This window comes from Vulpes vulpes, chromosome 5 (genome assembly GCF_048418805.1).
Source record: "Vulpes vulpes isolate BD-2025 chromosome 5, VulVul3, whole genome shotgun sequence".
Lineage (NCBI taxonomy): Eukaryota > Metazoa > Chordata > Mammalia > Carnivora > Canidae > Vulpes > Vulpes vulpes.
The window spans coordinates 130,425,652-130,490,152 of NC_132784.1; the positions used below are offsets into that span (position 1 = coordinate 130,425,652).

At 42.2% G+C, this 64,501-nt stretch overlaps 1 protein-coding gene and 1 long non-coding RNA gene across 2 annotated transcripts; one reads left to right on the forward strand and one right to left on the reverse strand.

Annotated features, from left to right (window-relative positions):
• Positions 1-5,126: 5,126 nt before the first annotated feature.
• LOC140599111 (uncharacterized) lies at positions 5,127-36,858 on the reverse strand. The gene is made up of 3 exons (XR_012001849.1): positions 36,605-36,858; positions 6,478-6,705; positions 5,127-5,765 (listed from the first exon to the last, which is right to left on the reverse strand). It is a non-coding gene; the product is annotated as an uncharacterized lncRNA (long non-coding RNA).
• Positions 36,859-36,930: 72 nt separating this feature from the next.
• On the forward strand, positions 36,931-41,802 carry YAE1 (YAE1 maturation factor of ABCE1). Its single transcript, XM_026006646.2, has 3 exons — positions 36,931-37,112; positions 38,943-39,064; positions 40,840-41,802. The coding sequence occupies exons 1-3, from the start codon at positions 36,984-36,986 to the stop codon at positions 41,267-41,269; spliced, it is 681 nt and encodes a 226-aa protein (XP_025862431.1). The 5' UTR covers positions 36,931-36,983; the 3' UTR covers positions 41,270-41,802.
• The last annotated feature ends 22,699 nt before the right edge of the window (positions 41,803-64,501 follow it).

Genomic DNA, 64,501 nt, shown 5'->3' on the forward strand with positions numbered 1-64,501 from the left:
GACTGCCATGTGCCCTCCTGCCCCCTCCCCCAGAAGTCCTCCAGCCCCAGTGAGGCTCTGAAAGCCCAGGGCCACAAAACCAGGATGCAGTCTGGAAACTGAGTCACAGGCCTTGCTCCCTGGAAGTCAGAGGAGTTCCCAGACAAGGAGCCAACATCACTCTCGCAGAACTGGGAATCTGAGCCCTCCCCAGAGCAAAGCAACCGCTGCTCTGACATGGATCCTTCACCAGAGCTATTCTTCAAGCACAGGATGGGATGCTGACCCAGAGGGAGGGATGTCTCCAGAACACGCCATCAGACTGTGGAGGAGAGGGGGGAAATCCAGGCACAGCTCCAGCCTCTCTGATCTTGACGGCTCAGCCCTTACCTTGACCAATTTTGACAAAGAAAATATGTCAAGGGATGAGAACAGTAGGCCTGTTTCTTAAACACCTTTTAATGTTCTGGGTCCTGCACATTGTGGGGTTTGGGATGTTTTGGGGGGGTTTTAATAAAGAGGCATATAAAACCAAAAGAGAGAAAGAGAATACTGATAAATGCTATAGCAGGGATGACCCTTGAAAACATTACGCTAAGTGAAAGAGGCCAAACACGAAAGGCCACACATATTATATGATCCCATTTATACAAAGTGTCCAGGGTAGGCAAGGTTACAGAGACGGAACGTGGTAGCCAGGGAGTTGGGAAGAGGAGGGAATGGGGAGTCATTGCATTCTATTTGGAGTACTGAAAACTTCTAGAACTAGATAATAGTGGTGGTTGCACAACCCTCTGAATATACTGAAATGCTGAACTGCAGGCTGTGAAGGGGTGGATTGTATGGTAGATGAATAATATCTCAAAAAAGTCTCTTTTAAAAAAAAAAGTGTGGTTTCTGCCTTGCTCCTGCTCTCTCCTGGGTCACTCACTGTGGGGAAAGCCCCCTGCTGTGTTGGAAAAAGTCCATGTGGCAAGGAACCAAGGCTTCCAGGCAACAGCCAGGTGAGTCATACTAAAAGCGGATCTTTCCACCCTGGCCAGGCCTTCGGGTGATGGAAGCCCTGGGTGAGATCCTGACTGTAACCTTATGCAATTGCCTGAGCCTGCACCACGGCTGAGCCCTGTCACTCTAAGCGGCTAAGTTTGGGAGTTACTTGTTACACAGCAGTAGACACACAGGCACGCTCCCTTTTTTGGTGCTTTGCTTTATTGTGCTTCACAGACACTGTGTCTTTTACAAATGGAAGGGTTGTGGCCACCTGTCATCACGCAAATCTGTCAGCATCATTTTCCCAAACAGCATTCGCTCACTTTGTTTTACCGACACATGACCATAGTCGGTAATTCCTGCAATATTTCAGAATTTTCATTATTATTATTATACTTGTGATAGTGATCTGTGATCACATTACAACTCACTGAAAGCTCAGATGGTGGTTCATATTTTTTAGTGATAAATTTTTTTTAAGATTTAATTTATTCATTCATGGAAGACATACAGAGAGAGGGGCAGAGACACAGGCAGAGGGAGAAGCAGGCTCCATGCAGGGAGCTCGATGTGGGACTTGATCCCAAGACCTCAGGATCATGACCTGAGCCAAAGGCAGTTGCTCAACCACTAAGTGATACAGCTGTGCCTGCGACAAAGTATTTTTTAATTAAGGTATATACATTGTCCTTTTAGACATAATGCTATTGCACACTTAAGTGACTAAAGATAGTATAAACATAACTTTCATATGCACTGGGAAACCAAAAAATTCATTTGACTTGCTTTATTGCAACAATCACTCTGCAGTGGTCCGGAACTGAACCCACGATATCCCCAAAGTATGCCTGTGCTCTTAAGTGGAGAGCAAGTAGCACAATATTACACACACTATGATTCTTTTTTTGTTGTTTAAAATACATCCATGCATGAGTAGGGAAAAAAAAATCACAGATATTGCTTGCTATCTCTAGGTGGAGAGATTATTTGCATTTTTCCTTTTAACTTCTCTTTAGTCTCCCACCTTTCTATGATGAATCTTTAATAATAAAAAGCAATTGAAGTTACTTTTAATTTTTTATAGATTAAATGTAGGACAGGGTGGGGAAAGACTTTTTCATTGAAGCCCAGCTGACACGCAATGTTACGTGTGTGCAACAGTGATTCAACTATTCTATACATTATGCTGGGCTCACCCCAAGTGCAAGCTTAGCCACCATCTGTCACCACCCAACGCTATCACAGTACCATTGACTATACGTGATGTACCTTACGTCCCCGGGACTTTATCTGTAACTGGACTCCCGTACCTCCAACTCCCCTTCACCCATTTTGCCCATCCCCTCACCCCCGGCAACCACCAGTTTGTTCTCTGTATTTGTGGGTCCATTTCTCCTTTTATTGTTTGCTTGTTCTTTTTTTTTTTTTTTTCATTTTTTCCATTCCACATAACAGTGAAATCACATGGTATTTGTCTCTCTCTCTCTGATTTATGTCACTTAGCATAGTGCCTTCGAGTTCCTGCCCATGTTGTCACAAATGGCAAGACCTCATCGTTCTTCTTATGGCCCAGCCACATTCCATTGTGGGGAAACACTTTGACGATAACTCAGACAGGAGATGAGGGCTTGGGCCAAAGCAAGACCAGCGTGAGAAAACAAAAACATGAGCGATGTTTTGAAAGAGGAGGGAAAAAAAAAAAAAATGAAAGAGGAGGGAAGAGGCAAGACTTAATGAATGACCTTAATTCATTAAGGAGATGACAGGACAGGGGAAAATCGGGTCTACACAGATCTGGTCCCCCTGCTTTGTGACTTCCAAGCTTGGCTGCGTGTCACACCTACTGCTCTGGCAGCAGTGCCCGCCCTCCCCCACCCAGATGCTTACCCCACTCCCTCCAGGGCCACTCACAACCTCTTCGGCCACAAGCACAGACCTCAGAGAAAGTTCTCTCATTTCTCGAGAAGGAGGAAAAAGTAGGATCTTAGGAACAGCTGCCTTCACTCACTTCACCCTTGCCCTGGGCTGTCGCTTCAAATACGCTCCCTCTGCTGCGGGGCTACTGTCTACTAAAGAGCTTCTAGAGCAGTGAGCTCCACACTCAAGTACCATTCTCGCTTATTCCTCACAACCTTTCCTGTCAACATTCTGCCTTTCAGACTGCAGAAGAAAACTGGTGTCGAGAGAGGTAAAGTTACCTGTTCAAAGGGTCACAGCTAGTCACTAGCAGAGGGCGGCCTGAACCTACCTGTGGCAAAAGCCACAGAGGATCCTGCTCCCTGTCCCAGGAAAGAGCTGTGTGGAAGGCAGCGGCAAGTTTGGGGAGCTGGAGGGAGCCAGCCGTGGGTTCAGCTGCTCACAGTGCCACTGCTTTCTGGAAAGGGCTGTGTCCCGCCCATCCTAGCAGCTATCACAGCATCAAGAATTCAGGACCCCAGACACGGACAGCCTACAAATAATTATAAAAATTAATCTGCGTCCATCCTTACTGCTGGGAACCAGTTAGACTCTAATTCCTTTTCTGGTTATTAAAATAGAGATACATGGGGCACCTGGGTGGCTCAGTGGTTGAGTGTCTCCCTCCAGCTCAGGTCATGACCCCGGGGTCCTGAGATTGAGTCCCGCATTGGGGTCCCTGCAGGGAGCCTGCTTCTCCCTCGGCCTGTCTCTGCCTCTCTCTCTGTGTCTCTCATGAATAATAAATCTCATGATAAATAAAATCTTTTTTAAAATAAATTAATTTAATTAAATAAGAGACACATGTTTAAAGAAAGATTATGACTAACAAAAGAGGAGGAACAGCTCAGGTTAAAAAAAAAAATGTACGTTTTAAAGCCTCTCTGGCCCCGTGGCCATGGAGGTTCGCACCCAGAGGTAGGCCCACGGGTCGGGGTGGGTGAGCCAGGCTGGCCTCCTTTCCCCACTTTCGCTCACGGGTAAGGAGGCCGGCGACTGTTTGGTGACAGACCAGAAGGAAACGACAGGGCTTCTAAGCAGCAGGCCCTGGAGTCCTGTCTGCAGGAATGTTCCACAGAAGAATAGGAGACTCATTAAACCAGGGAAAAATGTTAAATAAATAATGGTTTCCAGAAACAGGAGACCAAGAAACAGATGCCTCTCGGGCCCTTGGGGTTGTTAACAGGGATAGGAGTAGAAGAGAAATAGAGACGCTTTCCACCAGGCTTCCCTCATCCTGGATGAAAAGCAAAGAAGGGGGCAAGAAGTGAAATGAGAAGGATAGAGAAGGGAGGTGAGGGGAGGGACTCCACGGGGGTGGGCGCTGCAGGAAGCAAGAAGTGAGATGAAGGAACAAAGAAAGGAGAAGGGGGTGGGGGGACGCCTCACAGGACCCCAGAGAGCCCTTCACACCTGAGGATAGAGGGCCTTTGTCCAGGAAGACCCTACACTTTTCCCCTTACATCCACATTTCCCCCAAGGGATTTCCAAGAGAGGAAACACTCCCCCCCCCGCCCCACCCAGTCTCCAGCAAACACAGAATGTTTGAGAAGGATGTTCTTAGTTTCTTCACCTTTGGGGTAGACGGCAAGTCTTGTGCTACATGCAGACTCTTCCCTCAGATCCTATACATGCACGCATGCACACTCTCACACAAACGCACAGCCACACCTGCACGTTCACACAATATGCCCACACCAGTGCCCACGTACACACCCACACACACTCACACAAATGCACAGCCACATTCACACATTCTCACAATATACCCACACCAGTGCCCACTTATACACACACACACACACACACACACACACACCTCCCCTTTGGGAGCCCCCAAGTCCCTAGCTTTAAGCAGCTATAGCCCTGTGCTTTGCCCCACAGTGGACCGACCACCTGGAGGCTAATCTTCCTCAGGAACTGTGCCCAGTGCCTTGGGATCCCACTCTCCCCCTAGGAAATCTGTTTGCCCTGTGTACTCTCCAAGAAAAAGCATTTTAAGATTTGACCAATTCCAAATGAAAAATTGAATTGATTTTATCACTTTTCAAAAGAAAACTTGAGGAAAGAAAGAAAAACAGAAAAAGAAAAGAGGGAGAAAAATATATAACCCTTGCTAAGAGTCCACAAGGTGCGAATGCTACCCTAAGTGTCTTAATCCATTTGGGCGGCTGTCACAGAAATACCATAGACTACGTAGCTTGTAAACAACAGAAATTTATTTCTTAACATTTGGGAGGCAGGGAAGGGGCGAGACAGCTCTTCCATAAGGGCCCGAATCCCATCCATGAGGGCTCCACCCTCATGACCTAGTCACCTCCCCAGGCCCTGCCTCCTAATGCTCTCACCCTGGGAGCTAGGGCTCAACATAGGAATTGTCGGAGGACACAAACATTCAAACCTTAGCACTAGGTATTCTGCATCTGTCTTCTCATTTTATTCCTCAAAACCATACGAGGAGGCGGGTTTTATTATCCTTTCTTGAAGATAAGGAGACTGAGGCTCAGAAGCCTTAGATCATTTGTCCAAAAGCACACAGTAAACTTGGAACCAGATTGGAATCAGATCTTCCGGGCTCCGGGCTCCAAGCATGAAACGGAGAAACGCATGGGACAGGAGGGAGGGTCCTACAGGTACAGGTCGCTGAGCACAGCACTCCCTGAGGGCAGTCGGAGGGGCCCAGGGGCCTCACTGAAGAATGACAAGCTCCGATTTCACCCGGGCCTGGCTTCACCTTGTTCACAGATGCCACTCTGTTGACCATTCTTGTCTGACTTCTTTCTTATGCTTCTATGCCATCCAGTCATATTTCAGGGATTCTTGGAGGCCTTAATAAAGTTCTGCCAAATAAACAAACAAACAAATAATTGAAATTTGTTAGAAACATATAAACTAATTAACAAGAGATGTACCAACAACGTTGATTCCAAATTACGTGGGACCAGGTTGGCCCAGTTGCAAGGACAGTTGATGGAAGAATAGTCTGGGTCTGGGCTGGGAGAGGGGCCTAAGCCTGGCTCCATTTCCCCAGATCACACTTGATCTGCCACTGGTTTCCTTAACGAGTACGGTCGGATGGTCAGTTGTTACTTTGCAAGTGTGATAATAGCATTTCCCACAAGGTGTTCTAGAAAGGTTTTGAAATACTGGGGTGAAAAGAGCTGTGATATAATCTTTTTTTTTTTTTTTTGGATGGGGGGTAGGATGTCAATACCTCACTACTTTTCAGTCACCTTTTAAGAGCAGCTGACATGCACCCTGCTTCAAGCCCACTGACTCGGAATGAAGAGCTGGGCACTGGAAGTACTTGAGGGCTTTTTAAAAACAGCGAACAGAGCCCATCCAAGAGCTCACTCTCGAGCCCCAGTGGGGTCCTCCAGGCCCCAGAGTTTCTCTTGCAGGGTAGCAGTGCCTCACCCCACCACAGCAGAAAGGGCCTCAGAGCCCAAGCAGGCCTGGAGCAGTCCAACAGCCCCAGGTTCCAACCCGACTCCACCATCCAGTAGCTACATGACCGTGGGCACTTGATTTCCGAACTCTGGCCTCTGTTACCTGATCTGTGGAGTGGAGATAATAGCAGGACCCACGTCGAACTTCACCGCTAGATGCAAAGCAGGTCATAGAGGGAAGGTGCCAGGTCAGAATGAGTCACTACTCTCAATGGGATCAGCAGCACCTATGGCTTTGTCTCTCAGCTCCTGTTCATCTCCTCTCCTCCACGCGCCCTTTCTCAGAGCAGACACCACAGGGGTTCTGGTAGTAGAGGGATTCACTTTAAACCTGGAAGAACATGTTGGGAACTTCACACTGTTGGCAGAAAACCCCTCCAGGTCACTTCCTCCTCCAGCCGCTAGCCGCACCAGAGCTGACATTATTTTCTTTAAAGCCCCTGCCAAGTAACCCCCCCCCGAGAACTTTTGAGGCGCCCTGCATCTTCCCGTCTGTAGGATTCAATCAAGCCACTGTCTCACATGAAAACTGAAGGCAAGACTTCATGCAGATGCAAGTCAGGAAACTATGTCATCTATGTCAGAGAAGACAGGAATTAAACACTCAGGACTTCCTCCTCTGCCTCTGTGTTTCAGCTCTTTCAAGAACCGTGGATCCCATCTTGTGATGGGATTTAGGAGATGCAGAATTAGGAGAGAAACTGGAGAAAAGATTGATATTTGCACAAGCGCTTGACCAGGGCTGCCCCTAGGGTGGATGAGGCCCAGGCAAATATATAAATAGTTATATACAAACTATTTGAGTCACCAAAATCGGCATATGTGCACATCTGGTGGCCCAACTTCAGATGAGCTGGTGAAAGAAATACCAACCAGTCAGCAGGAGCTATCCAACCTCCAGATCACCCTCCTGGAACCGAGTCTGGGTCCTGGTCCCAGTCCCAGTCCAGGAATAACATCACAGGAATGAGTCTCAGATCTTGTGGAGCATCTGGTCAACCCCACACAAGTGATAGAAGATGGAAGAAAGCCCTACAGGGGAGAAATTGGCACCAGAGCCCACATGTGTCCTGGTACAAGCGCAAGGAGTCCCACCTGGATGGCACTGCCAACTGCTGCCTGTCTCCAGCATTGGGCAGGGAATGAAAAAAGTTCAAGGAGGGCGCACTTCAAAGAGCAGAGTCCCCTGAGGTGCGGGGTTGGGCCAGGTTGTAGGACAGATGCATTTGATACCAAAGTCTCTCTGGAAGTTTACCTCTCTAAATCAGGCTCAGAAGGAATGCTGCCTCCTTCCTCTCACTGTGTGGACAACGTGGGGCTAGACAATCTTTCTCTTTAAGTTACTCTTGTATCTCAAGGACCGTAGCTCGGGACTGGGAGATCCTAGTGCTATTTCCATGAACTATTTTCCCTATTAGCAACAAGGCAGATAAAGATAAAAACAATTAGGATTGAATCTAGTACAAGGGCAAGCCAGCTCAATTTTATCAGGAACTATTTGCAAATTCATGGTTTCTGCTTCAAGTGTTATAAGCCCAGACTCCTGCACAGGCCCACCCCTAACAGTTGCAAGCCAAGGGCAACGGTACAAATGGAAACCCTTGACCCACAAGTCACTTGTTTGTCTCTTATCTCTCCTAGTTCTTCTCAGATCATAAAAGACCTTTTCCATATGCACATGGGCCTTCCAGCTCACCCAGGCTATCTCTAGTTCCCCAACCCCCGCCACACCACCACCCCTTGGCCACCCTTTGGGTATGCACAGGTAGTACTATTAGTCCTTACTCAAAAGGACAGAGATGGGTGAGACACTTACACAGGTCTTGGCAATTGGGCTAGGAATTCTGGTGTCCCTGGTACCTAGGATATGGTTTTGAAGTAGGGGCACATGGACTCCACGTGGACACATCCTTTAGCCTCCTGGACCTCTCTTCCCATAGAAAAGGTATAGATGGAAGAGGGCCAGAGCCAGGCCCATGAAATCATAGGACCAGAGCAGAGGCCCACCTGCCAGGGTAATACACCCCAGCATATGATTTCCAAACCCATACCCTGACCCCTACTTCATTTTTCAGTTTCTACTTCCTCTACCTCCTTCAGCCTACTCCCCAGCTGCTGCTTTTTGCTCATGCATAGAATTCCTAGTTCCTATTTTTTGAGTCATCCTGAATCTGACCTTGAAGCTAGTGTTATACAAAAAAGGAGATATTATATCTTTTTTAAAAGTCTACAGAACCTGAATATTTATGATATGCCACATCAAGATGTCCTGGCAAAGAAATGTAATTCTTGTCACCCATGGCTACTGAAAAATGACTTTCTGGATACACTAGTGGCACTTTTTATCTTTCATAGGCTGACAGATAATGGGATTGCAAGTTTCAAGCAGTAATCTCCTCATCTTATTGTGATTTCTTGGTGGTGGGGGGGAGCAGGGAAGCAACGTAGTTGAGCTCTACAGAGGACTGAACAGACAAGCAAAATAACAGTCTGCAACAAGATGGTCCCGTCCCGTAAGAGATCTGAGACACCTTACACTCGTTCCAGGGGAACTGAGATTGTTCTATTTTGTGACGGACCAATGAAGAAGCAATAGAGTGGCTATGGGATTTGCTCCAGAAATCAAACCCAGGCTGGCAGACTCCGGAATCCAAGTTCTTTCACATTGCATGATATCACAATATGAAGTCTTAAAAAGATGGATCTGATCTTTCTCCTCTTTAAAGTCACACAACACTTTCCATGTAATTTCCTTGTGGTGGTTGTGGCATAATAAAAAATATTTAGCTTTAGTCCCCGGTTTCTGGCACTCAGATCCTAAAGCCCTTGGAATCTCCAAAGTGGTGAGAGTCTTTTGAGCTAATGAGATGACTGGCCATTGAGGTCTCCTCGACAGCTTCAGGATAGGGCCCAGCCTCCAAGAATGACCACGCCTTGATTAGAAGCTAGGAACATTCAGCCCCACCCTGCAACCTCCAGGAATGGGAGAGGGGCTGGAGTGGAGTTCAATCACCAATGGCAGATGATTCCATCAATCATGCGTATGTACTGAAACCTCCATAAAACCCCTAAACAGCATAATTCACAGAGCATCTTGGTTGGTGAACATATCCCCATGCTGCTATGCTCGAGACCTCATCCCATATACATACCTCTTCATTCGGCTGATCATTGTATCCTTTATAACAAATCAGTAAATGTAAGTACAATATGTTCCTGAGTTCTGAGAGCCAGTCCAGCAAATTACTGAACCTAAGGAGGGAGTAATTTGTAGCCATTTATAGCTGGTGGGTGGACCCATTTATAACGGGTGGGTCAATTCTGGGAGGCCCAGGACCAGTGACAGCATCTGAAGTGGGAGGCAAACAGTCTTGTAGGACTGAGCCCTTAACCTGTGGGGTCTGCACTAATACGAAGTAGTGTCAGAATTGAATCATTGAACACCGAGTTGGTATCCAGAGAATCAGAGAATTGGTTGTTGGTGTGGAAAATGTTGTGCCCAAGATTGCGAATCCGAGAAACCACCAAGGAGCCAACACCGATGCAAGCGCTCCAGGGTTTATTTACAAGCTCGAGCTTGGGTCCAAGTATACCCAACTCAGCGGAGCAGGGACTTGGACCCCGAAGTGGGTTACAGCTGGGTTTTCTATAGGCTGGTCTAGGGGATTTTCAGAAGGAATTTCTCAAGTTCTGTTTACATTCTGATATGGGGCTTTCAAGGGCATTGAGCTCTGTTCTCATTCTAATATGGGACTTTCTACCACGGGCGTGGGCTCTGTTGTCTTTCTGATATGGGATTCCCTGCCAAGAACATTCTGCAGTTTTTCCTGTAAAGTTCAGCTCTTATTCACAGGGGCCTAAGATGGCTGTACTTGTGCTAATGCTAAACTTTAGGTGGAATGGCCTTAATTTTTCTCGGTCTCCACAGAAAACATCCCCAGAGTGATTATCTGGCACTCCCCTTTATTATGGTCATTGGTGTTGAGTTTTTGTGGGGGGAGAATGGGGTTCTCCTAGTAGTTCTATTTTCTTCAGAGCCCAAACCAGGTTTTATTCATCTTTGTATTTCTTACAACACCTAGCACAGGGCCTGGCCCACAATAAAAGATAGATAAACAATGTTGAACAGGTTCCATTTTTTTGTGTTGACTGCTCCTCGGATCTTTAGGATCATGCCTGTTTAGGAAGGCTGAGCTGGGCTGGGCTATGGTGCATAGTGACAAGGCACTGAATCATGGCATTCACCAAGGATATGTCCCCCCAAACTTCTCACACAGAATGATGACTGACAATGAGAAGGGCTGCAGTAGAGGTAGAGATTGGCCCACAAGGGGGTCCAGTCACTAGATAACAACTCAGCCACCATTACCTTAGTTCTGGTGATTCAAATTAATGCCTTGGCTACATTTTGCATTTTACCTTATAGAATGGATTTCCAGGGGCACCTGGGTGGCTCAGTCAGTTAAGCGTCTGCCTTCAGCTCAGGTCATGATCCCAGAGTCTTGGGATCAAGTCCTGCACTGGGCTCCTTGCTCAGTGGGGTGTCTGCTTCTCCCTCTGCCCCTCTTCCCACTCATGCTCTCTCTCATGCTCTCTCTCTCTCAAATTAACAAATAAAATCTTAAATTTAAAAAAATGGACTTCCAGATCACGCTCACATGACTTAAAAAGATTACAACCATAAATGGCCAGAGTCTATTCTGTGGGAAAATTGCTGCCTATCTAAGTCAAATGAGAATGTATGGAATAAATTGAATAGGTGGAAACTCCCCAAGAGCTGACTTACGAGTCCTCCTCAACCACTTGACTTGCCTGAACTCCTGCACTTGCTTCAGTTCTGTGACCATGTCAGCAACTTGTCCCAGGTCTAGCTTCAGACACTTTCCCCAAATACATGTGTTTATAGATCAATTGCAATTAATCAAGAATAGAAGGAAAAATGAACATCTGGCCTTCAACATTTTCATTCAGGAGTTTCTTATAGCTCAAGTTGAATGCCAAGTGCAGTCTGTCCTTGGGAAATGAAAACCTTCCTCCCTCCCCTCCCTTCCACCAAATCATGAGCAATAGCTGTAAAGCAGAGAAGACTCAGAACCCCCAGCAGATCCCTGAGCAGGCTGAGGCAGAAAGCAGGGGGCAGATTTTAATGCAATTCTGCAGGAATTGCAGGGCTTGTCCATCGTGGAATGGCCCGCAGACCTCAGCAGTTCCCATGTCTCACGTTGACCCTGGTGGACTTAAACTCATATTCTCCTCCAAACACCAAACCATAGGACAGTGAGCAGCAGAGAGCAAGCATCCTACAGACACAACAGAATGACTCAGAAGAATGGTTCCCAAGCTTTTGTCATCTCATATCTATTTATTTTATTGAGAAGAAGAGATAAAGAGGGGAGGGCAGCAGTGGGGAGGGGAAGAGGCTGTACCAGTCAATGGGTGAGACCGATGCTTACCCAGCCAGGCCATGCAAATGGGGGCCCCACGCAGACTCCCAAGCGGCAGTTCTTCAGTTTGGCCTGGGGAAATTCATAGTGGTGTAAGCAGAGGATTCAATAAAGCAAGACTTGCCCAGGCTGCCAGAATCATAACCACAAAAGACCATTTAGTGGGTTTTGTGGCTATTTTCATTCACTCTCTGGACTAGAGTACATTTGACTCCCTGCAGGATAATCTCCAGTACATCATCCAGTCTATTCTCAAATGCCTCAAGTAGCGGGATTTTACAGCTTCCCTTGGGAAGTTATTCTTAAAGTCAAATGACTAGGGTGTTTTTCCTTGATATTAAACATCCAATCTTTCTTCTTCTTAACTTCATCCCTGTTATCCTGTGGAATAAACTCCTGCCCTCGGCATTGTCTGTCTCTCTTAGCGTTCACCGATGCATTTCCCGGGGATCCTTGCTGTACCATTTCAGCCTCTCTGCACTCGAGCCTCGGAGATCAAGAAATGGCTAAGGAATGCAGTGACAAATAAAGGCTTCTGCCATCTGGCAGGCATAAACATAAATGAGATGTGAGCCCAAAATCTCAATAAAGAAGGGATCATCATCCATCCACCCTCTGCACAGAACCCCACGACAACGGGAGAATTACTCTGCAGTGAGTGATGCTTTGCCAGGGGGACCTTGTTCTCCCCATGATTCATTTTCACAACCCAGTAAGTTCTCCCTCCTCCAAAATGAGTTGATGAAATGCCAAATTTATCTTATCATGTCTATCTTTAATTGCACTCACCCCACTTGGTATACTTTTTATCTTACTGTGCTATGGTGCCTGGTATATAAATTCTCATTGTATAGACTTCGGAGCATCAAGAGTGTGCCACTCCCTGCTGTAGGTAGAGGAGTCAGAATGGGCTCTGACAGTGGTCTGGCCAAGAGGACATTGGACTCCTTACTGCTCTGATGAATGTGGGGAGATTCAGCAGTTTTCTCCCTACATTTAGAACCTTTTTTTCACAATCCAGAAAAACTCCAGTAATTAAAAATGGCTACTCAACCACCGACTCCAGTCAAGCGAGTCTCCCTTTATCTCCTATCCACACCCCACCTCCAGCATGTACCTGGCTCAGTCCGACCTACTTCAGACCTCTTAATAAGATGCCTCACCAAAATGTCCTTTTTTTCTCCAGCAAATGGTTACTGAATTTTATAACGGAATAGGTCCTTGGTTGAGACTTTTTCCTTCCTTAAAAAAAGACATTTGTTGAGCACTTACCATTTCTGCACGGAGATAAGAGACATAATCCCTACCCTGAAGGAGTGCTCAGGCTGGTGGAGGCAATGGACAAGTGAACAGAACATTGTGATTGTGAGCAATAGAAATGCTACCCTCAAAGAAGCGCCGAGTACTCCAGGAATATCTGGAGGGACCCCTAATTCAAAGAGGGAGACTTCAGCCTCTTTCCTCTTGACCTCCCTTAGAGCCATTCCCCAGATGTAGTCAGAGTGAGCTTTTTAAAACATGAATGAAAACAGGTCATTCCTCTGATTAGCAAACGTCAGGGACTTGGTATGCATTCAAACAAAACCCAAACTCACTGCCTGGGCACACAGTCACACAAGATCTGGCCCTGCCCACCTCTGCACCTCCACCTCCTTCACCCTCCATCGCCCACCAAATTCCAACTCCATTACTAACCTGCTTTCAGTTCCTAGAACGCACCAGGTTCTCCTTTCCCGCACAGAACCTTCCTACATACTCATTCCCTTTTGCTCCTCCTGCCTGAAATCCTGCCCGAATCCTCTCAGTGACTCCCTACAGCATCACTTGGCTTACCTGGCTAGCTCATTGTAATTTTTCAGGTATTGGCCTGTCACCTCCTCAGCCTTCTACTCATCCCACCCACCCATCCTTCCCCTATAGTCAGTTTCGTTGTTCTCTGGTTTTTCCCTTAAAGCAACTCCCATGATTTTTGCTATATATCTATCTGTGTATTTCCAGGTTTAGTGTTTGTCTTTGCAAACAAATGCTGTTAGCAAGTAGTATGTTAAAAGATAAACTGAAAAAAAAAAAAAAGATAAACTGAGGGACATTAAATTTTTGAACAGTTTATTTGAACAGCTATTGATTTGACTCAGGCAATGCTAAACCAAAGGTGAGCTGAGGTGCTCCACTGACAGAAGCTAGGGGACTTTTAGAGAGAAGACACAGAAACATAGCAAAGAAATTACCTGATTGACTATAATTTGAGTGCCTTATGTAGGAAAGCCTAGTTGGTTGGTTGTGATTTATTGTCCTGAAGTTTCAATTTCCTAACTTTTTTATTTAAATTCAATTTGTGAACATATAGTATAACAACCAGTGTTCATCCTTAATGCCCATCACCCAGTTATCTCATCCCCCACCCACCTCCCTTTCAGCAACCCTCACTGTTTCCCAGAGTTAAGAGTCTCTTATGGATTGTCTTCCTCTCTGATTTTTCCCCATTCAATTTCCCCTCTTTCCTTTATGGTCCCTCGCACTATTTATTATATTCCACATATGAATGAAGCCATATGTCTTCCTCCAATTGACTTATTTCACTCAGTATAATACCAATTTCCTAACCTTGAGGCTTTCATGAATTGACTCTGGCTTGGGTTTCAGTTTGCTTGTGTAGGCTGTCAAGACATTAGAGCCATTTTGGTCCAATGGCTGCCTTGTTCAATTACTTAAGAACAAAATAATATTTATTAGACAAAATCTTTATGAAAACAAGGATCTTGTGTGTTTTATACACAAAACGCCTAGGTCAGTCCTTTCACAGGGCTGACACTGGCTTAACAAATACCTGTTGAAAGAATGACTTCCTGAGGAGGTGACACCTGTGCGGAGTCCTGAAGGACAGGCCAGAGTTGTTTACCAAGGGAATGGCACTGCTGACATCTGGTGAAGCAAATGCGAAGATCTGGAAGCATGACCACACAAGAACCCTATGTTGCTGAGTACAGCTTGAGCATAACGTGCAAAAGGAAGAGTGGTGGGTGATGAGGCTGGAAATGCTTGCCAAGGAATATGGATACTCTCCTGTAGACCAGGAAGAGCTAGTGAATGGCTTTAAAGGGGGCAATAATATAGTCAAATTGCATTTTACAAAGATCACTTTGGAGAAAGGGTAAGACTAAAAAAAGGGAGGCTACTGTAGGTACCCGGGGGTGGATAACAAGGACCTGCAAAGCATGATTCAAGAGAGATTTGGAAAATCAGATGGGAATTAGGGATCAATTAGCTGTTGGGATGAGGAAAAAAGAAGAATCCAAGTGAGATAACACCCAGAGAGATTTCTGGCTGAGGCCAGGGGTTGAAGGGATACTATTAATTTTGGAGCACGGTCATAGAAATAATTTGGTTCTACTGTATTTCCTTCAGGGATGAAACAAAGATTCACACGCTTAATCCTACAATGATTTTCTCCTGCTCTGAACTCCTCCAGCATTTCTTTTTATAAACCGTACAACCTTCCTGAGCAGGATGGATTCATTCATAGCTATCAGGTCCCTGAAGGAAACAGATGGCACCCTCACGAGGAGTAATTGAGTACACTGAATATTTACAAAGGTGAGGGAGGGGAAAGAGAAGTCAACAGCAGTGAAACGCCACCAAGCTAGTAATGGCTCATGTGTTCACCAATAGGCCCAGCCCATTCCTGTCTCAGGGTCACTGCATTTGTTGCTTTCTCTGCTGGAAATGTTCTTTCCCCAAATACCTACATGGCTCACTTCATCACCTTCTTAACTCTTTACTAAGGTGTCACATTGGCCTGGACTATTGAAAATTGTTATAGGGCAAAACAAAATAAAACTTCTCCCCCTTTACCTCCTTTCTTTGTCTCCTAATCATTTATTACTACCTATCATATTACATGTTTTACATGTTTACCTTACATAGGATAAATGTAACACGATAAAAAATAAAAGTTTCTCAGGTGAAGTGACTTTGAGCAGAAACCTGAATGAAGTGAGACAGTAGGCCATAAAAATAACTGAGGAATGAATCAAAGGGGTGCAGGGGGTAGGGGGAGAACTGCACAGGCAAAGGCCCTAAGGTAGTATCTGTGTTCTAAAAACCAAAAGGGCCAATGTGGGTGGCCCTGAGTGAGTGAGGGTGACGGTCATTGAAGTTGGAGTGGATGAGGGCTGGGGTAGATCTTCATACCAAGAAACTGAACTTTATTCATTTTAATTAAAGTTAAATGGCTACATACCACTAGTGCTTACTACACTGGACAACATGGGTATATATATATATATATATCAACAATCAAAGACTTAGAATATTTGAATTAATTTTTTCCAAAGGTATGTTGTCGCTACATAAAACTTCACATTTACTCCTTTTTGCTTTCCCAAGAGATCTTGGTGCCCCAAAAGGATTTCTCTGGGAAACAGTTATTGCTAAGATATCTTCCATACTTAGACTATGATAGTAGGTGTTCTAAAGAGCTGAGACAAATACTCACATGATTGCGGGGGGTGGGGAGGGAGAAGAAAAAAAACTTTCAACTGAAATAGGCAAAAATTGTATTGTGACCTAAATTACAATCTTTTCTGTTTTTAAGTTTACAAAAAGCATCTTTACCTTTAGTATCTTGAAAAAAGTCTTTACTACAACCCTATCAGGTAGAGAAGATAGCCTTTAAGGTGAGAAATTTGAGGCAGAGCAAAGGTGAATGGACGCCCAAGAGCAAAAGACTATCAGTCTATGGCTCAAAGGTCTGGCTCTGGGTCTCATTGTCTCTCCCTGACAATGTGTGTTGGTCCTGACTTCTCTTAGCTTGTCCAAGACCTTTCCAAATGAGTCCCTGTGTTCTTTTAAACCAATTTACTAGTCCAATTTGAAAACCACACCCTCTTCAAACATTTCATTTGTCTAAATTATCTAAAGATTATTTTAATGAAACTTACATTTAAGAAGTTGTCAAAAGCATTTTATGGAGTTCTGTAACTAGCTAGCTATATAGTGTGCCTTAACTAATAAAAGGTCTGGTGATTTTTCTCTATTGATTTCCTGCTTCCAATTTTATTGATTTCTGCTCTAATTCTTGCTGTTTACATACATACACACACACACATATTTGAAGTAGGTTGAATTATTGTTCAAAATATTTGTGGCCCCAAGAAGGGTTACATTTCCTACCCCACAGACCACAGGCTTGGTCATGTGTCATTTTAGCCAAAGGTATGTTCTACTTCCAAACAGAAGGTTTAAGAGCCATCACTTCTTCCACTATCATCTGTTTCCTTTGCCATGAGAATAGCGGTGTCCCTGACAGGGACTACTTCAACCCGGATCCCAGAGTGAAGATGTAAAACAGAGATATGGTCAACCTGCAGCCAGCATGTAATATGGATAAGCCACTGACTTTACTATTGAAAGCCACTGAGATTTGTGGATTGTTTGTTACTGCAGCATATCCTAACCTAGGCTGCCTAATACAATATACAAAAGAGGCAACTGTTTGTTGTGTGTTGTTCAACAATTGTTCAGAATATAAATATTGCTCTTAAGACTCCCTCTTTTCATTATTAACATATCTTAAATCCTAAGTTCTCAACTACTAGGTTAAACTGCCTCTCCATGTCAGAGGCTTGCCCTGGAAGGAAACAGAATATAACCAATCTACAAACCATGAAGACATTGCCGTTACAACTTTGTCAGGCTAAGTTAGGGCTGGAGAAAGGAGTTTCGTGGTCTCAGGTTCACTCTGCATATTATAGCTTAATACTTATCCAGTGGTTACAGGCAAAGGGCTACCAATAAAGCTAATTATGAGGTTTAGCAGACACTGAACTAAAAAGTATTTTTGGCCCTTACTATTTTTCAAGCCAAGATAAAAAGCTTTTTTTCTACCATCTGCATGCATCCCCATCTCCCGATTCTCCTATCAAAGTGAGGATCTTTAATTCTTTTGGTTTTCTTCTCAGGAGACCTAAAGGAATCTCCAGAACATAGCCTAACAGAAACAACTCTGTAGTGGGCCCTAGTTAAAACCAATGCTTACCAAAAATGTGACAAACTTACTTGATCATAGAGATATATAAGAAAGCCTTATAACAATCCCAACTCCCCCTTCTTAGCAAGAACCACCACTCCAGTTCTTGCTCTCTGCTATGAATTAGGCATTGCCTCTAAGGCTCCCATGCAGCACACGTGAAGCAATATGTTAACATTAAAGCTCTTTGAAATAACTTGCTTTCTTTCATTTTGAAAATAATGTGCTCATAATACTAAACCAGGAAAATTAGTATAAGCATATTTAAAAAGATAAAATAATCATATCCACAATTCAGATATAAGCACTATTAAGGGTGCCTGGGTGGCTCAATCGGTTAAGCATCTGCCTTCTGCTCAGGTCATGAGCTCAGGGTCCTGGGATCAAGCCCTGTGCCAGCGAGTCTGCTTCTCCCTCTGCCTCTGTGCTCTCTCTCCCTTTCTCTCTCTCTCAAACTAAAAATAAAATATTTTAAAAAATAAAATAAAAATATAAAATGTCGATGCATTTCCTTCCTGCCTTTGCTTCTTTGCATATGGTTCTCTTAACTGGGATCATATTTTATATAATTCACATTGTCATCTAACATTATAGTCACAATATGTCCCATAGGCTTAAAAAGTTCTATTCCACTATATAGATATCACAATGTATCTAGCTATTCCCTTCTTCTTGAACATTTTAATTAATGTTATAAATAAATAAATAAATAAATAAATAAATAAATAAATAAATAAATAGCAACTTGGTATACAAATCTTTGTTCACATTTTCTTTTTTTTTTTTTTTCACTTTCTAGTATTCATTCATTATTTATTTAGGGTAGTTTTTTTCTTAATGGAATCACTGAGTTAAAGTCTATGTAATTCCTTTCTCAAACCCTAACTTAGCCTAACAAAGATGTAATGGCAATGTCTTCATGGTTCTAAGGCTTTTGATGTACATTGTACTAAGCGCTTCCAAACCCAGATAACAAGAAATCCTGCCCTGGCCCCATACATCAGAAGGCCACCAATGTCAAACATAGACACAAACACACACACAGTCTACATTTACTAAAGAATACATGGATACCAGAATCAATCAGCATTCGGGACCCAGCCTTATCCACAACCCTAAACATCCACTTTCAGGAATAAGACTATGCAAGCCCCAGGGACACACTGCATCACCTCTTTTGCCAGATGTCCTTAAACATAAAGGAACTGCATCTGAATACCTGTAAGATTTATGAGTGATGCCACTGCCACATCAGAGATAGACACTTCTCTTCAGGGATAGAAAACACATAGGTAAGAGAAAGATACATTAACCTGACAAGACTTTCCTGTCAACACCAATGCAATAACTTCTTAGTAAAGAAAGTATCATGTGCTAGTGATACTATGTGCCTATCTTCCAGCTTCCCTTATGCCAAATGCACAGCTCCTGACACACTCATGAGTTTGTGCTCTGTCTGCACTTTGAGGAGGAGCACTTTGCAATATTAATCAATTTATATTACTCTTAAATTTGAGTCTATGCAGGTAAAGATATAACATGTGCAATACTGGATAACAATTCTTTAGCAACTTCATGGACATTGACATTGAACAATTTAGAGTAGCTTTATTTTCATAAAAACATTTACTAATATTTCATTAAATATTTAAAATTAAACTAAAATTTATCTAAATAAGTCTTATCCAAAATTCTGATAGTCATGGGCACCTGGGTGGCTTAGTCGGCTAAGCCCAGCTCTTGGTTTCAGTTCAGATCATGATTTTGGGGTGGTGAGATCAAGTCCCACATCAACTACGTGCTGAGTGGGCATCCTGCTTGAGATTCTCTCTCTCCCTCTCCCTCTCACCCTCCCCCTCCTCACACTTGTTCGCACTCTCTCTCTCAAATAATCTTTGAAAAAAAAAAATAAAATTCTGATACTCATTATCTTTCATTTTCCCTTTTAATTTTATTTTTTTAAGATTTTATTTATTCATTTGACAGAGAAAGAAAGTGTGAGTAGGGCGAGGGGCAGAGGGATAAGCAGACACCCCGCTGAGCTTGATTCCAGAACCCTGAGATCATGACCTGAGCCAAAGTCAGATGCTTAACTGACTGAGCTACCCGAGTGCTCCACCTTTTAATTTTAAAATAATTCTGAATATTTTAGAAGGAAAATAACTTTTTAAAAATATATATAATACATAGCTTTAATTTAACATTTATTTAATTTAATTTACATGTGTAATGGGGATTGCTTCCAGATGTATATCCTTTGAATACAATTACATATTTTAATTTTCTAGATAAATGGCCTATGAGCTTCTATTTATACTTTTGGCCCAGGCTCCCAAATGTCAGAGATAGGCCTATAGCGATTGACAGATTGCTCTCTACCCACAACATGTGAACACACATTTTCCCACAAAAGCTTTAAATCTTACTTCTGATAATTCTTAGTGATTAAGTAAAATTTTTCATTTCCATTGCTTTGATTACTAGTGAAGGTGATCTTTCCAAATAAATGTTAACTAGTCACTTATAACTTCTCCTGAGGTAATTTATCTCTTCTTTCACTTGGCCTACTTTACACTTGATTTTAACCAAAAGGCCAAGAAGCGATACACTTGGCCCACTTTAAATTTAAGGCATTAACATTTTTCTGACTGATTTGTGTGAGCACATTACATATTAAAGATACTCACCCTTAGTCATACTTCTTGCAAATATTCCCCAAATTATTGATTATTTTAAGTGTTTGATTATATTTTTGTATACACAAAATTCTAATTTGTGTATAGTTATATCTATCCATATTTTCTTTTGTGATTTCTCTTACAGATTTTATGTTTCAAATACCCTTTCCCACTCAGATAAATATTAATCTTAATTTTCTTCTAGTATTTTCACTTTTTAAACACAATCTACTAATGCACCTGGAAGTTATTTGGGCTTGACATAAGGTCTGATTTGCATTAATTTTTTTCCATATAGCTATCTAAATTTCCACAAAAAAATGAGAGAATCTAATCTCTCTCAATGACTTGCAGCATTTCCTTTATTGCATGTTGACTTTTAGAGTTTGCTTCCACAAAAATATATATTTTCCTCCATTCATCTCTGAGTCTATTCTTGAGCCACATTAACTAATTATTGCAGAGATATAATATTCTAAAGTTCTCAGAAGATTATCCCTTTGCTTTCCATTAATCTTCTTTTCACACTTTCTCCCATTCTCATCTTTCTATTCTTGCAGGTGATGTTTGGAAGGAATCATTCCTCAACTTGCTGGGCTACCCCAACCGAAAGAAAAACTGAAACCAGAGACTACCTGGTATAGGTATGGGAGAGGGTAATCGCTAAAAATAATTCTAAGTCTATTTAGTACCAGCTGCCCATTTACTCCAAGTTTACTTCTAATTCTAAAATCAGTCTCTACTGATACTGTCAGTATCCACAACTCTTTTGTTATGCATTGGAAAGAGCATAGCTTGTGGTCAATGGACTGCCACATGGTATGGACCACTACATGCTATGGGCCACCACGTGGTACGGATTACCACATTGACCTTAGACAAACTATCTAACTTCTCTGAACCTCAGCTTCAGTATCTGGAAGTAGAAGTGGGTAAAGCCAACCTCACGGAACTGTTGGGAAAATGAAAAGATCATGTAGGTAAAGCAGCCAGCATGGGGCCTGGCATATGGTGAGTGCTCTTGAAATGTGAGCTTCCTTCCTTTTTAGCATTCTTGCTATGCTACTCCTAGAGCATGCTCCTAGTCTTTCTCTGTACCTTTCAGGGCATTTGGGTCTTTTCAAAAATAGATTCTGCTGTGGTTTAAATGGATACATCCCCCAAAATTCATATGCTGAATTCCTAATACCTAATGTTATGGTTGTAGGAGGTGGGGCCTTGGGAAGGTGATTAGGTCATGAGAGAAGAGCCCCCCTGAATGGAATTCGTACCTTTAATAAAGAAGCCCCAGAGAGCTGCTTGCCCACCTTCTGCCATGTGAGAACATAATGAGATGTCGCCATTCTGCAACCCAGAAGAGGACCTTCATCTACAACCAACCAGGCTTGATGGGTGAACTTGAACTTGAACTTCCCACCACCATAACCCGAAGAGGTAAATTTCTGTGATTCATAAGCCACCCAGTCCATGTTATCTGTTACAGCAGCTGAACAGACTGACAGATTCCAGGATTGATTCCTCAGAGCACTCAAGAATGTCATGTGGACTGACCTCTGAGCTATCTGTAGGATTAAAGAAAAAAGTCAACTTTCAGTTTTTGTGGAGTCCTGAGGCACCCTCTTTGTTTCACTGTCAGGGACATTCGGCCAAGTTCTTGCCTACAAAGATCCTTCTGCCAGATGCAGGGAAGTATGAATATTTTCAATGATTCAAGCCAGTGTGTCAACATGTTCTTCAAATCTCTCTACATGCACATATACTTTTTAATTATTAACAAGATGGATCATCCTCAGCCAGGGAGAGAAAGTAACTACCCTGAATGAATATCCCAGAACTGACCCTACCTCAGAACAGTTTCCTTTTTCCATGAGGGATATTATTCCAACCCAACCTTGGCACAAGCCCACATCCTGTTCCAGAACAGCCACAGCACACTCAGCCTTGACCCAAGCTGTGTTGTCCGCTTGTTACCTTGGAGCTGCCCTCCACGCTGGCCCCATCTCCCTCATCCAGGCCTGCTCTAGCACTTCCTTCTCAGCAAGACTGTGAGTAAATGGTTTCTGCCTCTGTGGTATAATAAAATTTTTTTAATTTAAAAAAATTTTTTTAATTTATTTTTGTCCCTGATTCTTAGCATAGAGCTCCTAAAATCCTTGGAATCTACTGTCTTTTGTGTGCTCATGAGATGACTCACAAAGGGGGGGCCTGGTCACCAGAAAAACCAACCACATGATTAGAGGGTTAGAACTTTCAATCCCCTCCCTCCCACCAACCTCCAGGGAGGAGAGAAGGCTGGTGATGAAATTCAATCACCCATGGCCAATGATTTAATCAATCATGCCCATGTAACAAAACTTTCATAAAAATCCCTAAATGAGAGAGTTCAAGTAGCTTCTGGGTTGGTGAGCACACCAATGTGGTGGGAGGCTGGTGCATTTGGAGAGGGCATGGAAGCTTGGCAACCCTTATCCCATACCTTGCCATATGCATCTCTTTCATTTGGCTCTTTTGAGTTGTACCCCTTATAATAAACTGTAATAATAAGTAGAGCACTTTCCTGAGTTCTGTGAGTTATATGGTGAATTATCAAAGTTGGGGGAGGGGTGGTCATGGGAATCCTCAAATATGTAGTTGGCTGGGCAGAAATGTGGGTCACCTGGGTACCCTACTTGCAGCTGGCACCTGAAGCAGGGTTAGTCTTTGGGACTAGGCCCTTTAATTTGTGGGATTTGACACTAATTCCAAGTATATGGTATCCAAATTGAACTGAATTGGACACCTACTTGGTGTCAGAGTATTGGAGAACTGGTGTAAAAAAATGACACATATTTGTTGTCAGAAGTGGTGTCAGAAAACATCACACACTCCCAAACTCTCTACCCCAACCCCTGCACCCCAAGTACCATCTAACCTTAACTGTGTTCCTTGGATCCCCAAAAGTACTCCAAGAATTCCATGAATCTTAAATCTAAAACAGGCCCTAAGCTATGAAACTGTCCCTTTCTCCTCTCATCTCCCCTGCCCACCACCACAAGAAATGTCTATATTCTAGGTCTTGGGCCTTTCCATGTCTGTGCCTTTGACCACCTGGAATGTTTGCCTTCTTTTCCTATAAATTTGAAATCCAGCTCAAATGCTTTCTTAAGTCTTACCACATCCCTCCATCAAATGTCATCTTTCTCTACTTTGGAATAATTAATCTCTACCTCTATCTATATGCTTTAAAGACATGTCACTTTCTATCTTATGGTACAGTTTTCTGATGTTCATCATTCATTTTCCCTACTAGACTATAAACCCTTTGCTAACAAGGAACTCACACCCAAGTCAGAGAGATATATTGTGATCCTGTCTTGAATTACCTTTGTATTCACAACCTGGTTTGGTGTTTGGCTCTTAGTACTCACAGAGTAATTTCATGAATGAGGCAAACTCCAAAGTGCTATATGAAACTATCAGCCTCAAGAGAATGATCACGGAACATGTGCAAAATCTGAAGTAAAAGGTCTGTTCTTTTCTACACATGAGACTTGTATCAGTCAGGGTTCTCCAGAGAAGCAGAACCAATAAGATATATATATAGAGAGAGAGACAGAGAGATGTAAGAAGAGATTTATTTTAGGAATTAGTTTACTTGATTATGCAGGCCAAGATGTCCCAAGATGTACCCCCCACTAGGAGTGGGGAATGTAATTCAGTCCAGGTCTAAAGGCTAAGAATCAGGGAAACAATGGCATAAGTCCCAGTCTGAGTCCAAAAACCCAAAAGCACCTATATCTGAATGAAGGAGAATTAAACATCTCAGCTCAAAGAGCAAATATGCCCTTCCTCTGTCTTTTTGTTTTATTGCCCTCAGTGCTTTGGGTGATGCCCACCTGCATTCATGACAGCAATTTTCATTCATCAGTCTACTGATTCAAATGCTAATCTCTTCATGAAATACCCTCACAGACACACCCAAAAATAATGTTTTACCAGCTTACACTGGTATTCCTTAGCCCAATCAAGTTGAAACATAAAATTAACCATCATAGGGCTCATGGAGAAGGAAATCAAACCTATTCTACTATGCTTACTACTCAATTTATTTTTTGCCCAGAATTTTGGTTCAAGACCAAAGAAACTGGAATCTGAATCAACATGCAAAGAATAAAAGAAATCACTAAGGTCTTTCCTCCTAGTAAGATGATTATTGCTTTTCTGTCATTTGCTCCTAAACCTCAAAAGCTTCAGGCCAGGTGGAATTCTAAGAGCAAATATAAAGTGTTTTTTTGAACCTGCAAACCACAAACCAACTTGTGTGGTTAGACAACCTCCAATATCAATTATCTGATGATTTGGGAAGCAGTGAAAACTGTTTCACCAATATTTGGTGACTTATACTTTCCAAAAGTTACAAATAGAAAATGTGCATGCTTTCAAGCAATGAAATGTAGCAAATACCACCATACCCATCATCCCTGAAGACTGAACATGATCCCCTTCTCTCTCCTTATGGAGAACTATCACAGCTCCAGGGAAATGTTTTTCCCCTAAACTCAACAGCTGATGAGAAGCTCTGAAGAAGAGAAACAAGAAAGGAACCAAAAGGAAGACCTGAACACTGATCTACATTAAACTGACTCAACTAAATAAATGGTGAGACTCACCTGTTATACTTACTTCACTATGCAGGGGATGCTTCCATTTTATTGCTGTAGTAAATTCAAACCAGAAAGCAACATAATACTGGCATTTCAATCAAGAAGTCTCAGATAAATACACATGCACACACATGCAAGCACACAGTCTTACATGCATATTCCCTGCCCAACCCACTCAGCTCTGTGTGTTGAAAGCTTTATGAAAGAAAGCCTGGAGGACATCCAGAGATTGCTGACAAGATTCAAAGGGATGGCATTTTACAAATCCTTATAAAAGAACTGGGAGCCCTTGCCAATGGGAATTTGAAATATGTTCCTTTGCTCCTTTGGTGGTACAGAAGAAAAAAGCCATAAACAACTAGCCAAGAATATACATTCCCACAGAACACATCACCCTCAAGCTAAGTGCCCACTGTCCTCTCTTCTATAAGCACTAGGAATCAGTGATGTTACTGAGATAATACAGACCTGCGTGGCACTTTCAATCCCTTGGCAAATTATGGAACAGGGCTATGTCACTTTAGCTACTGAAATAAGGAAGTAGACTGACACTACCAAATAAGCATGTGCAGTGCAGGGGTAAAAGAAATGGGGCGATATTTCAAGTCCTTGGGAAGTGACAAATTTTATGTTAAGCCACATCTGCAGGGCACCATATGATATTTCTTCAAGGTACAGGCATTGCATGAAGGTAAACTATGCTGTGCACATTGGTAAGCTGTTTATATTCCATCAGCTTTCTTGCCAGAGGAAAGTAATAGGGGTTCTTTGTATATATGCCAGATGAATTTTATTACAGAAGCCACAACTCATTTCTAAAAAAAATATTAAATCATCAGCTTTTTAATGAAATGGAATTGTCTGCACTGATCTTCCACATAAAAGATGCTCTTTCATAGAAAATGACTGTCCCAGAATAGGAGAATTAATTCAACCACGGGCTTCAGAAGTTGTAGAAAGGCAAGAAAACCAGTATTTATTGATCAAAATGCCAGGTACTGAGCAGGTACTTGCTGTGTGACTTCGCTAATATCAATCTATAAGACAAGAACGATTACTCCCATATCAGGGATGAGAAAATTCCAAGAGGTCAGATCACTTGCCCAGAGACACAATGCTAAGAATTGATAGAAACAAGATTTGAAAATCTAGGTCTTACTAAAACCTAAGCTCATTCAAATGCCATATGTTAATTCCTGACCTGGACAAAGTTAGCCTAGATAATCTTGCCCTGGCTTTTCAAGCCAAAATTAAATATAAGTAAGTCACCTGTAGTAAGTAGGTCACCTGTCAACCTATAGGTGCTAATGCCCATATATGTTGGGTAATTGGTGGCATGCACTGTACATCTCATGCATATATATGATATGCCCTAATATAATCGCTGTTAGCAAAACATAAGGCTCGCTGGTCAAAAATACAGTCAAAACTTTTTTTAAAAGACTTTATTTGAGAGAAAAAGAGCATAAACTGGGGGAGGGTAAAGGGGAAGGGAGAGAAAGAGGGAAAGAATCTCAAGCAGAGTCTGCACTGAGCATAGAGCTCAACTTGGGGCTCAATTTCATGACCTTGAGATCCTGACCTGAGCTGAAACCAAGAGTCAGACACTTAACTGACTGAGCCACCAACGCACCCCAAAATAATTTGTTTAAAAGAGCAAATTGGGAAGCTAAGGATCATTGAATTCATGCTTATATTTATTCATTCAACAAATATTTATTGAGTACCTAAGACTATGCACTGCTCTAGTCCCTGGGGATATGGCAGTAAACAAATCATATAGCATTTCTAGTCTTATAGATCTTACATTCTAATGGTGAGGATAGGTAATAAATAATATCTTTACTATGGAGAAACTTGGCAAACACTACCTTAATCAAATACGGAAGGTTAACATCACCAATAATGTGTGGATGTCATTTATGCCCTGATATGATGTGATAAAAAGGGCATTTAACCTCTGTGGTACTCTTTCAAAACTCCAGTTATGAGAAAACATCAAGGAAACTCATTTGGGGGCATTCTATATGATATGTAGCCAGTACTCCACAGGGCTGTCAAGGTCATAAGAAACAAGTAAATTTATACACATATGGAAACTAAACACACTCCTGAACAACCGATGGGTCAAAGAAGAAATCAAGAGGGAAATCAAAAACATCTCTAAACTAATGAAAATGAGAACAAATATGCCAAAATAGCACACGAAAAGGATTATACACCATGATTAAGTGAGATTTCTCTCTGGGATTCAAGGATGGTTGAACATACACAAATCAATAAATGTGATACACCACATTAATAGAATGAAAAATAAAGATCATATGATCATCTCAACAGATGCAGAAAAAGTATTTGGCAAAATACAAAACCTTTCATGTTTAAAAAAAAGAACCTCAGCAAATTGGATATATAAGAAACATAACTCAACACAGTAAAGGTCATATACAACAAATTCACAGCTAACATCATACTCAACAATGAAAGGTTGAAAGCTTTCTCTCTAAGATCAGGAACAAGGCAAGGGTGCCCACCATCACCACTCTTACTCAACATAGTACTAGAAGTCCTAGCTACAGCAATCAGACAAAATTAAAAAATTAAAGGCATTTAAATTGGAAAAGAAGAATTAAAACTGTTTTTATTTGCAGATGATATATTCTTATATAGAGAAAATCCTAAAGCTGCAACAAAAAAAAAACTACTGCAACTAATCAGTGCATTAAGTAAAGTTGCAGGATATAAAAATCAACATACAAAAATCAGCTGCATTTCTCTGTACAATGAAATACCTTAAAAAGAAATAAAGAAAACAATCCCATTCACAATAGCATCAAAGACAATACTTAGGAATAAATTTAACCAAGGAAGGGGATACCTGGGTGGCCCAGTTTGTTAAGCGTCTGACTCTGGTTTTGGCTCAGGTCATGATCTCAGAATTGTGAGATCAAGCTCCATCTTGGGCTCCATGCTCAGCACAAAGTCTGCTTTAGATTATTTCCCCTCCCTCTCTCCCACCTCTGCATCTCTCCCCACTCTCTCTCTAATAAATAAATAAAATCTTTTTTAAAAATTAACCAAAGAAGTGAAAGATCTGTGTAATCAAAACTGTAAGATTTTGATAAATGAAATTGAAAGCTCAAACAAATAGAAAGATGACCGACGTTCATGGACTGGAAATTAATATTATTAAAATGTTGATACCTCCCCAAAGCCATCCATAGTTTCAAGGCAAGAGAAGTGTTGGCTAGGATGTAGAGAGAAGGGAACCCTTGTGCACTGTTGGTGAGAATGTAAATTGGTTCATCCACTATAGAGGAACAGCATAGAGGTTCCTCAAAAAACTAAAAGTAGAACTATGATAAGATTCTGCAATCCCACCTCTGGGTATACATACAAAGGAAAGGAAAGCAGAATATCAAATAAATACCTGCATTCCCATGTTTATTGGAATATTATACACAATAGCCAAGATACAGAAACAACCTAAGTATCCATAATCCATAAATAATTATATATGAATATATATTATTCAGCCATGAGAAAGAAGGAACTCCTGTTATATGTGACAACATGAATGGACCTTGAAAGCATTATCATAAGTGAAATAAGTCAGACAGAGAAAGACAAATACCCTGTGACACCATTAATATGTGGAATCTAAAAAAGCTGAACTTTTAGAAATACAGAATAGAATGGTGGTTTACCAGGGGTTGGAGATGGGCAAGACCAGGAAGCCTAAGGTTCACGGTGCATGCCAAAATCAAGTAAATATACAAAATTTGAAATAAATATTAAAAATATGGTTATAAAATCTAAAGGAAAAGTTTTTAAAAATCAGTGAAAAATGATATTTTTAATTGTAACTTTCTGTATCTTCTCTAGCCTACCCTACTTTTCTCCTATACCAACCTAATCTTTTTTTTTTAAAGATTTTTATTTATTTGTTCATAGAGACACAGAGAGAGAGAGGGGCAGAGGAATAGGCAGAGGGAGAAGCAGGCTCCATGCAGGGAGCCCGACATGGGACTCGATCCAGGGTCCCCAGGATCACACCCCGGGGTGCAGGCGGTGCAAAACTGCTGTGCCACTGGGGCTGCCCTGTACCAACCTAATCTTAATTATTATTTAGTCTGGACTTCTAGACACAGTTTATTACTACAATAACTGCAACGTGGAACTGCTTAGAATATAGTGTTTGAAGAATTTTTAATGAAATTCCTTCATTTATTTAATTTTTATGGAGGATTATACCAGGCAAAAAGGATAAAATAGTTAACTAGGACACAGTCTCTGCCTCAAAGACTGCTTATTAGTCTAGTGGGGCATGCAGACTATTAGGCCTTTATAATATAAGGTGGTAAAGACTGTAACACATGGAAGAAGGACATGTGTTAAATACACAAGGCTTGGACACAGGGCAGCCCTGGTGGCCCAGCAGTTTGGCGCCGCCTTCAGCCCGGGGTGTGATCCTGGAGGCCCCGGGATCAAGTCTCGCTTTGGGCTCTCTGCATGGAGCCTGCTTCTCTCCCTCTCCCTCTGCCTGTATCTCTGCCTCTGTCTCTGTCTGTCATGAATAAATAAATAAAATCTTAAAAAAAAAAGACTTGGACACAAATTTATGACATGATGAATGAGTGGATGCGGCAGCCATTCAATGAGCTGCAATGCCTCTCAAACGCTATTCAGCAGATAAATCACCTGAAGATGCAGATTCAGATCCAATGGGCCTGGGATGAGACCAGGAACTCTGCATTTCTAATAACTCCCAGGTGATGCTGATGCTACAAGTGCCTGCAGCGCAGTTTGAGCAAGGACATAGAAAACATAAAAGCAGGAAGAACATGGAAAGAAAAAAAGAGATAAAACCAGATGTAATGCATTGAAATCCATATGGTAAATTTAAGTGGTGATCTCTTCCTGTAGACAGACACATGAGTCTGACACACAGAGAAGAGCTGGACTGGAAGCAGAGGTCTGAGTCACCAGTAAAAATATTGTGGAAGTTGCCCCCACCCCCTCATTCCCATTTTATATTATTTTTTCTCCTTCCCATTTTAAATGGAATAATGGAGTTGGAAGCCAGATGGCAGCGGGTTCAAAACTGAAAGGTATAGAGGTGGAGACACTGACCCCAAAAATTTAGTTGTAAAGAGAAAGAGAAGCACAGAGCAATAGCTAAAGGACAGTGCAGAGTTAAGATTTTTTAAGGTAAGACTGCCGTGAACGTGCTTAAACGGTATTAGACACAACTGTCCATCAACAGGCCATTAGGAAGATCAATTAGGATCTTGACATTTCCCTGACATTTCCACTTCATCCTAATAGTTAACGAACAGTCTATATTGGAACTAATAACTTTCCTTTTAGCTTTGACAGCTATTTTATAACTGGGGTGTCCTATAGACACAATAGCATAAAATAAAGAAGGCAACTCTGCCCAGGATCCAAATTACTACCTACTAGCCTTATTCTAGAAGCCATATATTGAATGCTTTCCTATCATTTTCACCAACAATTTTATTTTTCATATTACTATCACATATGGTATTATATTTTATATGCCCTCAGAGCAAACCTGACATAAGCAATTAAAAGACAGCACCCAGAGGTGCTTTGGTGGCTCAGTTGGTTAAGGGTAGGACTCTTGGTGTCAGTTCAGGTCTTGATCTCAGGTCATAGGTTCAAGCCCATGTTGGAGCCTACTTAAAAAAAAAAAAAATGGCAGCCAAGGACTTAATCACTGAATACCACTGAGAATTGTAGAACATAATATGAAAGTTTAGAAAGGACAAGGAAAAGTAGAAAACTACTTCACTAGGCATATGGAAATTAGGAGTTCTGCTAGCTGGCTGCCAGAGACTTAATGATTAAAGCCAATACGCTAGAAACCCAGAACAGAAACTGAGAAAAGGTCTGTGCCTTCTTAGAGTTTATTATACCAACTACAAAACAGCAGTTTGCAAAGGCACAAATAAAGTGTGGAGGACTGAGATAAAGAATGAAACTTAGCAAGAGATGGGGAATAGAAGGACATAAAAAAGAATTGTTGAAGGCTTTGAAAGAAAAGACAAGGATGAACGATAAGCAGAAGAATGGGAAAAGGATAGAGTGAATCCTAAAGGTTGACCTCATCACAGAGTATTTATATAAGAGATATGGAGCTGCAAGATAAGTTTGCTTAAATACTTTGAGTAAGTTCACATCATGACACCAAAATTTATGCAGGGGATGTCATTGTTATTTACAGTTCATTAAAAAAAATAAAGGAAAAGGATAGCTATTTTGGAAAAAATTGAATCACACACTTGAAAGGACCTTGAAAGATCATCTGGCTCTTGACAAAGGAGTACAGCTGTCAGCCTCCAGATGTTAGCACCTACAGCCTCTGTCTCAGACTTCTAGCCAAGGTCATACTCCTCCAGGGCATCGCTTGGCCAGTAACTGAGCACTGCAGGGCTACCAAAGTCTGGCCCTGTGCACCTAACAAAAGACTCTGCTGTGCTCTCTGCTCCTGGGCTCCCTTTTACGTTGTCCAGGACTCTCTGAGACCTACCCTGTGAACTTCCTATCATAGGGATCAGATGAGCGTCCCTTTGCGTAGGTTTTCTCTGCCTAATCATGCCTCCTCAGCTTTTACCTTCCACAGGCTATGTTCCCTATGTCCCAGGAAATTTCATGAACTCCTAACTCTACCTCCACAGCTGTTTCCTGATGGATATAACTAAAGCAAAGGACATATTCACAATTCACGTATCTGACAAAGGACAGAATACACAAAGAATCTTTGAAATAAAATAAGACAACCCAATTTTTTTTAGATGAACAAAGACTTCATTTAAAAAAATATGCAAATGGCAAACAAGCACAGAAAAAGATGTTCAATATCAAAAGACATTTGAAAAATGAAAAGTAAAAGCACAGATACCACTACACACCTATCAGAATAGCTAACATTATAAAGACTGACAATTCCAAGTGAGGAATTGGATGTGCAGTGACTGACATTTGCATACATTCCTGGTGGGAGTGTAAAATGGTACAATCACTTTGGAAATCAGTTTGGCAGTTTCTTAGAAAGTTAAACTTGTATTTACCATATGATTCAACAATTACCCTTCTAGACATTTACTTGAGAGAAATGAAAACTTGTACACAAAACAACTTGTTCAAAAATGCTTGTAGCAGCTTTATTTACAATAGCCAAAAACTGGAAATGATACAAACAATAAGTAAATGAACAAATTCTAGTATATCTATACCATGGAAAGAGTACTTAGCCCTTAAAAAGAACAACGTAAAAAAAAAAAAAAAAAAAAAAAAAAAAAAAAAAAACAACGTACTAGTACATGCAATCACATGGATGAATCTCAGAAAGACTGAGTCAAAGAAGCCAAATACTTAAGAGGACATGATGTATGATTCCATTTCTATGAGATTCTAAAACTGGCAAAACTAATCTTGGGTGATAGAAATTAAATCAGAGTTTGCCTCAAGGAGTGAGGAACTGACTGCAAAGAAGTATGAGGAAATTTCCTAGGGTGATGGAAATTTCTATACCTTGATTCAGTGGTGGTTACACAGGGGTATATATTTATCAAAACTCATCAAACCCTACACACAAAATGTATGCATATTACTACCTGTAAATTATACCTCAATAAAAATGATTTTTCAAAATGTATTCCTGGCATGTATAAATACTAAATAAACACTAAATACTAAACAAGCATATAAATACTATACCTAATAGTATCTGTTGGTATTGCAAGTGGAATATTTATCTCATTTACATTTAGATGATTATTGCTAGAAAATAAAGAGGCTGTTGGTCAGTTTATTTTTTTATAGCCAGTGGCCTTATCAAGTTCCCATATCCTATTGTTTTTAACAGAATTCCTCTGAGTTTCATATGCATATAATCATATAAACAGCACAAAGAAATAACTTCATCTTTTATTATCCAACATTTTATAGATTACCTCTCTTTCTGGATTTACTAGTCTTCAAAAGAACGTTGAATGGACTTTCTTTTCTCTACCTTAAAGGAAATATCTGAGTGTTCAGACTACTATTTGTACTTGGATTTTTCATAAAGTGTTTATCAATTTGTAGTTTCCTTCCATTTCATTTTATTTTGTTAAATTTCTTCAAATGACTTTGCAGCAAAGACAGTATAAGGCTCTTCTCCTTTAGATTGTTGATTCCAATGAAACATGCTTATAGATTTTCTAGTTTGCTTGCCTTGTAAAAAACACCCTGAATTACTCTTTTGATAGGGTACTGGATTCTCTTTTAAAGACATATTGACATATTCATAAGCTAACTTGAAATTTTTTTTTTATTTACTTATGATAGTCACAGAGAGAGGGAGAGAGAGAGAGGCAGAGACACAGGCAGAGGGAGAAGCAAGCTCCATGCACCGGGAGCCCGACGTGGGATTCGATCCCGGGTCTCCAGGATCGCGCCCTGGGCCAAAGGCAGGCGCTAAACCACTGCGCCACCCAGGGATCCCGAACTTGAGATTTTTTTTTATACTACATCATATTACTCTAAGGCTGGCTTCACAAAATGATTTAGGGAGATTCTTTTTCTTTGCCTAAGAGTAAAAAAATATTTAGTTATGCATTGTTGGTTTTTTTTATATTTATTTCCTTCAGGAGAGGTAGGGAAGGGTAAAGGGAGAAGAGAAAATCTAAAGCAGACTCCCCACTGTGTGTGGAGCCCGTCTTGGGGCTCGATTTTAAGACCCTGAGAACATGACCTGAGTCAGAGGCTTAACCAACTGAGCCGTCCAGGTGCTCCATCCATTGTTCTTTAAAGATTAAAATAGGGGATTCCTGGGTGGCACAGCGGTTTGGCGCCTGCCTTTGGCCCAGGGCACGATCCTGGAGACCCGGGATCGAATCCCACATCAGGCTCCCAGTGCATGGAGCCTGCTTCTCCCTCTGCCTGTGTCTCTGCCTCTCTCTCTCTCTCTCTCTCTCTCTCTGTGACTATCATGAATTTAAAAAAATAATAAAGATTAAAATAGATTTAATGGATTTACCTGTATGTCAAGTCTTTGCTATTTTTTAAAGTGGATATTTAACCTCTAATTTATCTAAGATAATCAGTCTCTTCATGTTTTGTTTATTGGGTCAGTTTTATTAGAAAGCCATTCAAGTCTCCCAGGTTTTCAAACGTGTGGCTCCCAAATTTTAGTTAGTATAGTACTTGAATTTATTTCTGTAACATTACTCTTTCCCATTTCTACCCTATATAACTTTTTTTTGTTTTTGTTTTTGTTTTTTAATGAAGTTCAGTTGGTAGAGTATGTGACAGTTGGTAGAGTATGTGACTCCTAATCTCAGAGTCGGGAGTTTGAACCCCATTTTGGTGTAGAGCTTATTTAAAAAAACACGAAGTAAAAAATAATACACATACACATTTGGGGCACCTGGCTGGCTCAGTTGATGGAGCACACAACTCGATCTCATAGTAGTCCGTTCAAGCCCCACATTGGGCATAAAACTTACTTAAAACAAACAAAAAAGGATTATCTATCTTCTTGGTTTCTTCAAAGAACCAGCTTTAGGATTTATTTATGTAAGTTTGGAGATTTTCTATTGTACTAATTTCAATTGATATTTTTATTGCTTCTCTTAGTAGCATTTTTGTTGCTAATTAAGATATATAACAAGTCTTTTTTTTTTTTAATTATACATTTAACCCTATAGAATTGCCTCTGTACAACTTTCATCTGCTCCCATGTTTTCTGGTGGGAAGTGCTCAGATTTTAATTGCTTATTGTATGTCATTTTAATTTTTATTTCCTTTTTGATCCAATTGTTATTTCCAAAGGTGGTTTTAGGGTGCCTGGGTGGCTCAGTTGGTTGGGCCTCTGCCTTTGGCTCAGGTCATGATCCCGGAGTCCAGGCTCAGGCTCCCTGCCAACCTGGAGTCTGCTCCTCCTCTGCCCCTCACTCTGCTGGTGCTCTCTCCATGTCTCTCAAATAAATAAAATCTTAAAAAAAAAAAAAAAAAAAAAGGTGATTCTCACACCTGGCTATTATAAATTATTGGAATTTATTTATTGTTGGATCATGATCAGAGAATATGACTTATAAAACGTCCGGGTTTTCAAGTTAAGGTATTTTATGTGGCCAACTATGGAGTATTCTTATACATAATTCCATGGACCAACCAAGTAAAAAATATATATGCATTATATACATAATATATATTGTATTCTGTATAATGTATTCAATATTATACACAATATATATTCCATATATATGTAGTAACTACTATATATAGTATGCATATATATGCAACATACATAAAATTAAAATTTTGCATGTAAATGCAAAATTCTGAGCATTTAAAATGATCACCTAAACCCCCCACTCTCCCTGACACACAGGCTCATGGTTCCCCTTTGCTCACTTTTTTTTTTTTTTTAAGATTTTATTTATTTATTCATGAGAGACAGAGAGAGAGAGGCAGAGACAGGAGGAGGGAGAAGCAGGCTCCTTGCAGGCAGCCCGACGCGGGCTGGATCCCAGGACCCCGGGGTCACGCCCTGGGCGGAAGGCAGGTGCTCCACCGCTGAGCTCCCCGGGCTGCCCAGCTCACTTATTTGTCTCACAGCATGTATCCCTTATGGTCTGGTAACAAACTACGTAATTCACCTATACCTTGCTTCTGGTTCATCCTGCCCCTTCCACCGGAACGTAAAGCGGAGGAGAGCTTCTAAGTCGGGTCTGTCCTTCCCTGACGTACCCCGAAAGCTGCAATGGTGCCTGGCGCCACAAAGTGCATCAAATAAATAAATCATCACCATCCCATCACCACGCAAAAAGATAAACGGCGGGCGGACAGCCCGGGGGGGCTCAGCAGTGGAGCACCTGCCTTTGGCCCAGGGCGTGACCCGGGGGTCCTGGGTTCGAGTCCCACGTCGGGCTCCCTGCATGGAGCCTGCTTCTCCGTCTGCCTGTGTCTCTGCCCCCTCTATCTCTCAAGAATAAATAAATAAATAATTTTTAAATGCATTAATTTGGGATGCCCGGGGGTTGCTCAGCGGTTTAGCACCTGCCTTCGCCCCAGGTCGTGACCCCCGTCTCGAGATCGAGTCCCGCATCGGGATCCCTGCGTGGAGCCTGCTCCTCCCTCTGCCTGTGTCTCTACCACTTTCTGTGTCTCAGGAATAAATAAATAAAATATTTAAAAAAAAAAAAAAAAAAGCTGAACGGCCGGAGCCCGGGTGTGGGTTCCGTCAGCCGGACGCATCGCAGCGCCCCCGCCCCGGGTGGGGACCAGGCGGCGCCGAGCCCCTGCAGGTGCACCAGGGCCGGCCTCCGCAGCCAGGCGGGCCGGCGGCGGGCCCCGAGACCCCGGGAGAAGCGCAGTCCAGGCGCCCCGCATGGATGGAGCTCGGGCTGGGCGCAGGAGCTACCTTTCCGGCCCTACAGTCCGGCGCCGCTGACGGTTAAGGCCCGTGGACGTCAACCCCCTAAGATGCGCAGCGGGGAGCTTCCCAGACACCGAGACCTCGGCCGGTCGTCGCGCATCCACTGAACCACCGCCAACGGCTCCACCCCGGCCCGAAGGTGCCCTCCGCGGAGGTCGGGTCGCACCCGCGCCGCGAGAGGACCGGGGGGCGCCGCACACGCCCGCGACCGCGCAGCAGCGACTCCCGCGCCGCGGCCCGACGCGACGTCACGCACGCATGCGCGGCAGCCCCCCGCCCCGACGCGCAGCCTTCGCCCCGCCCCTCGGACCGGAAGACGTTGCGGGCGCTTCCGGCGCCCGGCCGCCCAGCGGTTGCCTCGGTGATGTCGTGGGTTCAGAGGGCCCCGCTGGTCCGGGGTCCCGGAGAGGAAGGGGACGTGTTTGACGAGGAGGCGGACGAGTCTCTCCTGGTGCAGCGGGAATGGCGGAGCCACATGCAGAGACGAGTCAAAGTAAGGCTGCGCGGCGGGTGCGGGGGACACACGGCGGCTTGTGGAGAGAGGGGAGTGCGGGCGCGAGGGTGCAGGCCGCGGGGCCCGCGAGGGCTTCCCAGGGGGTTACCGAGGGGTTACCCGAAAGCGCGCGAGACCTCGGGGCGCGCTGGACGCTGGGAACGGACGCGAGCTAGGTGTGGGCCTGGCGGGGGTCGCCGTGCCGGGAGGTTCGCGGAGGCCCGACGGGCTGCTCGAACGGGTCACGAGCCCAACGTCGGGAGTGGTTACTTTTTTTTTTTTTTTTAATTTTATTTATTTATTTATAGAGACACACAGAGAGAGAAGCAGAGATACAAGCAGAGGGAGAAGCAGGCTCCGCGCAGGGAGCCGGACGCGGGACTCGATCCCGGGTCTCCAGGGTCACGCCCTGGACTGAAGGTGGCGCTAAACCGCTGAGCCCCCCGGGCTGCCCGGGAGTGGTTATTACTGGAGACACACGGGAAAGGTGAACCTACGAATGTCCAGGAGCAGGGATGCCCGGGGGGCTCAGCGGTGGAGCATCCGCCCTCAGCCCAGGGCGTGACCCCCGGGGTCCCCGGATCGAGTCCCCCTGCATGGAGCCTGCTTCTCCCTCTGCCTGTGTCTCTGCCTCTCTCTCTCTCTCTCTCTGTCTCTCTGTGTCTCTATCATGAATAAAATCATAAAAAAAATTAAAAGAAATAAGATCTTAAATAGTAATAATGATAAAAAGAAACGTCAAAGAGGAATAAAGGAAAGCTGCTGTGGAGTACCGTGGGGCTAGGTGAAGGAATACCAAAGTTGGCTGCTTTTTTATTTGCCGGTGTGCATTACCCTACTCTGCTTTGTCTCACTGTTCATTGAAACTAAGCTGAATGCCACGCCCTCAGTCTCCAGGTGGAGCAGTCGGAGCTGAGTTCACACGGCCAGGTCCACTTGCACCCAAGGCCTTTCCCAAGCAAAATATTGCCCGATTGCCCCTTGTTTGTTTCAGTGAAATGTTTGCTTAGCCCAACCACCACGTTACCAGTTTCAGAGACGCTTGATGTAAGGTCGGGGCCAGACCAGTGAGTCGCGACCGCCCTTGGAGTGCAGGACAGTATCCCCGCCCACAGGGAATTTGCCATTTATTTAAATTTAGATACCAGGCAAGATTTCTAAAACCACACTTTGCATCTTTTTTTACTCACCCAGTTTCCTCTTTCCCTCCTTGAGCTGATTATTGAAGACCTCTGATAACCTCTTTTCTGCCCTACCTTCTCACCCAACACCCATCAGTCAGTGTTGCCAAGGGGCCAGACATTAACTCTCTGTTTTCCTTCCTGTGAAGCCATTGTTAACACAGGGTTTTTAAAATCTGTATAAGAATCTATATTTTGGGACAGCCCGGGTGGCCCAGTGGTTTAGCGTCTGCCTTTGACCCAGGGCCTGATACTGGAGTCCCGGGATCAAGTCCCACGTCGGGCTCCCTGCATGGAGCCTGCTTCTCCCTCTGCCTGTGTCTGTGCCTCTCTCTCTCTCTCTCTCTGTGTGTGTGTGTGTCTCTCATGAATAAATAAAATATTTTTTTAAAAAAAATCTGTATTTTTAAATGTGTCAAGTAAGTCGACTCCAAAAGCAGGATATGCGAATAATAAGCCTTGCTGGGAAGCATAGTCTGCTCGGGTTGTGTGGCTGTGCCGTAGGTTGTAGAACCATTATGTTAAATAGTAAACAGCAGTAAAGGCCTATTTCATCAACATTCTAAATCGGTTCTATGGCTTTCTAGAAAAACTTAACAGTGGCTTGGTGTTAATTACAGCTGCAGTTTTCTTCATTACTTATTTTTAGGAAGGCTATAGAGATGGAATAGATGCTGGCAAAGCTGTTACTCTTCAACAAGGCTTCAATCAAGGTTATAAGGAAGGTGCAGAAATCATTATAAACTACGGACAACTCAGAGGAACACTGAGGTAATTTTTTAAACTTAAACGCTGAGTCATTTTAACCTCAGTACTCCTGGAGGCCTTTTATAAAAGTAGTATGTAAAAATAAAGTATTTAAACTAAAGTGCTTTTCCTAGTGTTAAATCCACAAAAGAGTACTATGGACCATAAAATAATACTGCCTTCAGAAAGTCATCTACCTGAACCATCAGTTCATCTAGTTTAATATATGTCAGGTGTTGTCTCTTACTGCAAAGAAATGATAGGAACGTGTATATTTTGTGCTGCCTGAACTACCACCGATTTGTATCTCAAAAGTAATTCAAAAGATCTTCAGGTTTTAAATAGAGCTTTTAATCTTGGACATGTGGTAGAGCACAATAAAACAGACTTCTAGATTAGAAGTACATGAGGAGAATTATATCTGGTCATAGAAAAATTATTCCATTTACTTGAGTGCTGAACACTGAATACCTGTCAAGATTCCATACTAATAATGGCACATATCAGAGCCAAGAGGTCAAATGGCAGAAGGAGCTAGGATAATGACATGCTTGTCATCTTGGAGGCTTTGTACCTTTCAAATTAGGAAAAAAACAAAACCATAAAATGGTTCGAAGAATCACTAGTTTTTAAAATTAGTTTTTAAAAAATTTTTAAAGTTATCAAAACAAATTCATTGAGGTTTTAGAAAATTCAACTGTCAGAAATCAGAATTTATAGTCTACAGTAGGAAAATGATCCAAGTATTCATTTTACGTAAATCTTTTATAAGCACAGAAAGTTTATTGCTAAATCTTTTATGTCAACTGATTACATTTTTAAAACATTACTTTTCAGGGCACTGGGTGGCTCGCTCAGTTAAGCATCCAGCTCTTGATTTCTGCTCAGGTCATGATCTCAGGGTCAGCACTGAGCACAGCCTGCTTAAGGTTTTCTCTCTCCCTTGTTCTCTGCCCTTCCCTCCACCTCTCTCTTCCTCTCTTTAAAAAAACAACAAACGGGATTACTTTCCACAACAATCATTATTTTATGTCGTGATTATCTGAACAATCTGAAATGGCAGAAAATAGAAGCCTTTTCTGTTCTAGAAAAATAATATCTATTAGGACTAGAAGCATTCTTACCTTCTTCAAGAAATGTATTAGCTCAACAAACAGTGATTACTCTCTAACAAAGTCGGGGAAAGAAAAGTTGCCTCAAAACTTTTTTCTACCCTTTAGTTTTGATGGCAAGTAACCATATGGTCTGAACAATTGTTTTCAACCTTGGCTGCACCTTGCTATCAGCTGGGAAGCTTTAAAAACTAATATCTCCAGAGATTCTGATTTCATTGGTCTGGAATATAATATAGGCTTTGATATGATATAGCCGCCCAGGTAATTCTAATGTACATTCCATGTCTGAGAATCACTGGTCCAGAAACTGTGTGATATCCCTGAAGGAGATACTGATTTCTGTGACCTCTTTCCCTGAGTAGCATCCCTCTTGAGCAGAAGCTATACACTCATAGAGAAAATCTAAAATCAAGAAAAGTGGATATGGAGTTGTGAAGGAGGCGTTAGGAATTATAAGCAATTTTTGTGATTACTTCTAGCTGTTTAATGTCTATCAAAAGATAATGTCTTTATATACTTTAAGATCCATTATTGCATCATTATTTTCCTGATTTTGGCTTGCATTATTGTTAATTCATTTTTGCATGGTATTATCTGGAAACATGTAGGGTTTAGCATCAAAAACTGGAAAAGCCTATGATTAATTTTTTTTCCTATTTAACTCTTGTTTATATTTTCATTCAGTGCTTTGCTCTCCTGGTGTCACCTTCATGATAATGGTTCGACTCTGATCAGTAAAATAAATAATCTTCTGGATGCAGTTGGCCAGTGTGAAGAGTATGTGCTCAAACATCTAAAATCAATCACTTCTCAGCCCCATGTTGTAGATTTATTGGACTCTATTCAGGATATGGACCTTTGTCATGTAGCTCCAACTGAGAAAAAGATGGATGAAGCTAAAGATGAAAGACTCTGTGAAAATAATGCTGAGCTTCACAAAAACTGTAGCAAGAGTCTTAGTGAGGCAGATTGTTCATCTTTAGAATGTTGTAGACTACAGGAGCATGCACATTCTGAAAACCCAAGCCTCGCTTGGATTTTAGAACAGACAGCCAGTTTAGTAAAACAGCTGGGAATATCACTTGACGTATTACAGCACCTCAAACAACTATAAAAATTTTCTTCACTTTTCTAATGAAAGTAGTGTTCAGAACATTTCTTAGAACATTTTATTTCTTAACAAACTAGCCAAAATTTGTACCGGTTTCTACGTTAAATACATACATCACTCGTAGGTAGGTTATCCTTCATGCAAGTTTGCAATGTCTTCAAAATTAACACTATTAAATGTAATAAGGGCTTGTTTCTTTGTCATTGGTAATTTTTATGTCATTTAAGATATGCTCAGAAACTGTAGTTGCCATTGTCATTTTCAAGCTTCTGATCAAAATCAGGCATTTTCGGATTCTTTAGCAGCAGTGAACAAGAATCACATTTTGTAAGGACCTAACCCTGCTTTCTGCTCTTGTCACCATCAGGTATCTTACCACCAACTAATCAGACCATAGTTACCATAAATAATCTAGTGGATAACATTGTAAATAGACATATAGAGATATAGAAATATATATATTGAAATCAAGAGGCTATAAGTGTAAGAAACTGAAGAAATGTTTATACTCATTAAAAACAAAATATTAAAATTCATTTCTGTTTTTGTTTTTGTTTTATTCTCAAGTAATCTCTACACCCAACATTGGGGTGGAGCTCACAACCCCGAGATCAAGAGTCACATGCTTCTCCAATTGAGCCAGCCAGGCTTCCCATAAAATTCATTTTAGTTTTACGTTAAAGGCAAGGACACACAGTTCCATGGAAAATAAAAAATATGTTTCATCCTAGAGTACCTGGTTTTTCCAAGTTTTAAGGAGTTGGTAGTGGTGTCCAACAACAATGTGCTGCGTTATTTCTAAACTGCAGTTTTCTCACATAGTCACATAGGAATAAACACCAAAACCACTGACTTCTATATTACCTTGTAGCGATATTCTTAGTCTAGCCTAGACAAAATTAGATTCAAGCTTTTGCTCCAGTACCTAAGCATATGAGATCAAAAAAAAATTTTCAGCACTCTTGGCTAAAATACAAAGTTGTATGAGGTGCCTTCAAGACCAGACCTTTTCTCTGAAACATAGATACACTAAGACAGAAAATCTGATAAAATCAAGAGATTAATAAAATATTCCGTGATCTCACAACCTCCTTTTAAGTTCACAGAACATTAAGAGGGGTGCCTGGCTGGTTCAGTTGGAGCATGCAACTCTTGATCTTGGGGTTGTGAGTTTGAGCCCCACTTTGGGTATAGAGATTGCTTAAAATATTTTTTTTTAAAAAAAAGGTTCACAGAACATTAAGAAATTAAAGCAACAAATTTGAAGTCAGAAGACCATATACTGGAGTGGCTGGCTGGCTTAACTGGAGAAGCATGTGGTTCTTGATCTTGGGGTCATGAGTTCGAGATGAGTTCGAGTTCCATGTTACATGTAGAGATTACTTAAAATCTTTTTTAAAAATCAAAAAGACCATATACTGTTTGAGGATTTCTAAAACATGTTGAAGGTATTAACATTTGACAGCTACTTAAAATGCTTAGGGGCGTCTGGATGGCTCAGCCTGTTGAGTGTCCAACTCTTGGTTTTGGCTCAGGTCATGCTTAGGGTCCTGGGATCAAGCCCTGTTTTGGCCTTCGTGCTTAGCAAGGAGTCTGCTTCAGGATTCCCTCTCCCTGTGCCCCACCCTCTCCCCCTGCACACACACCCTCTCTCTCTCTCTAAAAATATATATCTTTTGGGGCACTTGGGTGGCTCAGTTTGTTAAGCATCCATCTTCAGCCCAGGTCATGATCTCAGGGGTTCTAGGATTATGCCTCGCATCAGGCTCTCTGACAGGAGTCTGCTTCTCCCTCTGTCTCTCAAAATTTTAAAAAATAACAAATCTCTTTTTTTTTTAAGTGTTTATATCTCCCTACATGTAAATACCATTTCAGATATTTACTAATTTGTCTTGTTATATCTATATATATTTCCAATATTTATGAACCAGCCAAAATCTCAAATCTACATGGGATGTTATAAGCAGTTTCTAAAGTCTTGAAATACTATTATCTAATGATGCATCTCAAGAAAATTACCCTGAGTGAAAATTTGACAAGTGCAATATATCAAGATTTTTATCTGGGCTCACCCTACTAAGATTCTCTGAAGATAATACGCCTTGCCACCACTGATAACATGGTGTTGTTGTGTTCATAGAAAAGGAAATCAAGAGAATTAGCTGAGTTGATGAGACTGGTCGAAAACATCTCTTAAACTTGTTTTGCCTTCTAAAGAAGTTTCTGGACTGCAGAGGAATGTTAATGGTATGCCCGTTATGCCTGTCTAATGAACATGAGCCTCTGTACTAGAAGTAGCAAGAGCGAGGGAAAGAAAGCTTGCTTGCTGTGTGTCTTTTGTCCTGACTTGTATGCTATGGACCTGCCAGTTGTTGCCATGAAAAGACCCTAGATGATCATAAGGGTAAAGCAAGACTGCCCCAGGGTAGGCACAGCCAGAGTTCTAAGGCCCAGAACACATCCATGAAGTCTGAGTGATGTGGCCTCCTTACAAACAAATTTCACCTTAAATAATTTCTAGATGCTGAAATCCCTAGAGCCTTTTTGTTCATTTTAAGGGGAGGAAGAGTCCACAATACTTTGCTTTTTGGACATTACATTTGCTAGAGCTGCTGAGGCCACCAACATTTTTGTGATAGACAACAGGAAGTGGGCAGCTAAATATACCTACCTGTATTCTTATCTTGTTTATATCCTTAGCACTGCTTATTAAGTGCTTTTGTGGTAAACCAAAATAAAAGCCTTGAACCAAGTCCAAGTTGGGATTCTCACCCATCTTCAAATGAAAGTCAAAGCTTTGTGTTCCAGTCTAAGAGAGGTAGGTAGGTAGATACATACATACATATATACAGGAAAAGTCCTTAACCTATTTTTAAGATCCTACTAATTTCAAATAAAAATCTTAACCAATTTCACACCAGTGGATGAAGTAAATGTCATAGGCTGTGTTAACAAAGAACCAACCAGACTTCTGGCTCTGCAGAAATCCTCTGATCTCCATCTTGATGCTACTTGACCCATAGTCAGCCTTTCTTGCTTCTGCTGTCACTGCCTCTTCCCAAACTTAGCATAGGAGTCGGCTGTCGCTCTCAGACTGCTTTCTCCTTATTCACTCCTCAGCTTCAAACTGCTTTTTGCTAAGGTCACCGGTGGCCAAAGTCCCACAACTGGCCCTCCCTGACTTGTCTCCTCTGTCACTGGACATGGTGACCATCCCCTACTTTGCCAGTCCCTCCACTTGTCCTCTACAGCAGCACGTTTTCTTGTCCTGCTTACACTGTTCTCTCACTACTTCCCATCCTGCTAAGTCTCCCCTTCTCTGCCCGCCTGAGGATTCCACACCTTCATTCTTGGACGTCTTTTGGTTTTTATACTCTCACTTGTTCCCACGGTTTCAATTATATTGACTATCCTAAAGCTGATGCTCCAAACCCCATTCCTCTCCCAAGCTCTAGACCTGCAGTTCCAACTGCAATTTCTCACACCTGTCTCTTACCTAGCTAAAACTGTCTAAAACTGACCTCATTTCCATTTTCTCCCCCACACACACACCCAAACTGCATTGCCTTTTGCATTTGCAATCTTTTCATGTCATCTCTGTTCACTAAGAGCCAGGAATCTTTTTTTTAATTGAGACATAATTCATATATAACACTATATTAATTTTAGGTGGCCAGTTAATAATGATTCGATATTTGTATATGTTGCAAAGTGGTCACCACAATGAGCCTAATTAACATCCATCACCACAAATGGTTATGATTTTTTTCTCGTAATGAAAACTTTTGAGATCTACTCCCTTAGTAACTTTCAAATATACAATGCAGTATTATTAACTGTAGTCACCGTGCTACATATTATATCCCCATGACATTTATTTTATAAACCGGAAGTTTGTAAAAGCTAGAAACATTTAAGTCTTTCTCTGCTTTTCGTTTGCTTTCATACCCTACTTCCAATGGGGAGTTTATCCATCTTACTTTAAAACATGCCTTGAAGGACACCTGGGTGGCTCAGTTAAGCATCTGCCTCCTGCTCAGGTCATGATCCCAGCCAGGGTCCTGGGATTGAGCCTGGTGCTGAGCTCCCTCTTCAGCAGAGACTCTGCTTATCCCCCTCCCCTATGCTCTTTCTCTCTCAAATAAATAACTCTTTAAAAAAAACAAAACAAACAAAAAAAACACCTGAAATAATTCTGAGATCAGGCGTCTTGTGGGCTCTGTGCTGAGTGCGGAGTCCACTTGGGATTCTCTCTCCCTCTCCCTCTGCCCCCAAAATAAATCTTTGGAGAGAAAAAGGCAATATTTCTTACCAATTATTTAAAACTTCACTAATAGGGACGCCTGGGTGGCTCAGCAGTTAAGCACCTGCCTTCAGCCCAGGACATGATCCTGGAGTCCCAGGATCAAGTCTCACTTCAGGCTTACTGCATGGAGCCTGCTTCTCTCTCTAACTGTGTCCCTGCCTCTGTCTCACTCTGTGTCTCTCATGAATAAATAAAACTTTAAAAAATAATAAAACTGCACTAGTGAATAAAATTACAGTTAAATTTTTAAAAATACAAAATTATTTTTGGAGTAGTTTCAGCTATGAAGATTTAGAAAGGACAGAAAGAAACCACAAGAAAAAAAACTGCAATGAAAAAAATACTTGTTTCTAGCAGGATGCCCGATACATAATCTCTGCTAGCAGTAAAGGAGCTAGAGGAAATGGAAGACTGAGAAATAGCAAACAAATACGGTGTGCACTATTCTGAAAACTTTGCATATAATAGTTTGCTTATTTCTCACCATATCCCATGCAGCAGAGCTATTAATTATCCCCACCCTGGCGATGAGAAACTGGGGCCTTGAGAAAAAGTAACTCTTCAATTCCCCATTACTACATGGTCCAGGTGAGATTTAAAGCAAGGCAAAACTAGCTCTAGAGTTTGTTCTCAGGATAGATGTGTATCGAGTAGTAGCCCAGTAGCAGGGGCTGTGTTTAGTAGAGGGCCAGTGAACTGTATTTCCCCCTCACTGTTCATTTCTACTTTTCTGCATTTTTTAAATCTCCAGTTTGCAAGTATAACTTTTTAATAAAATGTCCATAATAATCAGCAGCTACAAAGAACAAAAAAAAAAAAAAATTACCAGAAGTTTGTTTGCTGTATATCTAGAAAAAGAAAAATACCATTCCCTCCTGGGAGGGAGAGAATCTGTATCATGCAGAGTGGTACAGCCAAGTGCCTTTTGCATATTCAGAAATTAAATTCTCCTGGGACCCCCCTAGGCATTCTACACTCCTCATGGAGAGGACAATTTGTGCCACCTCTTTTTGTGCTCATGCTCCTTTAGCTTTCATAAATTTCTACTCAACTTTCAGAAGCAGGGTGTGGGCTCACCGCTTACAAACACATGCTTTGCTACAGATGTGTCACAAAGAGCCGAGAGTCCTAGCCCCGCACCAAACGCCATTCCTCGCCCGATCTTTCCAAAAAGACGTTTCCACAAACCTACCTGTGATGGGCTCAGTGCTGCGGAAGTTGGGAAGGTGAATCCTCCGTTCTTCCCGGCGCGCCGAGCCCTTCTGGGATTCGCGGCTGCAGGAGCGGCGGTGGAGGGTCTGGATCCCGGGAATTCCGAGGAGCGGTGCGGCCGGCTGGCCGCGGGGTGGCGCTGCTGCACCCCGCCGTGTGCTGAGCCCGCGGCTCGGTCGCCCAGGTGAGGCAGGAGCCTAAGGGAACCCTCAAGCTGCGCCCCGCAGACCCGGGTCGTCCGGACGGGGCCATCCGGACAGGGGCATCCAGACGGGGGCATCCGGACGGGGTCATCCGGACGGGGCCATCCGGACAGGGGCATCCAGACGGGGGCATCCAGACGGGGTCATCCGGACGGGGGCATCCAGACGGGGGCATCCCGACGGGGCCATCCGGACAGGAGCATCCAGACGGGGCCATCCGGACGGGGCCATCCGGACAGGGGCATCCAGACGGGGCCATCCGGACAGGAGCATCCAGACGGGGCCATCCGGACGGGGCCATCCGGACAGGGGCATCCCGACGGGGCCATCCGGACAGGAGCATCCAGACGGGGCCATCCGGACGGGGCCATCCGGACAGGGGCATCCAGACGGGGCCATCCGGACAGGAGCATCCAGACGGGGGCATCCCGACGGGGCCATCCGGACGGGGGCATCCAGACAGGGTCATCCGGACGGGGCCATCCGGACAGGGGCCATCCGGACCGGACCATACAGACAGGGCCATCCAGATGGGACCATCCGGACAGGGGCATCCAGACGGGGGCATCCAGACGGGGCCATCCAGACAGGAGCAACCAGACGGGGGCATCTGGACGGGGCCATCCGGACAGGGGCCATCCAGAAGGAGCCATACAGACAGGGCCATCCAGACCGGGCCATCCGGACGGGGTCATCCGGATGGGGCCATACAGACGGAGCCATCCAGACGGGGCCATCCAGACGGGGCTATCCAGATGGGGTCATCCGGACCGGGCCATCCAGATGGGGGTCATCCAGTCGGGGTCATCCGGACGGGGCCATCCAGACGGGGCCATCCAGATGGGGGTCATCCAGACGGAGCCATCCGGACGAGGCCATACAGAAGGGGCCATCCAGACGGGGCCATCCGGACAGGGTCATCTGGACAGGGCCGTCCAGACCGTGCCATCCAGATGGGGCCATCCGACCCGGCCATCCAGACTCGGCCATCCAGACCCGGCCATCTGGAGCGCTGGGATCGCGGGGAGTCAGGAAACTCCGGAAACAAGGATACCTTCCCACCTTTTAAATTCTGTGCTGAGAATTTTTCTAAATCAGAATAGCCAATCATAAGAAAACCTGTTCACCAAAAAAATAAAAATAAAAAAGCACCTTTTATTCTCCAAATACCTGAGGCCTAAAAATAAACACCTAAAACCCAAAGTATATGGTCTTTAATCAGAAGTGATACAAAATTATAATTTCACTGGCATGAAGCATCTCTATTTTGTCAGGCAGGACTGTGCCTAAAATGTTTCAAATAATTGTAACCTCTCCCTCTCTCCTTCCCTCCTCCTCCCTCCTCCCCTCCATCTTTTCCTCCTTCCTCTTTCCCTCCCTCCTCCCTCCTTCCCTCCCATCTTTCCTCCTTCCTCTCTCCCTCTCTCTCCAGTCTCTTCTTCTCTCCCTCTATCTCATCTCTGTCTGTGTGTCTCTACTTCTCTCTCTCACACACACAAACTACTCAGGATTTAAAAGTAGGGAGAGACAACTTAGTCAACCTATCCTATGTCACAACCCTTTTTTTTCATCAAGTCTACAGCCAGAGATTTTCCTCACATCGAATACAACCCTTCTCAACTACTATTAAGCTTTTTTCCTGAGGAGTTGCATAGTCACCATTACATAATATTATTTATAAAATAAGTATAGGGCAGCCCAGGTGGCTCAGCAGTTTAGCACCACCTTTGGCCCGGGGCGTGATCCTGGGCACCCGGGATCGAGTCCTATGTTGGGCTCCCTCCATGGAGCCTGCTTCTCCCTCTGCCTCTCTCTCTCCTCTGTGTTTCTCATGAATAAATAAAATCTTTTTTAAAAAATAAGTATATAAGTTCTATAAGAAGTTTTTTAACATAAGATATAATGACATGTCAGATCCTTTGTAATAATAAAAATGATTTGACAGTCCTTGCCAATAGAGCAAAACTGGACCAAAATGATGTAAATATAATGCAAATAACCTGAAAATACAAGATCTTTCTTTTTCTTCTTTGGAAACACTACAAAATATTTCTTTCAAAATCAGATCCTTAAATAATCGGGGACTCTCATTTGTGATTATAAACTATACCATAAAACATCAAGTCATACTTTAGGAACCTTCAGTGATGACGCTGTTTACTTGTTAAAAACTAACCACAAATATTTCATCTGTATCAGAAATTATTGTCATGGAGTTGAATAAAGTAGGAAAACTCATTTAATGCACTTAAGCATTTAAATCCCAAGCGGGAGCCAATTAAACTATTGTCATTTGAAATCACTTTGTTTTGCTACCCAAGATGCCAAATAATATATGATTGGCCTGTGTTTTAATCTTCTCATAGGACTGTATGAGGTTCCCACAATGTCTGCAATCTGGCAGTGTTCGTTATGACCCCATTTGTCAGCTCAGAGACCATTTTTATTTCTGTCCATATGCTAGAACAAAAGACTGCCTTCCTGAAAGTAGCAGCAGCACCCAAGGTCAGAGATGTGATCCTCGTTCACTCAGCTGCTCACAGGCTCTACCTCTTTAGTGTGAACATGAGACTTCTGACCTCATCCCAGGTTACCACTGTCTCAAGGGAAGTAACCAAGGGACAACTGGAGAAAGGTCAGGCGAAATAAGTGGCCATTGACAGATATTGTTCAGTTGATGGAAGGAATTAGTAGAGAGGCTGACAAAGAAGCGTGCTAAAGATCCATACAGCTTTTGGGTTGATATGGTGGTGCATGTATCAAATCAAAGTACCCTACTTCTAAGATTTGATCTAAGGAAATGATTGAATAGGTAATAAAAACTCAACATAAAGATACTCACTGCCACATTCTATCTGAAGTAGGGAAGAATTAGAAACAACCTAAATGACCAGCACTAAAAGGAGAGATAAGGGGCACCTGTGTGGCTCAGTTAGCTAAGCATCCAACTCTTTAGTCATGACTCAAGGCTAGACGTTGTGGTCATGGGATTAAGCCCTGCCTTGGGCTCCACTCTCAGCAGGGAGTCTGCTTCAAGATTCTTTCCCTCTGCCCCTCCCCCTGCTCACACTCTCTCAAACAAATAAATAAATCTTAAAAAAAAAAAAGAGAATACCTAAGTAAACTATAATCCTTCTCATTCACAGCAGTGTTACACACCCATTACAGGTTACCATTATGAGAAATGGGAGATACTTATAGAGTAATAGAGTATTTTTAAGTGAAAGCCACTGTGAAATGCTACATATCTATGTGGACAAATTATGTTTAAAAACGTGTATTTTACAGATAAACACTGGAAGATTATTCTCAGATGTGGTAATGTATTAATGTGGTAGGATTAGGGGAGTTTTTTTCTTTTTCAGAATTTTCTTTTATGTTGTGCTGTTTTACAATGAGAAAAATATTTGGAAAACTATTCCTTTTTAGGCAAAGGAACCACATGTGCTTTATCCTGAAAATCAGAAGCTGGGAAAAAAAGCATATGCACTTAAAAACAGTGGATCAGAAAAAGATCCCCAGACTACTATCTGGTGAGGGGGCATACAACAAATTTTTTTTAAAAAAATTCATAAAGTTTATAATTTTTTTCAATTATATCAAAACCTGAAATTTATTTCTTGAAGTTTACATAATCAACTTTAAACCCCTATGGAAGAGAAAGGGGGTATGCTAGAAGCCATCTAACAGCCCTTGTAAGATTTTACTTCAGCTATATTAACAACTATACCAACTGGGTGGTGCCCCAGGAATGTGGGTAGATTCTCAGTAGCAGGAGTAGATTGGCCTTAAAAATCTCTGGGGCTGTCTTAACAAAATAAGACAAAGCAAAAAATAAATTAAAGTCTTTTATTGGATTTGTCACAATATTGCTTCCATTTTTAAAGAGAAAGATCAGCTCACAAAATTGGAATTCCTATTAACCCGATCGAGTTATTCTTCGTTGACTCCCAGGAAAAACCAATATCATACATATGAATCATTTCTATGCAATACATCCTCCCCAATAATAAGATACTCAGAACCTCAAAGAATTCAATAAGAGGTGACTGACTGCTAAGTTAAATAGATTTGGAAGAGAATATATAGATATATAGTCATATCATTTCTTTGGTTCTCCGTGTTGATTAGATTGTGGCAATAATTGGTCAAATTTGCCATTATTTGTGCGTGTTAACAAACTATGCATACATGCCATCTACTTCTGCAGATTTGATCCTCTCAATTCCCAAATTTGTAAAACGGAAGTAATGGTAGCAATTTCATTGCTTCTCTGAGGATCACATGCCATAGAGTATGTAGGTAAACTGCTTCCTCAATGTCGGATACCCAGAAAACCGTCAGTAGGGAAAGCCGGTCTCTCTGACAGCTAAGGATGGCAGCCCCAAAACCAGATCGTCTGCTCGGAAGCTCCATCATTTGCAAGTCCTGTCACTTTCCCGTGCCTGTTTCTTCATCTCTCAAATAATAGTGCCTCCCTCATAGGGTTGTTGAAAAGAATGAATGAGTTTGTATACGTGGAGCTCTTTGGACAATGCCTGGTACATCTGCAGTTCTCGCTACACATCAGCTATTTATTTATTTTATTTTCTCCTGAACATCATGCCTGCAATTTGGATAAACTACAGCAAGAGGTTTAGCTGTCTTTAGACAACTCTAGTTATCATGAAATTCTGCTATGATTCAGACACAGCTGAGCTTCCCACTGGCCTGGCTAAAGGGTAACTAGCGTGGGGACAGCTGGGTGGCTCAGCGGTCGAGCGTTTGTCTTCAGCTCAGGGTGTGATCCTGGGTCCTGAGATCAAGTCCCACATTGGGATCCCTGCATGGAGCCTGCTTCTGCTCTGCCTGTGTCTCTGCCTCTCTCTGTGTTTTTCAGGAATAAATAATAAAAGTCTTTTTAAAAAAATAAAGGTAACTAGTATGATTTCTTCCTCTGTTTTTTTCTTTAGCAGGGGTTCAGAGGTAAGATGGTTACATAGAGGAAAGAAGAAAATGCTTTAAAGATTTATGAATATTAGTATAAAATTATACTTTAAAGTGATGACCAATGGGAGAGTTTTTGGAAACTTTGGGGGCATTGTTTTGGTTGTCACAGTGATGGAGGAGAGGTGCTACTGGCAAGAGTTGCAGAGAGACGATACTGTACATCCTGCACTGCCCGGGTCAACCCTTCACAACATAGAATTGTCCTGCATCCCTCTTGACTTTCAACTGCCCCAGGAGACATTTACATAAGTGAAAAAAATCTGTTTGTAATTATATAAGCCTAGAATCTAACTACTTATTACATAGAAACACAAATGGGTTTTTCTTTGTCCTAACGTTATTGCTTTTCCAAATTACAAAATCACTAGGTTTCTTGTAAAGTATTTAAACACTACAGAAACAACGTAGAAACTATTGTTTAGGAAAAGTAAATCTTCCATACTGCTACCTGTTATGGACAGAATTGTGTCCCCTCGAAATTTGTGTTGGAACCTTAGGCCCTTATACCTCAAAATATGACTATATTTGGTGATGGGACCTTTGGAGAGGTGATTAACTTAAAATGAGGCTGGTAGAGGGGCCCTAATCCAATCTTCCCTTACAAGAAGAGGAAATGTGAACATATACAGCGAACCAGAAGAAAGACCATGTGAGGACACCGGGGAAGACAGTCGTCTGCAAGCCAAGGAGAGAGGCCCCAGAAGGAGCCATACCTGCTGATGTCCTCATCTTGATCCAGAACCGTGAGGAAATAAATCTCCTTTTCTTTAAGCCATCCAGTCTGTGATATTTTGTCATGGAAGCCTGGAGAAACTGATAAACCACCCTTATAGATTCCTCTAGAATCTTCCCAGGTACATACTAGCAAATGGCATAATTTTATTTTACAGAAATTCATTGTTCCAACAGATACATATCGAATATGCAGTATTTTCAGAGAGGGTACTCTGGTGTGCAAAACAAGATGCCTACTAAAATGAAATCATACCAACTGTACAAAAAGCAGCTTTATCTGTTCACTTTATAATCTATTCTAGGTGTCAGCCTATGCCTGCAGTGGTAACTGTCATTTATTGAGGGCTTCATGTGTTCCAGGCACCAGAATAGACACTTTGCTTACAGTGTCTTACTCCCCGTACCTCGAAGCCAGATGCAATAATAGACTTGAGAGCCCTTTGGAAACTCCAAAGCTCAGACTACGTGTAAAGGGTGTCTCCCCAATGGTGGCCTTCATGGATTCACTGACTGGACACCATCAAGTCTGGAAGGAACTTTTATTCACCACACATGGGACTAACTGAGACCAAGGGGAAGTGGGACCTGTCAGAGCTTGTGGCTGGTCAACAGAAGCCCCCCAGAATTATTTCTTACAGGATCTTGGGAAACCAAGCAAGGACTAAGCCCAGAAAGTTAAAGGAGTGCTCCACAGCTCGCCCAACCACTGCGAGCCCCCCCAGCAACATGGGCTCTCACGCCTGCCATTTAACTCTGCAACACGACTGCCCCACAAATAATCTATCACTACTCCAAGATTGTTCTCCACTCCCTTCAGATTCTAAGTTCTAGGCCAGAGTGTTCCTGTCAGGGGCAGGCAAGAGGAATATGCGGTGCCTCACATTGCAGGGGAAGAGCTGCGTCTGCCAGTGAACCTCATATGGTGGGAGGATCCCCCAATCAAGGAAGGAGACTCAGGTGCTGGGCACTCAAAACAGCCAGTGTCCACCACCAGGGGCACATTCAGGACTCAGGATCAGGTGTCCCGACCTTCTGTTCAATCTTTTGTTCTACGACCGCTTCCTTGGCCATCCTTGTGCCATGGTTTCTTTAAAAACAACAGTATCTTTTTTTTTTTTTTTTTTTTTTGTACAGGTTGTACACAGAGAATTTTTCTGGAGATGCAATTACTACCTGAAAAGAATGTTGTAATGGGTTGTGTTTGAAATTTTGCCAAGTGACAACAAACTGCTCCTGGTATCAAGTCATTGATGCTACTAACTTATCTGTCACACCACCCCTCTGGGCTGCAGACCCTGCCATGCCTTGCCCCACATTTACATCTTAAAATACCCTTTCTTGGGGCACCTGGGTGGATCAGGTGGTTAAGCGGCTGCCTTTGGCTCAGGTCATGATCCCAGGGTCCTGGGATCAAGCCCCACATCAGGCTCCCTGCTCAGGGGGGAGTCTGCTTCTCCCTCTGACTCTCCCCATCCTGTGCTTTCTCTGTCTCACCCTCTATCTCTCAAATAAATAAATAAAATCTAAAAAAAATACTGATGCTTTTGTTTAATTATTTTCCTTTTACTTCTTTATAATTACGGCCCTTTTTAAAAAGAGTTTTTTTTTTTTAAGATTTTATTTTTTCATGAGAGACACAGAGAGAAAGAGAGAGGCAGAGATACAGGCAGAGAGAGAAGCAGGCTCCATGCAGGGAGCCCAATGTGGGACCCAATCCTGGGTCTCCAGGATCATGCCCTGGTCTGAAGGCAGGCACTAAACTGCTGAGCCACCCAGGAATCCTAGAATTTATTTAATTTATTTGAGAGAGAGAGAGAGAGAGAGAGAGTGAGCAGGGGGAGGAGCAAAGGGAGAGAGAGAGAGAATCCCAAGCCGACTCTGTGCTGAGCTCAGAGCCCAACCCAGGGCTCCATCCCACGATCCATGACCTGAGCGGAAATCAAGAGTCAGAGGTCCAACCAACTGAGCCACCCGGGTGCCCCCATCACAATTTTTAAAATTATGTCTGTAGGTAAGTTACTATAAATTTCACTTCGAGGGAGTCAAGAATACATTACTACTTATGGAAAACATATTGCTTACAGAAAAGTGTTTCATCTAAAAACCATTGCTTTAGAGGTAGCAACTTATGATAAAATAATGGAAAACAAAAACTTTTGTATGTATCTTCCTCTTCGCTACTTTTAATTTTTTTTAAATTCTGTTTAGTTTCCTTATTTCCTTTTCTTGGCTAATTGGCTTCAAATTATTCTTAGTTTCTACTGGTTTCCAGGGCTTTTTTTTTTTTTTTTCCTCTCTTTTTTTCCCCCAGGGCTTTTAAAAGCTCTGAAATTCTATATTTGTCTCTAGGAGATGTTAAATTTTCTCCAGTCTTTTTTTGCTCCAGCCTAGATTTAATTAACATGTCTCTGTGGACTTTCTGGTTTTGAAAAGTAGTGACACTTAGTCCTTTGTACCTGCAGGGACCTTGTAAACTCGCCAAAGCTTGGAAGAAGGAAAAAAAAAGTCACAGCTACCCCACATACTGCCCATCAGGGACAGGAGTTTCCAGCGTTTCTTTTCTGGCAATAAGTTTCCTCTCGAAGGAGAAGGCTTCCCCACTCATACCAAGTATGTGGCTATTTGGTTAGAAGCTCTTCACAGATTACTTCCACTTACTTGTTCTTACTAATCAACCAAGATTCCTGTTTATTTTCTTGCTTGCTTCTGATTTCTAAAGAAATCACACTCCACTTTTAGTGGATTTACTTTCGGGATTTACTTTAAAAACTAATACACTCTACAAATTCTGCTTTATTTTATTGTAAAATAAAAAAGCTATAAAGTAAGTTGTTTGTGGTCATTTTAGAAGCAATAGAAACTAATTTACCTTGGAAATTGATGAGTTTTGAAAAATGGTAGCAGTAGATAAAAATTCCTACTAGGTAACTTTCTATACAGCTAGTTCAGTGGCCTCAAGAGCCTGTGTATTTAAGGATCTGAAATCTGAAATTGAAGCTATTTTTTGAACGTCCTTAAACTCATAACAAAGAAGTGCAGTTGTTCCAAAACTGAAATGCGTCCTGGTGGGATGTCAATTTTGCAGCATCTGAATTGCATAATTAGAATATAATAGTGTTCAATCGCATTGATGTGTATAAAAATACAGATTAATTATCTTTTCTTATATAATTTCATTTTATAGACATATTTAGATTATATCTTTTCTTAGATATAGATAGATAAATTATAGATAAATTATCTTTTCTTATGTAACTGGGGATCCCAAATCCTCTTGGGTTTTAGAAAAGGTCCCCATATTCTTTTGGATAGAGTATAAAATAGCTCAAACTTGGTTCTTAGCTGTGCAAGAAACCTGATTTTCTTCAAGCTGGTATTTAACCCAAATAGTCTAAATCTGACCCACCCCACCCCCCCAAAGGCAGTATTGTCTTTTGACTCCCAAACAGCTGAGGAATCCTGGTAAAACAAAAGACCGGTTTCCTACCTATCTGGTAAGGCACCTAACTGTTAGGCTTCCATACATACTAGTTATCCTCTCTTAAAATCTTGTCAGTGATCTAGATGATCTCCTGAAGTCCAGGAGGGAGATAGAAGGCTAATGCCTAACAGGAGATAAACATACCGATTTACTTGTTTGCTGATTGTTTGGGTGGATTTGAGAAAAAGGAGAATCAAAATTTTTTAAGTTTATTTATTTATTTATTTATTTAAGCAATCTCTGCACCCGACATGGGACTCACACTCCAACCCCAAGATCAAGAGTCGCACGCTCCTCCTCTGACTGAGCCCGCCAGGCACCCCACCCCCAGCTCTCCTCTTCAACGTCATCTCCTGTTGGTAGGACAAAGCCTCACCCACCCACCAGTGATAGTAACACATGCTGTTCCCTAAGCACTCCGTGTTCTTCTGAGCATTTATTGCTGTGCCTGGAATAAATTTTTTCCACTGTCTCCTCCTCTACACTAAACTAAAGTTCTCTAGGAAGCCATTACTCACTCTGTGAGGGCCCAAGTAATGACTTTCTCCTCCTGGCCTCCCTAGGACCTTCTACACTGCCACATCACGTGTTATAATTAGTCCTCAGGGTTGCCCCATTAGTCTGTGAGCTCTTACAGGGATTGAACAGATTTTATTAAAATCTGGATCCTCAGCAGTTAGTACAGTGCTAGACATCTAGTAAGTGCTCAGTATGTATGTTTTGGACAGATAACATTCCATGGGATGGTTCTCTCTCACACAGCCTAGATGAGACTTCCTTAAATTCGTTCCAAGTCCCTTTATTTTCTGCAGAAGGGTATCTTGAATGTCTGTGAGGATTTTGTCCCCTGGAAAGATACTAATAAATAAAGTGACGTGACTGGTCTGGTTTGTTTAGGTCTCTTGAGTTTTGTTTATACGGCGCCATTTGACAGAACTTGATTGCTCTGAACAGAGAAAATAGAATGTGCTGAACACACATTCATGCATCCAAGGGAACCCATCAAGACATGGACCTTGTGGGAATGGTCAGATGACTGTTGGCTCTTCCTCGTCTATTTTATTCCATCCCTAGAATTTTATCATATTGGATCTGATGGCTATATATAGATTCATTTGGGGTTGCTTATGGGTACATGGCTTTGTGGCAGTTTTTAAAAAGATTTTGTTTATTTTGGAGAGAGAGAGAATGAGGATGAGTAGGCGAGTGGTAGGCAGAGGGGGCAGGAGAAGCAGGCTCCCCGCCGAGCCAGGAGCCCCATGCACAACTCAGTTCCAGGACCCTGGGATCACGACCTGAGCTGAAGTCAGATGCTTGACCAACTGAGCCACCCAGGCGCCTGGGCCTAAGTTTTAATTGGCCAAGAACATTCCTAGACTGTTTTGTGCAATTATTGCCTAACCGTTTTCATGGTAGTTTTTTTGATTATGTGTAGTGTGTGATTGTTTCTATTTTGGTTTTTTCTTTTGTTTTTAGTCATTTTCCAAATTGGAAGTAATTGGCCTATCCCTGACTCATCATCTGGGATTTGGCTATTTCTCGGACATTTGCTGAATGTCAGGAATTGTTTTTGTTCATTATTCTTTCATAATTTATTCCAGATATTTTGTTGATTGAAATAATTCTTTCAAATGTGAAAGTAGTAATTTTTTTAAGATTTTATTTTCAAGCTATCTCTACACCCAATGTGGGGCTTTGAACTCATGATCCAAGATCAAGAGTCACATGCTCTGTGGACTGAGCTAGCCAGGCACCCCAAAAGTTATTGTTTAAGTGTACAGTTGACCCTTGAACAATGCAGGGATTAGGGATGCCAACCTCCCACACAGTCAAAAATCAAAATGTATAACTTTGACTCCCCAAACACGTTAACTACTAATAGCCTGCTTTTGCCTGGAAGACTACGGACTACATACACAATCAACACATATAATATATGTTGTGGGTATCGTATACTGTATTCTTACAATAAAGTAAGCTAGAGAAAAGAAAATGTTATTAAGAAAATCATGGGGATCCCTGGGTGGCGCAGCAGTTTGGCGCCTGCCTTTGGCCCAGGGCACGATCCTGGAGGCCCGGGATCGAATCCCACATCGGGCTCCCGGTGCATGGAGCCTGCTTCTCCCTCTGCCTGTGTCTCTGCCTCTCTCTCTCTCTCTTTGTGTGACTATCATAAATAAATTTAAAAAAAAAAAAAAAAAAGAAAATCATGAAAGGGAAAATATACTTACAGTACTTTACTGTAAAAAAAAATGCCTAAGTGGACCTACATGGTTCAAACTTAGGTTGTTCAAGAAACAACTGTATCTTATTCACAGTTGTGACTATGGGCACCTAGACTAGTGCTTGGCAATATGTGGTGCTTAATAAAGATCTTAAATGGATGAGTGAATACTTTAAGTCAAACCCTTTTTTTAATCCCCCAAGTCCTAGTATTGGTTATAATGCCCACACAAATTGATTTTTTTCTGTCATTGAAATCAATAAAATGCTTATTGTGATTTTCATAGAAACAAAATTATCAAAAATGTGTTTTCAACATTCTCTTAATGAAGATTTTTTTTAGGTGAATTGTCCCATTCAGTTTCAATCGTATGATCTGAAAATTGCTTTTTTACAGTTTTTTAAATTGTGACAATAGAGGCACCTGGGTGACTCAGTGATTGAGCATCTGCCTTCAGCTCAGGGCGTGACCCTGGGGTCCTGCAGGGAGCTTGCTTCTCCCTCTGCCTGTGTCTCTGCCTCTCTCTCTGTGTCTCTCATGAATAAATAAATAAATCTTTAAAAAAAAATAGAATAAAACGTGACAATAGAAATTCTGTATTTAGATAGATTTTGATTCCTCTTAACTACTGCTTGTGAAAGGATAATCCGTTTTGATCACTAATGCTGTTATGAGCCTTCGTGTTTTCCATACCTGAACGTGATTTACTGAAGTACCTGATACCTCTGTTACAAAATTCACTTGCGTTTGCCAGGAGGCACCATGAGGCCCCTCAAGGGCGATTCCAGGAATCTGGCCCCAGCATGTAGACAGTAACAAAGCCGCTGCACCAGTCAGCATTTAGGGAAATGAAGCCTTATTTCAGGAAGCCATGCATCGGAGGCAGCTGGCAGACAATAAGGTCATACATCATGAGTTACTGAGAGGATGACTCACCAAAAGTCCCTTTCCAAACCTTGGGACTTAGAGGAAGTAAACACCTGACATGTGTCACGAATAAAATAGTGTTATACTTTACAGTTTGTGATTGTAGAAGCAGGAAATTCAGAACACAAGGGAGTGTAATTTCGGTACAGCACAGCCCCCAGCAACATGAAAATCACACGTGTATGTAAGTGGATTACTACCGAACATACACTACATATTTAAGTACTTAGTATATTATTTTCTAAGATAATATGCTAAACACGTATACAGTTAAGATTCCCATCATAACTTAAATTTTAATTATTTTGATACTTTCGACATAATTATCACTTACACTAATCTCACAGAATCCTCATGAAATGATTATTTATTATTATTTACATGTTAAATGATAAAAATCATGACACTTATTGAGCACTTCGATTATGTCAAACACCAGCTGAGGGCTCTACACGGAAACTGTTATTTTACTCTCATTAAGTGCTGTTATCCCCATTTTACAGATAAACTAAGAGTCAGGAGGATTGAACCCCTGCCTTCCTGGCAGCAAACCCTGTCCCCCTAACTACTGTGATCTTTAGCTACTCCCCTCAGGCCTGTCCACTGCAGTGCCCACATTGGCGGCTGCCCACAGAACTTCATAATACACCTTGCCTGGGGGCCCTTCTGTCTTCCCCACTCTTCTGCTGTGTTTCCTGGGACCACCTACTGCATTAGTTTGCTGGGGCTGCCATAATAAAATACCATAGTCCGGGTGGCTAACACAGCAGCAGAAATGTAGGTCCTCACAGTGCTGGAGACGAGAAATCTGGAATCAAGGTGTGAGCTGGTGTGGTTCCTCTGAGGCCTCTCTCCCTGGCTCGCAGATGGCTACCTTCCCCCTTTGTCCTCCACAGGGTCATCTCTTCATGTATCCACATTCCTGGTATCTCTCCGTGTCTGTATTTCCTCTTCATTTTTTTTTAAGATTTTATTTATCTTTTTATGAGAGACAGAGAGACAGAGACAGAGACAGAGAAAGGCAGAGACACTGGCAGAGGGAGAAGCAGGCTCCACGCAGGGAGCCCAACGTGGGAATCGATCCCGGGCCTCCAGGTTCAAACCCTGGGCCGAAGGCGGCGCTAAACCTCTGAGCTACCCGGGCTGCCCTGTATCTCCTCTTCTTATAAAAACATCAGTTGTGCCAAGTCTGGGTGGCTCAGTCGGTTAAGCATCTGCCTTGGGCTCAGGTCATGATCTCGAGGTCCTGGGATCAAGTCCCACTTCTGGCTCCCTGCTCAGTGGAGAGCCTGCTTCTCCCTCTCCCTCTGCTGCTTCTCTTGCTTATGCTCACTCTCTCTCCTCTCTCTCTCCTCTCTCTCTCTCTCTCTGTCAAATAAATAAATAAAATCTTTTTAAAAAATAAAATAAAATAAAAACATCAGTCATATTGCATCAAGACCCACCCTGAAGTCCTCCAGTTAGCTTAATCACCTCTTTTTCTCTAAAAATGTTCAAAATTCAATATCTCTAAATACGGCACCTCACATTTTGAGGTACGGGGTTAGGACTTCAACATCCAAACTTGGGAAAGATATGATTCAGCCCATAAACTCTACGAAATCAACTACTCCAACTAAAACTTTGTTCCAGGCGTGGCTTCTCGAGAACACAAACAACTACATAAAACATGAAGGATCCTGTTTGGCACACAGTATTCCATGTTTCTTTAGTTTTTTTATAAAATGCTGCTGTACCGGCAAAGGACTCTCTTAGTTTTCATTTACATTAAAATGCCTTTATTTCATTTTTATTCTTGAAGATATCTTTGCCGGATGTAAAAGTGTAGATACTTTTACTAGATATAAAATAGATATGAAATTCCAAGGTTTTTTTTTTCTTTCAACACTTTACATATGCCAATTAATTACCTACCGGCTTTGGGTAAGAAGTCAGCTATTATTATGTATCATTCTGTTTACAATGTGCTGTTTTTCTCTGGCTGCTTTAAAGATTTTTCTCTTTGATTGCGGATTTCAGTGCTTTGAAGAGGATGTGCTTAGGTGTGGTTCTATTTGTACTTAATGTGCTTGGGAGTTTGCCAAGAATCTTGGATATTTCACCAAATTTGGAGACATCTCTCTCTCTCTCCTCTCTCTCTCTCTCTCACTCTCTCATAGGACTCCATTTACAATGTGAGACTTCTTGATATTGTTCAACAAGTCACTGGGGCTCTGCTCATTTTTCTCCAGGGTTGCTTCTGTTTTTTTCAGATTGGAGAACTTCATTGACCTATCTTTAAGGGTACTAATTCTTTTCCTGTTATCTCTAATCTGAAATTAAAGTTATCCAGTGAATTTGTTATATTAGGTGTTTTAATATCTAGTTCTAGGATTTCCATTTAGCTACTACTATCTTTTCTTTCTTTCTTTCTTTCTTTCTTTCTTTCTTTCTTTCTTTCTTTCTTTCCTCTTTCTTTCTTTCTTTCTTTTTTGTAAGTATGCTCCATGACCAGTGGGCTTGAACACACTACCTTGAGATCAAGACTTGAGCTGAGATCAAGAGTCAAAAACTTGGGGCACCTGGGTGGTTGACCATCCAACTCCTGATTTCCACTCAGGTCATGATGTCAAGATCGTGAGATCTAGCCCCATATCTGGCTCCATGCTCAGTGCAGAGTCTGCTTGAGATTCTTTCTCTCTCCCTGTCCCTCCCCCTCTGCTCCCACTGCCCACTGCGCATGCATGCACATGTGCACGCTCTCTCTCTCTCAAATAAATAAACAAACAAACAAACAAACAAACAAACAAATAAATAAATAAAATATTTTAAAAATAAAATAGTCAGGTGCTTAACCAACCGAACCACTCAGGTGCCCCTGTTTGGCTATTTAATTCCTGTTTTTCTGCTGGGATGTCCCATATGTTTGCTCTTTACAATTATATTTTCTTTTATATACTTAAGTATATTATAGCAACTGCCTTTAAAATCCTTCTCTGCTCATTATACTCAGAGACATCCTAGGGTTGCTGTCTATTGATTATCTTTTTCTTTGAGTACTGGTCACACTTTCCGGTTTCCTCCTTGGTAATTTTGGATGGTGTGCTGGACAGGTGGAATGATACACGGTAGAGACTGAACTCCATTATGTTCTCAAGGTATCAATTTTTGTTACAGAAGACAGCTGGGCAGAACGTGGGCTCCCAAGTCTGACTCCTCTGTGTCACCCGGCCACTGAAATCTCAGCTCAATTCTTTGAGGCTTACAGAGGCTGCTTGGGTTCTTCCCTGCATCCACATGGGGCAGGGGTTAACCAGATGCTCGTGCAGTTTATATTTATAAACTGGAGACCCCTCGATGACTCTCCTCTTTCTGGATTTTATTCCTTCATGTTCCAGCTGCACTTGCTCCAAGCACTGATTCTGAACATTTAACCTGTAAGATCAGCAGTTTCTTAGCCTCAGCTACACTGCATGGTCCTGGCAGGAGTCTGCCCTCAGCTAGAGTCACGAAAAATGGAAAACTCACCGATGTCCTTTCCTTCTTCCAAGTGTCAACTCTCTCTACTGTCTGCCTACTTTGGCCACTTTTCAGTGCTTTCATGTAGTTGTTTTGTTATATTTTTCACAAAGCTTAAACGTGTTACCTATGGAACGGTTGATCTGATACAAGCTACTCAACCATTAATGGAGGTGGAACCTCATTTTTTTTCTTTAACCAAGAAAAATCTGCTCCATATTGAGACCTCTGTATTGTATTTAATTATACCAACCCCATTGCTCCCTACCAAACTATGCTTTGATTTTTTTTTTCACCTTTTAGAAATAAGACATTTGGAAAGAGGACATCCTTTCCCCTCATCTTGGTCTCACTGAGGCTGTGGGAGATGAGATTGAAGCACACTATAAATGTCTTTTTAAAGCAGCTGTATTGGGGGTACCTGGCTGGCTCAGTCAGTTAAGCGTCAAACTCTTGATTTCAGCTCAGTCCAGGATCAGGGTTGTGAGATCAAGCCCCACAGGCTATGCCCTCACTGGGGAAGTCTGCTTCTCTCCCTCTGCCCTCCCCCTGCTCACCCTTTCTCTCTCTCAAATAAGTAAATAATTTTTTTAAAAAAAAACATTAAAAAACCCAGCTTTATTAAGATATAATTTACATATCATACTATAATTTTTTAAGGATGAATAATACCTGAGTAAAATGTTCCTAAACAACTTTTTCAGTATCTGCTGTATTACAAATGGAGAGGGAGGGTTGGCTCCTCCCACCCAGGGAAGCCTGGGTGGCTCAGTGGTTGGCTCAGGGCATGATCCTGGGGTCCTGGGATCGAGTCCCATATCAGGCTCCCTGCATGGAGCCTGCTTCTCCCTCTGCCTATGTCTCTGCCTCTCTCTCTATGTCTCTCATGAATAAATAAATAAAACCTTTTTAAAAATGGAAGGGGAGGGGATCCCTGGGTGGCGCAGCGGTTTGGCGCCTGCCTTTGGCCCAGGGCGCGATCCTGGAGACCCGGGATCGAATCCCACGTCAGGCTCCCGGTGCATGGAGCCTGCTTCTCCCTCTGCCTGTGTCTCTGCCTCTCTCTCTCTCTCTGTGACTATCATAAATAAAAATTTTAAAAAAAAATGGAAGGGGAAATGGGCCCCTCAGCTCTGACTCTCCAGTACAATTATTGTTGCTATCATCACACTCATCCAAAGCTATGTGCGGTGGCAGAAACAGATACATGGCTGACTTTGAAGTCTGGAATGATTGGGCTTAAAGATGGAAAAAGCAGAGATTCGGTATCTAAGGAGTATACTTGAAAGCTGTCTCACATCAAGCCCTCCTGAGATAGGAAGGAATCATACCTGCTTTTTTTCTATTTAAGACTGTATATAGGATATTTCTTTCTCTAACTAAGCAGCTAAGTTCCTACCCGGTTGTTCATTTTCTCCTTTGAATGCATCTTTTTCTTTTTTCTTTTTTTTTTTTTTTTGTATTTTTTTTATTGGAGTTTGATTTGCCAACATATAGCATAACACCCAGTGCTCATCCCATCAAGTGCTCCCCTCAGTGCCCGTCACCCAGTCACCCCATAACCCCTCCCACCTCCCTTTCCACTACCTCTTGTTTGTTTCCCAGTTAGAAGTCTCTCATAGTCTGTCACCCTCACTGATTTTTCCCACTCATTTTCTCC

Bases quoted from the DNA above. Each gene is read 5' to 3' on its own strand.
- YAE1 (XM_026006646.2), top strand. From the start codon at position 36,984: ATGTCGTGGGTTCAGAGGGCCCCGCTGGTCCGGGGTCCCGGAGAGGAA. The intron at 37,113-38,942 runs GTAAGGCTGCGC...ACTTATTTTTAG, and splicing joins ACATGCAGAGACGAGTCAAA to GAAGGCTATAGAGATGGAAT. The intron at 39,065-40,839 runs GTAATTTTTTAA...ATTTTCATTCAG, and splicing joins CAACTCAGAGGAACACTGAG to TGCTTTGCTCTCCTGGTGTC.